The 71,878-nt window shown below is 40.8% G+C and overlaps 2 protein-coding genes and 1 long non-coding RNA gene across 3 annotated transcripts; 2 read left to right on the top strand and 1 right to left on the bottom strand.

Moving 5' to 3' along the window:
• The first annotated feature begins 11,384 nt into the window (after positions 1 to 11,384).
• Positions 11,385 to 51,506, top strand: LOC147827538 (antigen WC1.1-like). Its single transcript, XM_087213533.1, has 4 exons — positions 11,385 to 11,536; positions 30,224 to 30,538; positions 43,301 to 43,606; positions 45,326 to 51,506. The coding sequence occupies exons 1-4, from the start codon at positions 11,446 to 11,448 to the stop codon at positions 45,667 to 45,669; spliced, it is 1,056 nt and encodes a 351-aa protein (XP_087069659.1). The 5' UTR covers positions 11,385 to 11,445; the 3' UTR covers positions 45,670 to 51,506.
• LOC147827539 (uncharacterized) lies at positions 30,884 to 38,268 on the bottom strand. Its single transcript, XR_015452181.1, has 2 exons — positions 37,856 to 38,268; positions 30,884 to 32,594 (listed from the first exon to the last, which is right to left on the bottom strand). It is a non-coding gene; the product is annotated as an uncharacterized LOC147827539 (long non-coding RNA).
• On the top strand, positions 50,893 to 70,946 carry LOC110347621 (antigen WC1.1-like). The gene is made up of 13 exons (XM_087213589.1): positions 50,893 to 51,103; positions 51,191 to 51,511; positions 61,538 to 61,630; positions 61,704 to 62,018; positions 63,247 to 63,561; positions 66,245 to 66,286; positions 66,375 to 66,689; positions 66,895 to 66,927; positions 67,017 to 67,154; positions 67,534 to 67,626; positions 68,241 to 68,324; positions 69,408 to 69,545; positions 70,690 to 70,946. Exons 1-13 carry the CDS (start codon positions 50,893 to 50,895, stop codon positions 70,818 to 70,820), a joined length of 2,229 nt encoding a protein of 742 aa, XP_087069715.1. The 3' UTR covers positions 70,821 to 70,946.
• Positions 70,947 to 71,878: the final 932 nt, after the last annotated feature.

The raw sequence follows: 71,878 nt of genomic DNA, 5'->3' as shown, positions 1-71,878 counted from the left end.
AGGTAATGTGAAATAGGAAGAAAAGGGGCAAAGGGGAAGGAAGTGGGAGGGCTAGAGGAAAGGATAGAAGGGAATGGGATTAATATGAGAAAATGGAAAAATAGGAACAAAATCTTTGTAAATAGGGAGGACTGGAGGGGTTGAAGGGAGGGCTGGGCAAGGGTGAAAAATAAGAACTAGGAGAGACTATGTAAAGATGCAAATTTCCAATGATGAATGTCATTATATTGTATACCTAAAATGTACCAATGATTAGAATGAATAATCGATAATGCAAAATAGGAAGAAAAGGTCCAAAGTTGTAGGGGTAGTGGGAGGGTCAGGGGAAAGGAAAAAGGGAAAGGAAAAATGATGAGAAATGGAAAAAATGGAAATAAAGTCTTTTTAAATAGGGAAGGGTGGAGGGGGTGAAGGGAGGGCTAGGAATGGGGAAAAAATAAGAACCAAGATGGATTATGTAAAGGTACAATTCCCAATGAGAAATGTAAGTGTGTTGTATACCTACAATGTACCAATAGAAGAATTTAATAAAAAAAAAAAGAAATGTGACTACACTCATATGTACACCTCCTGTCCTGAGAAGCGTGACCTCACTCTCTCTGCCTGCAAATTCTTCAAAGCATTGACCCCTCCTATTCCCTTTAAATCCTTTGTTCTCTTTTCCCTGGCTGCTGACTCCCTGTTTGGCCTCAGCCAACTTGTACCCTTGTATGTAGTAAACAGCCTTGTTGCTTACCTAAAGCCTACCCAGGTGATCTCTAAATCTTTGCATCTCTAACACACAGAGAAAGCCAGATTCAGAGAGATAAACTAAAAGAGAAACCCATCAGACTGAATCCAGTGTCAGAAAAGTTTAAAAAAGGAAGCTGTGGTGCCCATGGATTGCAATGTTTATGCCTTAGGCTAAGTAAGCAGGCTATCTTGGGAGAGGATCTAATGCCTGAAGGAAAGAACAAGTCCCTCAGTGGCAGTCAGGCCACTGGAATAGACTCCTCAACTTCACACCCTCCTCACTGGGAAAGTGACACAGCAAATGAGACATTCCCAGATCAGGGCACCAGAGAAACTGAAAGCCAGCAAGTAGTGTTTTACAAAGTACAGGCAGGGCCTTGAGAAAGTTGAAGTCAAGTGTGTGATCTTGATTAGAGACCTGAGTTGAGCTCTGAAAAAGCTATGAATCATGGATTTCCAGGAGTGGGGAGTGACTATGAATGGGAAACTTGGAGAGAAAAGAAATTGGAGTGGTGCTTTGCCATGAGATATTCTTTTTACTACTTACTAACCTATGGGGCCTGCATAGGAAACCCTACTACCCACTGCCTGGGGCTGCTGAGCCCTAAATCACCACAGAGATCCCAGGCTGGAGGGTGACACTTTGTGGAGAATGGAGATGAGCCAGAAGGTAGCTGCTTTGCCAGAGGGTTTGGGGCCCACTCATCAGGAACCATAGAGAAACAGAACAATGATACAACTGCAAGGTATATCGTGCAGGAAAAAGAGAAGAGATTGAAGGAACAGAAACCTGCAAACGTAGGGAAAAGACAATAAAGGCCTCACTGAGCTTTGTTAAAATTAATGGAATGACTTCTAAGTGCAGCTAGAGAAGTTTTCTAGAGGTAGCTTCTGTCTCTGCAGATTAGACTTGAGCAGTTAGAAAGACAGAAGTAAAGAAACCAAGCTCAAGGGGCAGTTTGGCCTTGTGGTTACACCTGGGTGGCTGCACCCTGCTCTGTCTGGCTTGCCCCACCCACTTGACCAGGCCACTGTACTTGGTAAGTTGGAGAGGACATCACCTCCCATTTGAACCTGGACTATTTTCAGAGGAAAGACAACTGGAACCTGTAGTAGAACCTTGCAGAGTTCAACCCTGCAGGAGGACAGGGAGCTCAATTTGGGACTTGCAGCCAGAAATCTGTCTGAATCTTACTGGTCTGTGACTGGCTTACTGAGACTCATTGGCTTATAACTTACAGTACAAAAAACAAAAATGAGAAGACATTTAAGCAAGTCACAAACTCAGACTTCCATCCCACAAAAGGCAAATTCTGGGGGAAACGAGGTGGAAAAGTGATAATCAACTACCTGGACACCTTGAAATGATAGCACATAAAGTAACAAAACAGATGAATGAGGCTGTAGAACAATTCAAAGCAGAAATAATCTCCCAGATAGCTACAGAGATGATGAGCAGAGTGAAAGACATGATTAGAGGCTCTAGAACAGAAACAGTTAAAAAAAATAGATGAGCTCAGAACCATGCTGGAAGCCATGAATGCCCAGTGTAAGAAAGAAATGGAAACCATGATCGCCCAACATAAGAAAGAAATGGAATCCATGAAACAGATTCAAACAGATATCCAGGAGATTAAAAACTCCATGGAAAGTATGCATAGCAGATTAAGGGAATGTGAAGATAGAATATCAGATATAGAAGACAGGATTGAGTTTAATGAACATGAAAACAGAGATTTCTTAAAAATAGTAAGGGCCCATGAGAAATCAATCCAGCAGCTGCTAGATGATGCAAAGAAGAGTAACATAAGACTGATAGGAGTCCCTGAAACAGCAGGAGAAAGTAAAATTGACAAAAAACTCTTCACAGAAGTAATAGTTGAAAACTTTCCAGACAGAGGTAGAGAATTGGACATACAGACAAGTGAGGCATATAGAACTCCAACTAGTCACAATAAAAAAATCTATACCTAGTCATATAGTCAAGATTCCAGAAACGCAACAAAAGGACAAAATTCTACAAGCAATGAGAGAAAAGAAACAAATCATCTACAAATGAAAGCCCATCAAAATCACAGCAGACTTCTCAACACAAACCCTCAAGTCAAGGTGAGCCTGGAGTGAAGTATTTCAAGCCCTAAAAGAAAATAACTTCCTATGTAGACCATTGTATCCTGAAAAATTATCTTTCAGAATCGACGGGGATATTAGATACTTCCACAACAAAGAACACCTAAGAAATTTCATGAACATCCAACAAGCAGTCCAGACAATTCTAAACAATTTCTGAGAAAAATACAATGAAGGTCACAACTCCATGAGGCCCAACACAGGGAAGCCACCAGGCAAAGTAAGAAACTAAAGGGAAAGAGGGAAAAATAAGAAATAAAGTAGTCAACTTTATGACAAGAATGAGTCAATATCTATCAATTATAACCATCAATGTCAATGGCCTCAATTCACCAATCAAATGAAATAGACTGGCAGAAAGAAGCAAAATCCAACAATATGCTATATACAAAAATACACCTAACTCACTGCCAGCCAGGAAGAAGGGGCTTCCTAGCCACCGTCTGTCCCACCACACCTGACCCAGAGGTAGGTGCTTCTGAGCCGCCATCCCACTGCTCTGAGCTCAGAGGAAGGGGCTTCTGGGCTGCTGTCCTTCCCACTGTTCCTGGCCCAGAGGAAGGGGATTCTGAACCTTCAGCCCACCACTCCCAGCTTAGAGGAAGGGTCTTCTGGGCCACCATCCACCCTGCTGTTCCCAACCAGGAGGAAGGGGCTTCCAGGATGCTGCCCCTCCCACCGCTCCCAGCCCAGAGGAAGGGGCTTCTTGGACTCCATCCATCTGGCTGTTCCCAGCCCAGAGGAAGGGGCTTCCTGGCTGCTGTCTGTGCTGCCGCTCCTGGCCAGAGGAAAGGCCTTTTGAGCTGCTGTCCCACCAATCCTGGCCCAGAGGAAGTGGCTTCTGGGCCACCATTCCTTCCTGCTGCTCTTAGACAAGAGGAAGGGGCTTCTGGGTTGTCATCTGACACATTGATCCCAGCCCAGAGGAAGGTGCTTCTGAGCTGCTGTTCCACTGCTCCCAGCTCAGAGGAGGTGAGCCCCATGGGCACCAACAGCACTGCCCCCTCAGGTCAAAAAAAAGAAGACACGTAAACAAGTCTCAAAACCAGACTTCCAGATCACCTAGAGCAACCCCAAAAGGAAATGAGGTGCAACACTCTCATACTCAACCATCAGGACTCCCTGAACTGGCAACAAAAGAGGATCTGGAAAAAATGAAATCAGAAATAATGTCTCACAGAACAGCAGAAATTGTGCTTGTAGTGCAAGACATGATTAATAAATCTAGAGAGGACACAGATAAAAAAATAGAGGATCTGAGGAACATGATGGAATCTCAACATAGGAAACAAATGGAATCCATAAAACAGATGCAAATAGATTTCCAGGACATGAAAAACTCCATTGAAAGTACACAGCAGAATGAGCCATTGTGAAGACAGAATTTCAGATATAGAAGATAAGATTGTAATTAGTGACCAGGAAAAGAAAAATTGCTTCAAAATTGTAAGGGACCATGAGAAATCAATCCAGCAGCTGCTAGATGAGGCAAAGAAGAATAACATAAGACTGATTGGGCTCAATGAAGAAACAGGAGAGAGTGGAGATGACATAAAAAATATGTTCACAGAAGTGATGGCAGAAAACTTCCCAAGGAGGGGAAAAGAACTTGACATACAGATAAGTGAGGCCTCCAAAAAAATCTACAAATAGGCATATAATTGTTAAGATTCCAGAAACTCAACAAAAGAACAAAGTTCTACAAGCAGTTAGAGAAAAGAAACAAATCACATACAAAGGAAAGCCCATCAGAATCACAGCAGACTTCTCAACACAAACAATCAAGGCAAGAAGAGCTTGGAGTGACCTTCCAAGCCCTAAAGGAAAACAGCCTCCAACCCAGATTGATGTACCCTGTCAAACTATCTTTCAAAATTGATGGAGAAATAAGATACTTTCATGACTAAGAGCACCTTAGGAACTTCATGAATACCAAACCAGCACTCCAAAAAATTGTAGACAATATCCTAGGAAAAAACAATGAGAATCACAACCCCAGGAAGCACAGCAGAATGAATCCATTGGGTGGGACAAGAAATTAAATGTAAAGGGGGGAATCCAACAAAAAGAAAAAGTCATGACAATGATAAGTCAATATGTATCAGTTATAACCATCAATGTTAATGTTCTCAATTCACCAATCAAAAGAAATAGACTGGCAGAATGGGTCAAGAAGCAAAATCCAACAATATGCTGCATACAAGAAACACACTTAATTCGAAATGAAACTTATAGACTGAAAGTTAAAGGGTGGAAAACTGTACTCAATGTGATGGGAGCCCAGAAGAAAGCAGGAGTAGCTATTGTCTTTTTAGATGAAGTAGATTTCAAACCAAGACTGATTAAGAGAGACAAAGAAGGGCACTACATCCTTGTAAAGGGAACAATACAAGAGGAAGAGATGACAATCATAAATATTATGCACCAAACACTAGTGCATCCAACTATATAAAACAAATACTAATGGACATGAAAACTCATATAAGCACTTATTAGTGCTCAATACCCCACTATCACAAATAGATAGATCAATCAACTAGACACAAAATAAGTACTGAAATACTAGAACTCAATTGAACTCTTGAACAAATGAACTTAACACATGTTTACAGAGTCTTCCAACCCACAAAATCAGAATACATATTCTTCTCAGCTGCACAGGGGTCATTCTCCAAAGTAGACGACATACTCACACATAGAACATGTTTAAGTAAGTGCAAAGGAATTGAAGTTATCTCCTATATATTATCAGAAGATAGTGTGAAGAAATTCGAGATCCATAGCAAAAGAAACTCAAAAAATTTCATAAACACATGGAAATTGAACAACACACGTCTGAATAACCAATGGAAAACAGAGGAAATTAAAGAAGAAATCAGACAGTTCCTTCAATTAAATGACAATGACTATACAACATATCAGAATCCATGGGACACAATGAAAGCAGTCTTATGAGGGAAATTCATAGCAGTGAATATGCATATTAGGAAAGCAGAACGAGCCCAATTAAACAACCTGATGCTGAACCTCAAGCTTCTAGAAAAAGAAGAGCAGGAAAAATCCAAAGCTCATACAAGGGACAAAATTATAAAGATCAGAGGAGAAATCAATGCAATGGAGACTAAGAGAACAATACAAAAAAATCAATGAAGCCAAGAGTTGGTTCTTCAAAAGAATAAACAAAATTGATAAGCCCTTAGCCCATCTTATCAGAAAAAGGAAAGAAAAGGCCCAAATCCATGCAATTAGGAATGAAAAGGGTGAAATTACAACAGACCCAGCAGAAATCCAGAGGATCATCAATACCTACTTCCAGAACCTATACGCCAATAAGATGGACAACACAGAAGAAATGGACAGATTCCTAGATACATATGAATTACCAAAGTTGAATGAAGAAGACCTAAATATTCTAAACAACCCAATATCAACTAATGAAATTGAAAATGTAATAAAAAATTTACCAACTAAGAAAAGCCCGCATCCTGATGGCTTCACTGCTCAATTCAATGAGACATTTAAAGAGGAACTACTGACACTACTGTTTAAACCCTTTAATGAAATTGAAAGGGAAGCAATACTCCAAAATTCACTCCTGGAAGCAAGCATCACCTTGATCCCCAAGGCAGAGAAAGACCCAACTGAAAAAGAGAACTATAGGCCAATCTCACTAATGAACATAGATGCAAAAATCCTTAATAAGATACTGGCAAATCTAATGCAGAAGATCATCAAGAAGATCATACAACCTGATCAAGTTGGATTCATTCCAGGGATGCAGGGGTGGTTCAACATACACAAATTAATCAATGTAATATACTATATCAATAGAGTCAAGGACAAAAACCATATGATCATCTCAATAAATGCAGAAAAAGTATTTGACAAAATTCAACACGCATTTATGATAAAAACCCTACAAAAAATTGTAATACATGGTCTCTATCTCAATCTGATAAAAGTCATCTATGAAAAACCAAAAGCCAGTATCATACTAAATGGTCAAAAACTGAAATCCTTCACACTAAAATCAGGAACAAGACAAGGATGTCCACTATCACCACTCCTGTTCAATATAGTTTTGGAACTATTAGCCATGGAAATTAGTCAAGAGAAAGAAATAAAAGGAATAAAGATCGGAAATGAAGAAGTCAAATTGTCATTATTTGCAGATGACATGATAGTCTATATAGAAGACCTCAAGAACTCCACCAAAAGTCTTCTAGACTTAATAACCAAATTCAGTAGAGTAGCTGGATACAAGGTCAACACACAAAAGTCAATAGCTTTCCTCTACATGAACAATAGATTCACTGAGACAGAAATAGGGAGAACAATTCCTTTCACAATAGCATCCAAAAAGCTGAAATACCTAGGAATCCATGTAACTAACGAAATCAAAGACTCCTTCTCTGAAAACTATAGCACTCTGAAAAGAGATTGAGGATGATATCAGAAAATAGAAAGACATGCCCTGCTCCTGGGTAGGAAGGATCAACACAAGGAAAATAGCCATACTTCCATAACTGCTATATAGAGTCAATGCAATCTCAATTGAAATCCCAGCACCATACTTCACGGACCTTGAGAAAACAATCCAAAAATTCATTTGGAACAAGCAGAGACCCAGAACAACAAAAGCAATTCTAGGTAACAGAGATATGGCAGGGGGTATCACAATCCAAACTTGAAACTATACTCCAAAGTTACTGTGATAAAAACCACAGGGTACTGGGAAAGAAACAGACCTGAGGACCAGTGGAACAGATTAGAAGTTGCCGAAACAACTCCAGACACACTCAGCCATCTCATCTTCGATAAAGGAGCCAAACACCCTCACTGGAGGAAAGATAGCCTCTTTAATAAATGGTGCTGGAAAAATTGGGTTTCAACTTGCAAAAGATTAAAACTAGACCTGTATCTCTCACCATGCACTAACTAAAATCAAAATGGATTAAAGATGTAAGTATTAAAATATAAATGCTGAACCGGCTGGAACAGAGGTTGGGTAGAATTCTTGAAGACATTGGTGTAGGAAAAGATTTTATGAACAAAACCTCAGTTGCCCGTGAACTAGCACAAACAATCGACAAGTGGAATCTCTTCTTAATAAAAAGCTTCTGCACAGCAAGAGAAACCATCAGCAGTGTGAAGAGACAACACACAATGTGGGAAAAAATCTTCACGTGCTGTTCCTCAGACAAAGGCCTACTATCTCGAATCTATAAAGAACTTAAAAAGATCAGACCTCCCAAATTTAAAGACCCAATTGAAAGATGGGCATCTGAAATGAGCAGACATTTCTCAAAGAGGTAGAAATAGCAAATAAACATGAAAAAATGCTCAACATTACTGGTCATTGTAGAGATGCAAATGAAAACAACGATGAGATTCCACCTCACCGTAGAAAGAATGGCTGCTATAATGAAGTCAACCAATAACAAATACTGGCCAGGCTGTGGGGAAAGAGGAACCCTGCTCCACAGCTGGGGGCAGTTTTCACTGGTGCAACCACTGTGGAAATCAGTATGAACTAGGACTGGAAGTCCTGTTTGACCCACTTATTCCCCTGCTGGATATGTTCACCAAAAGAATTAAAAGAATAATACCACAGTGATATATATGCTCCCATGTTCATGGCAGCACAGTTTGTAATAGCTAAAACTTGGAAACAGCCCAAGTGCACATCAACTGGAGACTAGATAATGAAAATGTGGGTTTTTCATAAAATGGAGTATTACTCAGCCATAAAAAATGAGAAATTAGAGACATTTATTGCTAAATGGATGCACATTGAGGTAATATTCTTACGTGAAATAAATAGGACACACATGTGTAAATACCAAATAGTTTCTCTCATGTGAGAAACTGAAAGTGTAAATAAGGATTAAATTGATTAAAATGAATAATTGATAATTTGAAATAGGAAAAGGTCCAAAGGTGTCCAGGTGGTGGGAGGTGAAGGGGAAAGGTTAGATGGGAAAGGAAAAATTATGACAAAATAAAATGGAAACAAAATCTATGTAAATAGGGAAGAGCGGAGGGAGTGAAGGGTGTACAGGTAATGGGGGGAAAAATAAGAACCAAAATACATCATGTTCAGGTACAGGCACCCAATAATAAATGTAAACATGTTGTATACCTAAAATTTACCAATAAAAGAATTAAAAAAAAGAAAATAAATCTGTTTCCACTGAGATATGAATTTTAAATATAGACAAAGTTGAGAGCAATAGGTGAAAAAATGTTGGAGCATTTATATTAAAATAAAAAAACCAGAAACCAAGATGATGGATATAAAAATACATAAAGAAGGACCTTGCATAATGATAAAAACCTAAATTTTTCAGGAAAATAAAATTCATACTGTTATTTCTATAGTGGTGGAAATTCAGTTCTTGAAGTCACACAGATAGCGTTAAAGGGAGAAGTAGAATCACAGTCTGTTATGCCTTGACTTCCCTGTTTCAGTAATTGACGGACCAAGTAAACAACACCTCAGCAAGGAAGGAGAATATCCACAACAGTGCTAACAACCTGAGCTAAGAGTCATTTACAGAAAACGATGTCCAACAAAAACAGAAGCCTGCATCTCAAGTGCATGTTCAGCTGAGTGCACTGCATCAGAGCTGCACTTAGATGGACAAAATTCTGCAGAACAGTAGCCTTTATTTTACATTGTTTCTCCTACACTCACACATTTGAAACTACATGATTATTCCAGTATTCCTGCCTCACGATTGGGACAGAGAGACCATCATACTATAGCCAAGTGGAATTTTCTCTTAAAATATAAAGTCATCATTATTGCAGTTGAGGTGAAAATCTCACTTTCTTAGTTAACAATAGCCTCCTTGTGCTCAGATTTATGTTTTCCACCAAATTTTGCTTCTATCCTCTTTGCTCTTCTGGTTTCAAGGGCTCCATGGCCTTTTCAAAACCCTGTGAAAATAAACTAAAACTTTTTCCTATTCTGGACATTTTCATGTGCCACCTACTACTTAGAATGTTTCTACTCCCCCAGAAGCCCATAAAAACACAGGTCTTAGTTTAAACACGGTTGTTAAATAGATGCTTCCTTGATCATTCTTTATACCTTTACTCACACTCTCAGCACCCTCTTCCTAGTTTCCTCCATTTATAAACACTCAGCTGTCACTGCGATTTTCCTCCATAGCTCTTCTTCTATCTATAGTAATTACCATATTTGTTTGCATGCTATTTGTCTTCATAGCTCACCTGAAGTTCTGAGAAACTTTCTGCTTATTTAAAGTATTATCACCAATTTCTAGCATATGGTGAATAAAGAGTGGAAAGTAATAGTAACAATATTTGTTGTATACAAAACTGCCATTAATTGAATACCATTTGCCACACATGTACAAAAACATGTAGTTTACCATAGTTCATCCTCACAACCCAGAGCTTATGATTAACCCTGAGGATTTGCTTCACTGAAGCCGATAGCAGGTAAATTTCTAAAGTGACAAAATGCTGGACTGTCTGTCTCATTGACATTAAGATTGAGAAAGGCAATTGATATAAAACTGATTCCTTCTCTGAGCGCCATGCTGACAGCCATCTTATTTAGACACTGAATAGATCCCAGGAAAAAAAGAGTGGATTGAGCGGTTTCTATGGAAAGGAAGAAGGAAGAAGAGGCTTAGAAAGAAAGGTTGATGAGGAAGATCCAGGAGTGGGAAGGCCCCACTTTTCAGGCTGTGAGGAGTGGAGTCAGGGCGGACTTTGTGTGGTGACATGGGGACTCATCTTGTAACTAGTTGGTAGTCTGTGGTCACTTTAAGTCCAATGGGAGGGTGATTGATTACTGGGCAAAGTGTCTCTACAAGTTATAGTGGTCTTGGGGGTAAATATCTCTTTGATGTTGGAGGGAAGGAGAGAACACACAGACTTTCTAAAGTCATACATTCTTGAGGAGACTCTAGATTACTAGAAGGCTGCACTTATATCCCAGAAAAGCAAGGAGATGGCAGCTCAGCTATGAGATCAGTACTCACAAGCCCTTGACTTCCAACTTATCATTCTACATTCACCCTGAAGGCTTTCATACCTCTCAATCCAATTTCTAACTTGCCAGCATTTCGTTGTTGTTGTTGTTAGGTACTTCTTAATCTTTGCAGCTACAACATACTGGCTGTATAACTTTGCAGCACTGGGTCTTATTAAACAAGTCATTTTTTCATCAGTGGATGGTGCAGTGGAATGGAACCCAAACTAGTCATTGAGTCAGACACCTGGCGTAGAGGGGAGCAAAAGCCACATGCACTTTTCTATATCGCTGTGTCAGCCTTAAAAACAGAAAGACACCTGGTGTCAGTTTTTATCTCAAAAAATATTTAAGATTGTGATATTTAAGACTGAGCAGCTAATTGCTGTTTGAAGTATAGAAAGTTTCCTTTTCAAATGGTCTCTTATGATAGGGAAGACACTAAGAAGCGTTTCTATTGGCTCCTGGGAGAGGGCCATGGGGATAGGACTGTGTAACCTTCCTAGTGTCAGAGCCCCATAAGGGCTGGGAGCTCCCTGTATCATCTGAGGAGGCTGAGGCTGTGACCTGCAGACATGAGGAGCAGCGTAACCAGGACCATGCATGGACCCTGCTTTCTCCAGGGACTCACTTCTCTCCTCCTCTGTGTCTCCGCGGGTGCTCAAGGTACACATTGCTTCATTCCTTAAGACCAGCAGAGATGTCAGTTAGCTCCTAGGCTCTGTGAATTGGGCCCAGGATCATAAAGACAATGCCTCTCTTCTGGGTATTTTATTTGGACCAGATGTGACCCTTAGTGACAATTAATGCTGATTTTTTCTCCTGTGGAGTCTTGGATTTTTAAGATCAGCTTTGAGATGTTGCAAAGATATAAAGTGGATTACCAGATTTACCAGAGACTGTGTTTTAAACTTCCCCAATTAAACCTGAAAGCAATGGCAAAGTTTGATCACTTTCCAGCTTTCCTATAGTGGTTACACGGGGAGGGACCAGCTCAGGCTGGGTGTCTGATCTTATCATCTTCCACTATCCATTATGCTGTTTCCCTTCCGTGTGTGTGTGTGTGTGTGTGTGTGTGTGTGTGTGTGTGTGTGTTAGGGAGAGAGAGAGAGAGAGAGAGAGAGAGAGAGAGAGAGAGGAAGAGGGAGAGAAAGAAAGAGACAGAGTCAGAGACATACATAGAGAGAGAGACAGAGAGAGACAGAGAGAGAGAGAGATAGAGAGAAGGAGGGAGGCAGGGAGGGAAGAAGGGAGAGAGAGAGGAATTTGAAGGAGAACTTGAATGTTCAATGGCTGAGCAGGAACAAGGCTGCCTAGGTGTAAATGAAAATCAGTCTAAGCCATGCTGAAGGATTTGATTGTGGAGGTCACAGTGCTCACAGTGGTGTTGATGCCACATGGGGTGTTTGTGTTCCTAATGAGGGGAGATGTAAACTTTACTGCCCATAAAGAACACACTCTGAATATCTCCTATGATCACATACAGGAAATCTTGTCCTTGCAGTCGGAGTCCAAGGTTGAGTTTCTGTCTCTTTCTTACAAACTCACCACTCAGGCATTTGCTGCTTTATTGTTGTCTTTCCCAAGCCCTGGGTTCTGGGCAGAACTTTGTCTCCCTTTCCAGACTGTTTTCATTCCTATGTTGGTGACTCTCCAATCCTACTGTGCTGCAGAGAAAACTGCTGTAGATGTAGGTGCTTCTGAATGATTCAATACTAGCACTGAGGGGAGAACTGTGATAAGCCTTGGAGACTTCAGGATTTGCCTCTCATGGCCACATTTCCTTTCCTATTGGGTAGGTTATTCATAAGTGTGTTGTTCAATCTTCATGTGTTTATGAAATTCTTGTGATTTCTTTGGCTATTGATCTCCAGGTTCATCACACTATGGTCTGATAATATACAGGGGATAACTTCAATTCCTTTGCATTTACTTAAACATGTTCTATGAGGTAGCATGTGGTCTATTTTTGAGAATGACCCATGTGCAGCTGAGAAGAATGTGTGTTCTGATTTTGTGGAAGTGGAACACTCTATACACATCTATTAAGTCTATTTGCTCAAGAGTTTTGTTCAGTTCTAATACTTTATTGTTGATTTTTTTTTAGTTGATTTGACTATTTGTGACAGTGTGGTATTGAAATCCCACACCATCATTGTATTAGTGCATATTTGATTTTTCATGTCGGTTAATATTTGTTTTATATAGTTGTATTCATTATTATTTGGCACATATATATTTATGATTGTCATCTCTTCCCCTTGGACTGTTCCCTTTACAAGGATAAAGTGACCTTATTTGTCTCTTAATTAGTCTCGGTTTGAAATCCATTTGATTTGCAAATAAGATAGCTACCCCTGCTTTCTTTTGGTTTACTGTAGCATGGAGTATTATTTCCATCCTTTGACTTTCTGTCTATAGATTTCTTTTTGAATTAAGTGTGTTTCTTGTATGTAGCATATTTCTGTATCTCTCTTCTTGATTCATTCTGCCAGTCTATTATTTGTTTGTGAATTGAGACCATTAACATTGATGGTTATAGCTGATATGTATTGACCTACCCTTTTCATGATCATTTTCTGTTGATGGACTTTTTTTCCTTTGCATTTAATTTCTTGCCTTGCCTGATGAATTCATTGTTTTGGGCTTCATGGAATTATTACTCTCATTGTTATTTTCTAGAATATTGTTTAGAATTTTTTGGAGCACTGGTTTGGCATTCATGAAGTTCTTAAGTTGTTCTCTGTTGCGAAAGTATCTTATCTCCCCATTGAGTTTGAAAGATAGTTTTGCAGGATACATCCATCTGGTTTGGAGGGTTTTTTTTTTAATCTTAAGAGTTTGAAAGTTTCACTCCAGGCTCACCTTGACTTCAGAGTTTGTGTTGAGAAGTCCACTGTGACTCTGATGGGCTTTCCTATGTATGTGATTTGTTTCTTTTCTGTAACTGCTTTTAATATTTTGTTTCTGTGTTGGATTTCTGGAATCTTGATTATTATATGCCTAGATGTAGATTTTTTTTATCATGGAGAGTTGGATTTCTATATGCCTCACTTCTCATTATATCCAATTCTTTTTCCCTATTTAGGAAGCTTTTTGTGATTATTTCTATGAAAAGTTTATTTACATCTCTTGCCTTTCACGGTCTCCAATCATTCTTAAATTATTCTTTTTTGCATCACATAGTATCTCTTGGATTGATTTCCCATGTTCACTTCTTATTACCAAGAAATTTTTGTTTTGGTGTTCATTAATCACACTCCTGTCTTTTATACCTGAAATTCTGTCCTCACATTCAGTTATTCTGCTGTGGAAGCTTTCAATGGAATTTTTAATTTCTTGGATATCTGCTTGGATGTGTTTTATTCTTTCCAATTCTTTCCTATGCTGGGTATTCATGGTTTCCATCATTTTCTTCAGCTCCTCTATTTTTTTTGTCTGTCTCTGCTCTAGAGTTGTTAATCATGTTTTCCATTATGGTCATCTTCTGGAAAATTATTTCTGATTTCATTTTTTTGAGATCCTCTTTTGTTTCCAGTTCAGGGAGTCCAGGTGGTTGATTTTCAGATTGTTTCATCTCATTGCCCCTGGAGTTGCCTTTGATGATCTGCAAATCTGGTTTTGAGTCTTGTTTAGGTTTCTTCTTATTTTATTTTGACATTGTTGCTGATAATGTTTTTGGTTTAATTCCTGGGTTGCTGCTTGTAAATTGCTTATTGCAAGTGTCTTTATTGCTAATATTTAGAATCCTTATTGAATGGCTACTTCATGATTTGTCTTCGAAGTTTAGCTGGCCTCTGGGTTTTGAGTCTGTAATGACTCTTAGGAAATCTCAGTCTTGTTATTCCAGAGAGGACAACTGACTAGAATAATCACGTCACCATGACCATAGTAATACAATCAGCATTAACAATAGCATCAAGTACAGCCTAGAAAATGACAATCAGCATCAACAATAGCATCAAGTACAGCCTAGAAAATGACAAAGTGTGATAACTATTTATCTACCACCTTTGACCTTATGAACAGACTTGTGGTTATATATCAAAATCTAGAACCAACCAGAAATATATTTGCAGTAGATAAACCTTTCAATATAGCAAATTTGCGCTCTTGGGAAATTTAGAAAGTGTTGGGGGCTGGGTAGGAAAGTAATAGGTGAGGAAATGTTTAGAAGTAGGGCTACAGGACACATGAAGATCATGTGAACTTTGGGAAACTGATAAAGATAGAAGGAAAGGAGAGAAGGAAGGGACAAAAACAAGAACAGAAAAAATGAACTATAACAGAAAAACCAGAAACTATATTCTTGCTCCTGTAAAAAAACAAGTACAATCAAGAAAGAAACAGGACAAAACAGGAACAAGAAAGGTGAGAAATGAAGGAGAAAAGAAAAGGCAAAAAATGGTCTCCTTCAAGGTGTGTCTCTGTTGTTCCTGGTGGACAAGGTGGGTAATGCATAGAATTGTGTCTACTGATCTCAGTGAGCCAGCCTTAGTCCACTGAAGTGTAAGCTGATTTCTGCCTGCAAGGCTGCAATTGAGCTCCCTGAACTCCTTCAGGTTTGAACTCTGCACAGTTCTACTGTAGATTCAAGCTGCCCTTCCCCACAACAAGTCTGGTTCTGGTTGGAGGTGTTGACCCCAACAATTCACTCACTACTGCAGTCTGCTGCCCCTTTCTTGAGGGGACTCTTTGCTTTCCCAGTGAGCTTTAATTCTCAACGAGCCTCGGAAAGGCCCTCTTTCTGCTGCTTGCCACTGTGCTGATTCCTGGGTTCAGAATGATGACCTTCTGGATCCCTGTGCTGTGTTGCTGTCCTGGCGGGCCTCTGGCTGGGGCCTGCGTACCCTTAAGGATGGCTTCCCAGCAGGACTCTCTGTTGATTCTTTGTGATATTTCCCATGCCATAAGATTTTTGTTCATAAAGTCTTTACCTACACCTATGTCTTGAGTTCTACCTATTCTATCTTCCAGTTGATTAAGTGTTTTCTGTTTTTGTATTTAGATCTTTGATCCATTTCAATATTAGTTTAGTCCATGGTGAGAGATATGGGTTTAGTTTCATTTTTTGGCATTTGGAAAACTAGTTTTCCTGCAGTATTTATATTTATTTATTAATTTATTTACTAATTTATTTGGGTACCGGGGATCGAACTCGGGTTCTTGCGCTTGCACAGCAGGTGGCGAAACCACTGAGCTAAATCCCCAGCCCCTCCTGCACTATTTATTAAAGAGCCTATCTTCTTTCCAGTGAAGGTTTTTGGCCTGTTTGTCAAAGATAAGGTAGCTGAGTGTGCTTGAAGTTGTTTCTGCATCTTCTATTCTATTCCATTGATTATGGAGTCTTTTTTTGTTGTTGTTGTTTTTCTTGCCAGTACCATGCTGTTTCTATCACAGTAGTGTTGTAGTAAAACTTCAAATCAGGGATTGTGATGCCCCTGCCCTATCTTTGTTGCTCAGTATTGTGTTTACTATTCTGGGTTTCTTCTGATTCCAAATGAAGTTTAGGATTGTTTTCTCTAGTTCTATGAGGTATGCTATTGGAGTTTGATTGAGATTGAATTGGTTCTGTAGTATAGTTTGTAAGTATAGCCATTTTCACTCTATTGTTTCTGCCTATCCAGGAACAAGAAACATCATTCCATTTTTTGATATCCACTTCACTTCAATGTCCTTTTGCATGGTACTGTAGTTTTCAATGTATAGGTCTTTCACTTCGTTAGATTGACTCCTAAGTGGTTCTTTTTTTTTTTTTTTGCTGCTATTGTGAAAGCTGTTGTTTCCCTAAATTCTTCCTCAGTGAGTTTGTTATTTGTGTACAGGAATGTTATGGATTTTTGAGTGTTGGGTCTGTATACTCTGTTGCTTAATTTGGTTATTAATTCTAGGAGTCTTTCAGGAGAGTCATTAGGGTCTTCTGTGTAGGGTATCTTGTCATAAACAAATAATGATAATATAACTTCTTCCTTTCCTATACTTATTCCTTTTATTTCTTTCTCTTGTCTAATTTCTCTGAGTAATATTTCTAGAACTATATTGAAGAAGAGTGGTGATAGCAGCCATCCTTGTTCCTGATTTTAGGGTGAAAGCTTTCCATTATTGATCATTTAGTATGATGCTGGCCATTGGTTTGTCATCGATGGCTTTTATTAGATTGAAATAAAGACCATCTATTCCAATTTTCTTAAGGGGTTTTTAACACTAATGGGTGTTGGCCTTTGTCAAATGCTTTTTTGTCATTATCATGTAGTTTTTGTCCGTGGTTCTTTTAATGTGGTGTTTTGCATTTATTGATTTGTGTATTTTGGACCATCTCTTCATCCCTGGAGTGTCCTACTTGGACATGTTGTGTGATCTTTTTGATAATTTGCTGCATTATTTTTGCCAGTATCTTATTGAGGAAATTTGCACCTATGTTCATTAAGGTGATTGACCCATAGTTCTCTTTTTTGGCTGGATCTTTCTCTGTTTTTGGTATCATGGTAATGCTTGGATTGAGGAATGACTTTGGGAATATTGCTTTACTTTAAATTTCATTAAAGAGTTTGAGGAGTAGTGGCATTAGATCTTCTCTAAAGTTCTTGTAGAATTCAGCAGTGAACCTATTAGGAGCTGAGCTTTTCTTTACTGGTAGTTTTTAAAATTACTTCTCCAATTTTATTCACTGATATTGGGTTATTTAGAATTTTTATATCTTCTTGATTCAGGATTTGCAATTCATATGTTTCTAAGAATCTGTACAATTCTTCTGAGCTGTCCATCATATTAGAGTACAGGTTCTCAGAGTAGTTACTAATGATGGTCTAGATTTCTGTAGGATCCATTGTGATTTTATTGCATTCCTAATTGTGTGGAATCGGGCAGTTTTTTTTGACAAGGTTGGTTAAGGGTTTTCAATATTATTTAATCTTCCAAAGAACTCAATTTCATTGATTCTTTGTATTGTTTACTTGATCTCAGTTGCATTAATTTCCACTGTGATCTTTATAATTTCTTCCCTTGTATATGCTTTGGTTTAACCTCCTCTTCTTTTTGTAGAACTTTTTTTTTTTTGGTGCTGGGGATTGAACTTGGGTCCTTGCACTTACAGAGCAGATGGCGGAACCACTGCTTTTTCTAGAACTTTGAGATTAAACATTAGTTTTTTTATTTGAAATTGCTTTGTTTTTCTAACATGGGAATTCACTGCTATACATTTTCATTGTAGGACTGCGTTCACTGAATTCTCATAAGTTTTTGTGTGTCATATTGGCAATATTGCTTAATTGTAGAAGCTTTCTAATTTTTTCTTTAATTTCATCTGTGAGGCATTGGTTGTTCATAATGGTGTTATTTAATTTTGGTGTGTTTATATAGATTTTGTGGTTTCTTTTGCCATTAGTTTCCAATTTCATCACGCTGTGATCAGATATTATGTATGAAGTAATTTCAATTCCTTTGAATAACTTAAACGTGTTCTCCGAGCTTCTATGTGGTGTATTTTGGAGAAAGTCCCTGTGTGCAGCTGAGAAGAATGTGTATTCGATGTTGTGGGATGGGACACTCTGTGGACATCTACTAAGTCTATTTGTTCCAATGTTTGGTTCAGCTCTGATATTTCTGTGTTGATTTTTTATCTTGATATATTTGTGATTGTGGAATATTGAGGTATCCCATTACAATTATATTAGTGCTCGTTTCATTTTTCATGTCCGTTATTTCTTGTTCTAAATAGTTGGGTATGTGGGTATTTTGTGCACATACATTTGTGATTGTTGCTTCTTCCTCTTGAATTATTCCCTTAACAATAAATAGTGACCTTTGATTGTTGTCTCTTCCTCTTGGATTATTTCCTCAGCAATATGTAGTGAACTTTGTCTTCTCTGTTCAATCTTGGCTTGAAATCCATTTTGTCCACCATAGAAGAACAACTTTGCTTTTTTTCCAGGTTCCTGTCACAGGAACTATTATTTTCCATCCTTTGACTCTCAGTCTATGAATTTCTTTTTGTGCAAAATGAGTTTCTTGTATGCAGCATATTGATGGATCTTACTTCTTGATCCATTCTGCAATGTTTCTTTTGATTGGTGAATTGAGACCATTAACGTTGACAGTTATAACTGACAGGTATTGACATACTTGTCATTATATTTCTTTCCTCTTGCTGGTTACCTTTGTTTCCCTTGTATCTAATTGGTTGCCTTGCCTAGTGGATGTATTCTGTTGAGATTCATGGAATTGTCATCTTCATTTCTTTTTCTTTTCTTTTTTTTTGGTACCAGGGATCAAACTCAGGACCTTGTGCTTGTGAGGCAGGCATGGTGCCACTGAGGTGAATCCCTGGCCCTTCATTTTCTTTTTCTAGAATATCCTTGGAGTACTAGTTTGCTGGTTGTGAGTTTCTTTAGGTGTTCCTTATCATAGAAGTATTTTATTTCTCAAAAAAGTAGTATTTTATTTCATCAATATTGAAAGATAATTTTGCAGGTTACATTAATCTATGTTGGAGGCTGTTTTCTTTTAGGGCTTGAAATACTTCACTACAAGCTCTGCTTCACTTAAGTGTTGGTGTTGAGAATTTCACTGTAATTCTGGTGATTTTTCCTTCATAGGTGATTAGTTTTTATTTTCTCTAACAGGTTTTAATATTCAGGTTTTAATATTCTGTTCTTGTGTTGATATTCTGAAATCGTGACTATTATATGCATTGTTGTAGTTTTTCTGATCATGGTTAATTGGAATTCTATATACCTCACTTATTATGTATCAATTTCTTTTTCCATGCTTTGAAAGTTTTCTGCTATTACTTGTGTGAACAGTTTATTTTTTGGGGGGTACCTGGGATCAAATGTGCAGGTAGTTTTTTTAATGTCCTTTGTGCTATCTTCTAATTCTTTATTGGTTCCAATTAATCTTATATTAGTTTACTTTGCAGCATCTAACAGGGATTGGATATATTTTTCACTATCCTTTACTATTTTTAAGAAGTCTTTCATTTGATGAATGTCAACCACAACACTGCCTTCTAGATCTTATATCCTATCTTCACATTGTTGACTCTGCCACATATAGTTTCAATAGAATTTTTAATTTCCTGGATTTCTGTTTGAGTCTGTTTTGTGGAATCCAGTTCTTTTGTATGTTGGGACTTTATGGTTTGCATGTATTTCCTAAACTCTTTTTTTTTTATCTCTACCTACTCCAGATTCACTAACCATTTCCTTCATTATGGTCACCATCTCTTTAATTACTTGTGTAATTATTTCTCTTTTTTTATTTAGAGACTTATTTTTCTGTTTTGTTACTCCCACTGCTACCATTTCAGAATATTCTGCTGACTGGCTTTTGATTTCTTCCATCTAAATGCTTCCTGGATTTACCTTGGGTGAGTTGGGTGTTATGGAGTTCAGTGTTTTCTCATTTTCTATTTTCTAAATGTTTGCTTTTTATTTTCTGGATTGTGGCTTGTAAATTACTTATGGTAGATAGGTTTATTACTAGTATTGAGACCTCTTTAATAAATGACTACTTTTCAGAGATGTCTTTTAGGCTTAGCTGCTTTTTGACTTTTGAATCTGTTCCAGGATTCTGCCTATTCAATTTAGTAGAGATGAAAGTTGCAGCCTGTTTGGCCTAGTACCCAGTTCTTTGATACTGAACTGTAGTATTGTTTATGACTCCAGACAATCTAGGTATTGCCATACAAGGAAGAGCAACTAATCATAACAACTACATGACCTTGGCTAAAGTAATACAATCACTAATAACAACATCATCAAGTACAGAATGACAAAGGACAAACAGTGATAGTTAATAATTTGCTGACTTAAACCATCAGGAGAAGACTTATAGATATATAACAAAAATCAAAGACAAATCAGAAAATTATATATAGTAAATATCCACTAAATAGAGCAATTTTATCCTAAAGTGGAGAAAATTTAAAAAGATCAAACAAAAATAGAGAAATTGAAGAAGACCAACTGATTAGAAGCAAGGCTGAAGGACAAAGAAAGATCACATAAGCCTCAGGATACTGGAGAAGAAATCAGGAAGGAAAAAAAGAGGGAATAAACAAAAACAAGAAAAAACTCTAAAAGCAATGTTCACACTTATGAAAAAAATAAACAATAACAAAATCCCAAATGAACAAATTTTTTTCAAAAAAGCAAACAGAAGGAAAAAAATATCTCTGTGATTCCAAGCCTTTGTTTATTTTCTGGGGTCTACAGTTTTGCAGTAGTGAAATCTTTCTTTGTTGATTGGAGTTTTAAAATATATTACTTAATTGTGCTGATTTTTTTATACCTATCATATTTTTCCTTCTTTACATAAGCTTGATCTACATGTTTTTGAAAAAATTATGGTAAAATGTCCCCATTTTTATTGTTTTGTTTTTTTTTAACACAGGTCTCACTATGTAGTTCAAGCTGGTCTAGATTCACTGTGTAGCCTAGCTCAGACTGGCTTTGAAGTGTGGCACTCCTTCAGCCTCAGCTTTTCAAGTGCTGGAATTACAGTCATCAATCACCAGGCCCAGCTGTTTTTCTTTTCGTTATGCCCAGTATTTTCTACGTGTTGGAGTTATGTTTTGACAGCTTTTGGATTTTTATCCCTGAAATTTTATTAAAGAATTGGCCAATTACAATTATAAAAATTCCATTTAAACTCAGTTTCTTACTCTTCTCTTAATATTTACATTTGTGATCCATCTATAATAGTTTTCTATTTTCTTTTTTAAAAAATTCTTTTATTGGTACATTGTAGGTATACAACACAATTACATTTCTCATTGGGAACTGTACCTTTACATAATGCATCTTGGTTCTTATTTTTTTCCCCATTCCTAGCCCACCCTTCACCCCCTCCACCCTTCACCCCCTCCACCCTTCCCTATTTACAAAGACTTTATTTCCATTTTTTCCATTTCTCATCATTTTTCCTTTCCCTTCTTTCCTTTCCCCTGACCCTCCCACTACCCCTACCCCTTTGGACCTTTTCTTCCTATTTTGCATTATCGATTATTCATTCTAATCATTGGTACATTTTAGGTATACAATATAATGACATTCATCATTGGAAATTTGCATCTTTACATAGTCTCTCCTAGTTCTTATTTTTCACCCTTGCCCAGCCCTCCCTTCAACCCCTCCAGTCCTCCCTATTTACAAAGATTTTGTTCCTATTTTTCCATTTTCTCATATTAATCCCATTCCCTTCTATCCTTTCCTCTAGCCCTCCCATTTCCTTCCCCTTTGCCCCTTTTCTTCCTGTTTCACATTACCTGCTACACATTTAGTCCATATTTACACTTTCAGTTTCTCACACCAGAGAAACTATTTGGTATTTATACATGTGTGTCCTATTGATTTCACTTAAGAGTATCGCCTCAATGTGCATCCACTTAGCTATAAATGTCTCTAATTTCTCATTTTTGATGGCTGAGTAGTACTCCATTTTATTAAAAAACCACATTTTCTTTATCCAGTCTCCAGTTGATGGGCATTTGGGCTGCTTCCAAGTTTCAGCTATTACAAACTGTGCTGCTATGAATATGGGCACACATATATCACTGTGGTATGATTCTTTTAATTCTTTGGGGAAGATCCCCAGCAGTGGAATAGTGGGGTCAAATGGGACTTCCAGTCCTAGTTCTTTGAGGTATCTCCATACTGATTTCCACAGTGGTTGCACCAGTCTACACTCCCACCAGCAGTGGAGCAGGGTTCCTCTTTCCCCACAGCCCCTCCAGCATTTGTTATTGGTAGATTTCATGATAGCAGCCATTCTTTCTGGAGTGAAGTGGAATCTCAGCATTGTTTTCATTTGCATCTCTTGAATGACCAGTGATGTTGAACATTTTTTCATGTATTTATTTGCTATTTCTACTTCTTTGTCTGAGAAATATCTGTTCATTTCAGATGCCCATTTGTGGGTTGGGTTTTTACATTTGGGAAGTCTGATCTTTTTAAGTTCTTTATAGATTCGAGATAGTAGACCTTTGTCTGAGGAAGAGCAGGTGAAGATTTTTTCCCACATTGTGGGTTGTCTCTTCACACTGCTGGTGGTTTCTCTTGCTGTGCAGAAGCCTTTTAATAAGAAGAGATCCCACTTGCTAATTGTTTGTGCCAGTTCATGAGCAACTGAGGTTTTGTTCATAAAATCTTTTCCTACACTGATGCCTTCAAGGGTTCTACCTAACCTCTGTTCCAACTGGTTCAGAGTTTCTATTTTAATATTTAGATCTTTAATCCATTTTGATTTTAGTTTAGTGCATGGTGAGAGATACAGGTCTAGTTTTAATCTTTGGCAAGTTGAAGCCCAATTTTTCCAGCACCATTTATTAAAGAGGCTATCTTTCCTCCAGTGAAGGTGTTTGGCTCCTTTATCGAAGGTGAGATGGCTGAGTGTGTCTGGCGTTGTTTCTGCATCTTCTAATCTGTTCCACTGGTCCTCAAGTCTATTTCTTTGCCAGTACCATGCTGTTTTTATCACAGTAGCTTTGTAGTAGAGTTGCAGGTTGGGGATTGTGATACCTCCTGCCATGTCTCTGTTACCTAGAGTTGGTTTTGCTATTCTGGGTCTCTTCTTGTTCCAAATGAATTTTTGGATTGTTTTCTCAAGGTCCATGAAGTATGCTTCTGGGATCTCAATTGGAATTGCATTAAATCTATATAGCAATTTTGGAAGTATAGCCATTTTCACTATATTAATCCTTCCTACCCAGGAGCAGGGGATGTCTGTCCATTTTCTGATATCATCTTCAATCTCTCTTTTCAGAGTGCCATAGTTTTCAGAGAAGAGGTCTTTGATTTCTTTCATTAGGTTGATTCCTAGGTATTTCAGTTTTTTGGATGCTGTTTTGAAAGGAATTATTTGCCCTATTTCTCTCTCAGTGAGTTTGTCATTTGTTTAGAGGAATGATTTTTGTGTGTTGACCTTGTAACCAGCTACTTGACTGAATTTGGTTATTAAGTCTAGAAGACTTTTGGTGGAGTTCTTGGGGTCTTCTATATAGAGTATCATGTCATCTGCAAATAATGAAAATTTGACTTCTTCATTTCCGATCTTTATTCCTTTTATTTCTTTCTCTTGTCTAATTTCCATGGCTAATGTTTCCAGAACTCTATTGAACAAGAGTGGTGATAGTGGACATCCTTGTCTTGTTCCTGATTTTAGTGTGAAGGATTTCAGTTTTTGACCATTTAGTATGACATTGGCTGTTGGTTTTTCATAGATGGCGTCTATCAGTTTTGAGGTAGAGACTATCTATTCCAATTTTTTGTAGGGTTTTTTTTTTATCATAAATTCATGCTAGATTTTGTCAAATGCTTTTTCTGCATCTATGGAGATAATCATATGGTTTTTGTCCTTGGTGCTATTGATATAGTGTATTACAATGATTGATTTGCATATATTGAACCATCCCTGCATCCCTGGGATGAATCCCACTTGATCAGGTTGTATGGTCTTCTTGATGATCTTCTGCATTCTGTTTGCCATTATCTTATTAAGGATTTTTGCATCTATGTTCATTAGTGAGATTGGCCTATAGTTCTCTTTTTCAGTTGGGTCTTTCTCTGCTTTGGGGATCAAGATGGTGCTTGCTTCCAGGAGTGAATTTGGGAGTATTGCTTCCCTTTCAATTTCACTGAAGAGTTTGAACAGTAGTGGCAGCAGTTCCTCTCTAAATATCTTGTAGAATTCAGCAGTGAAGCCATCAGGACCTGGGCTTTTCTTAGTTGATAAGTTTTTAATTATGTTTTCAATTTCACTGATTGATATTGGGTTGTTCAGAATTTTTAGGTTTTCTTCGTTCAACTTTGTTAATTCATATGTAATTAGGAATCTGTCCATTTCTTCTGTGTTGTCCATCTTATTGGTGTATATGTTCTGGAAGTAGATATTGATGATCCTGTGGATTTCTGCTGGGTCTGTTGTAACCCTTTTCATTCCTAATTGCATGGATTTGGGCCTTTTCTTTCCTTTTTCTGACAAGGTTGGTTAAGGGTTTGTCAATTTTGTTGATTCTTTCGAAGAACCAACTCTTGGCTTCATTGATTTTTTTGTATCACTCTCTTAGTCTCCATTGCATTGATTTCTCCTCTGATCTTTATAATTTCCTCTCTTGTATGAGCTTTGGGGTTGTCCTGCTCTTCTTTTTCTAGAAGCTTGAGGTGCAGCATCAGGTTGTTTAATTGGGCTCATTCTGTTTTCCTAATATGCATATTCACTGCTATGAATTTCCCTCATAAGACTGCTTTCATTGTGTCCCATAGATTCCAATGTGTTGTACTGTCATTGTCATTTAATTGAAGGAACTGTCTGATTTCTTCTTTAATTTCCTCTGTTTTCCATTGGTTATTTAGAAGTGTGTTGTTCAATTTCCACCTGTTTATGACATTTTTTGAGTTTCTTTTGCTATGGATCTCCAATTTCATCGCACTATGGTCTGATAATATACAGGGGATAACTTCAATTCCTTTGCATTTACTTAAACATGTTCTATGTGTGAGTATGTGTTCTATTTTGGAGAATGACCCATGTGCAGCTGAGAAGAATGTCTATTCTGATTTTGTGTGGTGGACGGCTCTGTAAACATCTGTTAAGTTCATTTGTTCAAGAGCTCAATTGAGTTCTAGTATTTCATTACTTATTTTTAGTCTAGTTGATCTATCTATTTGTGACAGTGGGGTGTTGATGTCCCCCACTACAATTGTATTAGTGCATATATGACTTTTCATGTCCGTTAGTATTTGTTTTATATAGTTGGGTGCCCTATTGTTTGGTGCATAGATATTTATGATTGTCATCTCTTCCTCTTGGATTCTTCCCTTTACAAGGATGTAGTGTCCTTCTTCCTCTCTCTTAATCAGTGTTGGTTTGAAATCTACTTGCTCTGCCAAGAGGATAGCTACTCCTGCTTTTTTGGGGGTTCCTGTTGCATGGAGTATTGTTTTCCACCCTTTAACTTTCAGTCTATGAGTTTCCTTTTGAATTAAGTGTGTTTCTTGTATGCAGCATATTGTTGGGTTTTGCTTCTTGACCCATTCTGCCAGTCTATTTCTTTTGATTGGTGAATTGAGACCATTAACATTGATGGTTATAACTGAAACATATTGACTTGTCATTGCCATGACCTTTTCTTTTTGTTGAGTTCTCCCCCTTTACATTTAATTTCTTGTTATGCCAGATGGGTTCATTCTGCTTTGCTTCCTGGGGTTGTGATCCTCAATGTCTGTTCCTAGGATATTGTGTCAAATTCTTTGGAGTGCTGGTTTGGTATTCACGAAGTTCCTAAGGTGCACTTTGTCATGAAAGTATCTTATTTCTCCATCCATTTTGAAAGATAGTTTTGCAGGGTACATCAATCTGGGTTGGAGGCTGTTTTCTTTTAGGGCTTGAAATATGGCACTCCAAGCTCTTCTTGCCTTGATGGTTTGTGTTGAGAAGTCTGCTGTAATTCTGATGGGCTTTCCTTTGTATGTGATTTGTTTCTTTTCTCTAACTGCTTGTAGAACTTTGTTCTTCTGTTGAGTTTTTGGAATCTTAACAATTATATGCCTATGTGTAGATTTTTTTAAATCAAGGCTATTAGGAGTCCTATGTGCCTCAATTACCTGTATGTCAAGCTCTTTCCCCCTGCTTGGAAAGTTTTCTGCCATTATTTCTGTGAAGAGATTTTTTAATGTCATCTCCACTCTCTCCTGTTTCTTCATTGAGCCCAATTAGCCTTATGTTATTCCTCTTTGCATCATCTAGCAGCTGCTGGATTGATTTCTCATGTTCCCTTATAATTTTGAAGCAATTTTTCTTTTCCTGGTCACTAATTGGAATCTTATCTTCTATATCTGAAATTCTGTCCTCACATTGGCTTATTCTGCTGTGTAGACTTCCAATGGAGTTTTTCATGTCCTGGAAATCTATTTGCATCTGTTTTATGGATTCCATTTGTTTCCTCTGTTGGGATTCCATCATGTTCCTGAGCTCCTCTCTAGATTTATTAATCATGTCTTGCACTAGGGGCACAGTTTCTCCTGTTATCTGAGAAATGATTTCTGATTTCATTTTTTCCAGATCCCCTTTTGTTGCCAGTTCAGAGGGTCCAGGTGGTTGGGTATCAGAGTGTTCCATCTCATTTCCCTTTGGGGTTGCTGTAGGTGATTTGGAAGTCTGGTTTTGAGAGTTATTTATGTGTTTTCTCATTTCAACTGGGGTGGGGGGCTGATAGCACCTGCACGGATTATCTCCTCTGAGCTAGGAGAGGTGGGACAGGGGCCAGGAGCAGCGGTAGGGATGGTGACCCAAAAGCCCTTTCCTGTGGGCTGGGAGCAGCGGGAGGGATGGTAACCGGGAAGCCCCTCCCTTTGGGCCAGGAGTGGTGGGAGGGATGGTGGCCCTGAAGCCCCTTCCTCTGGGCCAGGAGCAGTGGGACAGAAAGTGGCCCAAAAGCCCTTTCCTCTGGGCTGGGAGCAGTAGGAGGGATGGTGACCAGGAAGCCCCTTCCTGTGGACCAGGAGCAGTGGGACGGTGGCTCAGTAGACCCTACCTCTGGGTTGGGAGCAGCAGAACTCAGTACTGTGGTCTGGTGGTCTGGTGTCCTCTGCGTCTTTGTGGTGTGGGACCATGTGGCTGCCTGTCTGCAGCGGGGTGATTCTGCATCTTCTGCGTGACTCGGGACCTTGGTAGGGTGTGCACAGTTCTTCCTGTGTGCAGCGGGGTGATTCGGCGTGTTTCGCTTGACTGGGGACCTCGGTAATGTGTGGCTATAATAGTTTTCTAAAAGTCAGCATTTACATAGTATGTATTTTTTCCATTATTTTATTTCACCCTTTCTTTGCCCCATATTTAAGGTATGTTTCAAGCACTATATAGTTAAATTTTGTTCTCTTTCTTAGACTGGCTTTTATTAAGGATACCTGATCCATTTATCGTTAGTAAAATTACTGATATCAGTGCTTTGATATCTAGCAGATGCTTTAAGTTGATCCACCTCTTTTTTCTCATTTTTACCTTGTATATTATTAATTTTTATTAGTTCACACTCTCCTCATATATTTCAATTTTCAACAGCTGAACTTAGTATTGGAAATTTTCATACCTTTCCAGTGGATCACTGAGCTCTTTGAATATGTGAGTTTAAACCTTTCCATCCATTTTAGAAAATTAATAAACATTATCTTTTCAAATATTTCTTTTTCTACAATATTTCCTCTTCCTTCTTATTTTCTTTTTATAGAACAGCAATGCTGTATGTTAGAGCATTTTTTCAAGCATATTTACATGCCATTGTTTTTAGTGATATTCCTTTTTACATAAATAAATTGATCACATGACTTCATCTGCAAATACACCTATATCTCCTTTTTTGCTATTTTTTTAGTTTTGTTACTATGTAATATAATGACATTTCTTTACATATGATGTGTATTTTACCAAATGCTATGTCTCTATATGAAATAATGAGTCACTCCAGACATATTTTATCACAATTGAAAGACTTTCTCTTTTGTTCTAATAGCCTGGAGAGTGTGCTGATATCCCAAGTACCTGAACGCTACCTATGGGCAAGCAGGAGTAAGTCTGAACTCATTTTAGGAACAGTCTATCAAACTCTCTTCTGCCTCAGTTTCTGTGGCCTGGGCTTTCAGATATTTCAGTGGAGAGATGGGTTGCTTATCACCCAAGAGAATATCCAAATATCCACTTTGCTTTCCAAGGTCTCAGAAATAGTTCTTTGGCCTTCTGCGGTTCAAAGTAAACATAGTGCACATTTAAGTAGAAATGGATGTGTGAGAGAGGCTCTCAGTTCTCCGTATTTTTCATTGCAGCTAAATACAATAAGGCTGGCTTCTGTGTCCCAACAGTAGTCCCCTCCTAGATAAAACCAGATTGTGTGCCATTAGGCCATGCACCAAATCAATGGGATTCTTTGAGGGAATAGGAAACAGTAAAACCTTAGCTAAACGCTGAAAAGATTCCATTCTTTGAAATTTTATTATATTCATTCTCTGGTGTGTCCATAAATGTGAAATACCTTTAATATTTTACATTCTCAACTTTTTAAATTGTACTAAGTAGGAGCATTGTTAATGGCTGACTCCATCATCCTCCAAGAGGACAGAAAGCTAGGTTTTATTCTCTGCTTCACTATTGCTTATACTGTAGTCACTGATATCCTTTAAACTCTCTTTGAATCATTTTTCTCTTGTATGAAACCAAGAGACTAATCTGGTAGAAGTAGCATGCACCTATAATCCCAGCTCTCTGGGAAACTGAGGCAGGAGTATCTCAACTTTGAGTCCAGTCTGAGTAACTTGGTGATTCAGTGAGACCCTGGTTCAAAATAAAAATTTTAAAAGAAGGCTAGAGATGTAGCTTAGTGTGAAGGCTTTACTCATTCAACATTACCTACTGACCCACCAAAAAAGAGACTAATAGTGACATGCATACATCCAAATGGTCTGTTCAACTATGTTCACAGTGGAAATATGATCTGTCCCTATTGTAATATAGAATTAGAAACACACAACTTACCACACAAGAATAAGAATCTCTAAATCCATAATAATAACAAGTTTTGACAGAAAGTCAAAACGAATAATATATATGTTTGAGAAAAGAATCAGCACTCTATGATTTCTCATGAAATCTGGCCAGTGTCAATATCATTTGACATTGTCAATCATTGGAGGTTGCCTGAATATATTGATAATAAACATCCAGAGGTGGAGTTTGAAATCTTCACTTGTAAGTGAAATGTTCTTGGATAAACCATGCCCTGCTTAATCATTGATCCATTTTCCAGCACTGAAAGAGTGTATCAACCAAAACAATTATTAAATTTCATGGAGTCATGGATGCTTTCTGTGGCCTCTGCTAAGCCCAGCCAAATTGCTAACTCCATTTCTGTGTTCTAATACTCCTCACTCCCAAGTGAATGACATTAAACTCTGTGTTTTTTATGAAGCCTGATCAAGTGCTGGCCCAACAGAGCATCTCTAAGACCTCATTCTGTGAAAGACACTATCAGGCCATGGATTCTGACATTTTCAGCTTACTCTTCTCCCATCCTAAACAGAACTCTGGAAGTCAAAATTTAACTCTGGTAGGATCTTTTTAAGAGTGAGTGTCTACCTGGGACTATTCACTAGATTATTTTGCACTTAATACCATTTCTTATTTTTTAGTCTTGCTAATCCTCTCTGATCATTTTTTATGTCTTTGGGAATCCAGACTGCTGTCCTGGAGCAAGTTCTGTCACCTGAATGTGGAGTGTACCCACTGCTTGGCTGAGTGCTTCCTAACAGACCAGAAAACCAACCTAATTTCTGATATAAATGCCACACTGACATGATTCTCTCTCCTTAGAGAACTCACAGCTTCACTTGGTGGATGGGGGCCATCGCTGTGCAGGAAGAGTGGAGATTCGTCACCAGGGCTCCTGGGCCACCATCTGTGATGACACCTGGGGAATGAATGACGCCCATGTGGTTTGCAGACAGCTAGGTTGTGGAGTGGCCCATCAGTTCACACATGCTATTTACTTTGGGTCTGGGCCAGACTCCATTCGTCTGATTGGCCCAGGCTGCACAGGAGAGGAGACCCATGTGTGGCAGTGTCCGACCTGGAGCTGGGAGCAGCAGAGCTGCAGCAGGACACCAGATGCAGGAGTCATCTGCTCAGGTATGGTCCATACTTAATCCACTGTGGGGAGAAGTGAGAAGTCCAGGAATGTGGGTGTCTGATCTTGGTCAGAGGAGATGGGTGTGCTCTAGACTGAGAGGTCCATCCTTAACCTTTGAGTATGCACGGCAGCTGATGATGTCGGCCTTCTCTTGCTTCCTCAGCATTAATTCCCAGATATTAGTTCCCACTTCATTGGCCTTGTTTGACAAGATAGTTCATTCTAGTATCTTTCAAATTAAATTCAACCTATGTGTCCCGGCCCGCGGGTAAGTCAACGGAGACCCTAGAGGGGGAGCGAGGATGAGAGGGGACAGGGGACACGAGAGATGGAGACAAGACAGGTTTCTGATCAAGTCTCGTTTATTGCAGAAGCTGTTACAACATATATACCGTAGGGCTAGAGGGGAGGAGCAAGAGGAGGGTACTGGGGCTACTTCCTTGTTGCCGGGTAGATTTGCAGCAGGCCCGGATATGTCCGTAAAAGGCACTCAAGAGTTCTAGCGGGGGGGCAAGGCCCCCCACAGGTCCTCCCTTTAAAATTATAATTTTAGAAAGGCGTCAGGAGAGCCAAGCCTGCGGGGGCTGAGCCTGTCTTGGGTCAGAGCAACACACGTGTCTGCACCGTGCACCTTACCCGTCATCGGTTAACCAGAGAATCAAGGCTCTGGCACCTGTCTTAGGCGGCACACGAGGGCTCTCTCATTGCATGGCACGCTTGCTCAGTTGCCCGTCATTGGCTTGCCAGCCCACTCACCAGGTGGGGCGAGAACACTTCGCCACGGCAAGGACCTAATCGATGGTCCGACATTCGTCCTGGTCAGCCATTGCCAATCTATTATAGTAGACCTGTATGGGCGCTGTTTTTATTGCCTCTATCTGGGCTCTAAGAAAGGCCATGATTTTGTTATAAAGTACGGGCCCTAAAGAAATGAGCAAGAGTAGACCCAATAAGGGTCCCAGCAAAGGGAGGAGATAAGGGAGGAAACCATTGAGGCCAGTCCAGAGGGGATTTTGAGTGAATTTTTGTCGTCATCTGTTTAAATCTTCCTGAAGTTCGCGAATTTTTCCCCTGACGATCCCAGATTTGTTGGCATAAAAACAGCAATGTTCATTTAAGGCTAGACTGTGAATAAGAGAGTTAAGCTACCCTGATTAAGCTTTTGAAGATAACCAATGTGGACATGCTACAATAACATATTCAGAACTTAACCAATATGAACGTTTTGTAACAACATATTTAGTGCTTAAATATCAAGGACAACCAATACAATCAATTTATAACATATTTAGATAATATTCATTGTGATATGTCTCCCATAAGATTATATAATATAAAATTTACTAGGGGGTCCCTTTAATGAATTAAGACCAGAATAATCATTTTCTGGGTGGCCACTTCTATATTCATCAAAGGGAGTTCCCATCTATAATCGTTTTGACAAACAATTAAGAATATATATCTTTTTATTTTATAACTGTTAATTGTAATTTGATTGTTGCGTGTGGGTAACAATGCACGTCACTTTCATAAAATAAATTTCAGTGGTACTTTGATCAATTAACAACCTGGGAAGAAAAGCATGTCTTTAGTTTAATAATATTATCTATAAGTCAATTTAACAATAGGCGAATATCCTTTGAAGAGGAAGGAACATATTGAGCTCAACTGTACAAACACAAACAACAGACAATAGACAAACATATAAGACAGTGTGTAAAATTAGGGTGCACCCAAATATAACTAGCCAAATTGAATTATACTATACTCTTGATGATTATTAGATTGTAATTGTAGGTGCCATTGTTAACTGGTTAAGATTGGACAACGTCAGGTCATCGGCATCATCAGCACACCTGTCAACTTGTTTTACTAGGCGTTCTGGGAGCCACCTGGCTGACTTCATTTCCTTGGAGTAAATACACACCGATCCTCAGCCCCAGATAAGTACAGGATCCGGCCCGTGCCATGAGTGGTCCAGGGGGTCTTTCCACATCACCGAGGCAAATTGTCGTTGCGTCTCTGGTTGCCAGAAACGATTGGCTGCAGATAAACCTTTGGCATCCAAATTTAAGAAGTTAAGAATAAATAGTGCATGTGATATCAGATTTCTAGGAGACCCCTTAGTAGGATACCATTCCCCCTTTTTTATTTTGTCTAAAGTAATTTTAAGTGTGAGATTAGCCCTTTCTATAATGCCTTGTCCCTGTGGATTATATGGGATTCCCGTTATATGTGTTATTGTAAATTGTTTGTAAAATTTGGAGAAGCCAGAGCTGATATAGCCAGGACCATTATCTGTTTTAATTTGTTGTGGGCAGCCAAGCACTGAGAAGGCAGTGAGGAGATGAGCAATGACGTGTTTAGTAGCTTCCCCAGATTGCAGGGTGGCAAATATGAATCCACTATATGTATTAATGTTGACATGTATATATTTAAGATTTCCAAATTTAGGGTAATGTGTGATGTCCATTTGCCATAGGGCATTTGGAATCAAGCCACGAGGATTAACTCCCAGATGAGGTGTAGGAAGGTGCAGAGTGCACGTAGGGCAGGCCTTAACAATTTGTCTAGCTTGTTCTCTAGTAAGCTTATACATAAGGCGAAGCGTGTGAGCATTAAGATGATGGAATTGGTGTGCCTTCTGTGCTTGGTCAATCGGACTGGGGGCATCAGTATTTATTGAATAGGCAAAAGCCTGAGGTCTTGTGGCTAGGTCTGCTAAGCGGTTGCCCTCTGCAAGTGGGCCGGGTAGGTTAGAGTGGGCTCGAAGGTGCCCAATGAAAAAGGATTTGGATCGTTTTCTGATTAGATCTTGTAATTGGAGGAAAAGACCACCAGTCTGAGAGGCAAGTTTGATCAGTCCACATGTTTCTAATAAGGGAACAGATTGGGCAATGTAAGCACTGTCAGTAAAGAGATTAAAAGCTCAGGCAGGAAATGCGGTAAAGACCGCTATGACTGCCTGGAGCTCGGTTAACTGGGCCGAAGAGTGGGCGGTTTGGAACTGGACAATGTTATCATCCCACACATAGGCAGCCATTCCAGTGGAAGAACCGTCTGTAAAAACGGGTAGAGCCTCTGGCAGAGGAAAGCAAGAAGTGATCTTCGGGAAAATGAAGTCATGTCTGTTGGCAAAGTCAATAAGTTTGCTGGGAGGATAGTGGTTGTCCAATAACCCTGAATAAGAAGCAAGAGCAATTGGGCAGGAATCGGTGGTTTGTATAAGCCAATCGACCTGGTCCTTAGGGTAGGGTTGGATAATGACATCAGGTTCTTTTCCAAAGTACATCTTTCCATGGTCTCTGCCCAAGATAACTAGGTCTGCAACTGCAACATAATAGGGGTAAAAGACCCGCTTAGGGGAAACTGGGAGATGAACCCACAAAAGGGGAGCGGTTTGCCAAAAGACAGCAGTGGGAGAGAGGGAGGTTTTGCAGATGATATACTGTAAAGGAGAGTTATAATCCATAAAATTAATTGTTTGATTTTGAATGGCTTGTTCCACTGTACTGATGGCTTTGCGCCCCTCGGCAGTGAGCTGTCGAGGTGAAGTAGGGTGGTTATCACCTTGTAGGGTATCATAGAGAGGCTTCAGGTCATGTTTAGTGAGCTTTAAATAGGGCATAAGCCAATTAATGTCTCCTAGCAATTTTTGGAAGTCATTTAAAGTCTTAAGACCGTCCAGCCGCAAGGTAAGCTTTTGGGAGGAAATGTGACGTCCCTTCATCTGAAATCCAAGGTAGTTATAAGGGTCTTTTAGTTGAACCTTATCAGGGGCAATCTGGAGGCCATGAGATTCAAGTGCCCGTCGAAGGTCAGCATAACAAGCTAAAACCTCACTTCCTAATTGCCCCGCTACAAGGATATCATCCATGTAATGGATAATATACATTTGAGGCCAATTGTCTCGGGTGGATTGGAGTGCCGCGGCTACAAATGACTGGCACAGGGTGGGACTATTGGCCATGCCTTGGGGCAGAACCAGCCACTGAAAGCGCTGCATTGGGGTACAGAAATTGGTCGCTGGAAGGCTAAATGCGAAGTGTTTTTGATCAGCAGGATGTAAGGGAATGGTGAAAAAGCAATCCTTTAAATCAATAATAATCTTGTAATACCCAAGGGGAATGGCTACCGGCGAAGGGAGACCAGGTTGTAAAGCTCCCATGAGTACCATGGTTTTATTAACTGCTCTAAGATCTTGTAAGAGTCTCCATTTTTCCGACCGTTTTTTAATGACAAAAATGGGAGTATTCCAAGGGGAGTGGCTAGGAATAATATGGCCAGCATGAAGCTGTTCCTGCACCAACTGTTGAGCTGCTGACAATTTCTCCTTAGAGAGGGGCCACTGATCGACCCACACTGGATCATCTGAGAGCCAGGTAATCTTTTCAGCATGGGCCGCAGGAGTGTCAATGGCCCCTATGGAAAATGGCCTAGCCCTGCCCGAGGGGGCCGAGGGACAGGCTCAATGGGGTGAGTAAGGTTTGTAGGGTGTTTCCCCAGTCCCGTTCCTGGAATGTACCCATTTTTAAACATCTGCATAGTGACAATTTCATTGGGGCTGGAAATAATTATCCCCATTTGTGATAGTAAGTCTCTTCCCCATAGATTAATAGGTAACCCTGAAATGATATAAGGTTGAATGGTGCCCTGATTACCATCTTGGTCTCTCCAGGTCAGATCTTTGGCACTTTGTTTAGGATTTTCACTCTGACCTATACCCCCGAGATGGGTGAGGGTGTCTTTTAATGGCCATGCCTGAGGCCAATCCTCTCCCTTTATGATAGTTACATCGGCACCAGTGTCAACCAGCCCAGAAAATTGTCTCCCATCTAACCACAAGGTCACGAGAGGCTTTTGTGCTGAAAGTATCTCTGACCAGTAAACATCAGATGAGCCGAATCCCTGGCTGCCTCGGGCGTTGTTTAGAGCCTTATTAGAGGTAGAGAGAAGGGGAAGGAGTAGCAATTGAGCAAATCTTTGGCCTGATTGAATGGTATTAATAACTTTGGGAGAAGAAACCATAACTTTAATTTCCCCAGAGTAGTCATTATCTATCACTCCTGGGTAAACCAACAGCCCATTTATGGTACTACTGCTTCGGCCTATTACGAGGCCAAAAGTCTCTCTAGGTAAGGGTCCAAAGACTCCTGTGGCGAGGGCCTGGACTCCCATTTCTGGGGTCAATACTGTGTGGGTGGTGGCACTGAGGTCCAATCCGGCACTTCCTTTTGTGGCTCTGATGAGGTCTGAAATGGATTGCTGTTTATTGGAGCAAAATTGAGCGCCCCGTAAATTTGTTTGGAGTTGGGGGCCTGGGGCTGGCCCCCTTTCCCGTTTCCCGAATTCGAATCCTTAAGAGGGGGAAGGGGTCGGCCCTGGGCATCAGTTTTGGATCAGCACTCACTCGCCCAATGCCTCCCCCGATTACATCGGGGGCAGGGCCCGGGGGGCGGAGCATTGGGGCCCTGCATTTTAGTGGTCGGGCATTCTCTAGCAAAATGGCCGGTGGCCCCACACCGGAAACACTTATTGCCGACGTGGCGTTGCAAAAATTGTTTGACTGTGAAGCCTTGCATGGCGGCCGCCATGGCAAGGCCCTGTTGGTAGGCGGCCCCAATCTCAGAACAAAGGCGAATGTAGCCGGAAAGGTCGGTTTTCTTTTTATAGGGGCGGATAGCGGCCTGACAGGCGGCATTGGCGTTCTCAAAAGAAAGCTGTTTAACAAAATCTGTCCCTGTCTCCGCGCTCCCAAAAATCCGGCCTGCCGCCGTGAGAAGGCGGTGGACAAAGTCCGCAAATGGCTCGTCTGGGCCCTGCCGAATGTTAGTGAGGGAGGCACTCACGTCTCCTTTGGAGGGGAGCTTTTTCCAGGCCCTAGTGGCGGCGGTCTGAATCTGGGCATATAACCCCGCATCAAATTGTATTTGTTGGTCGTTGGCGGCGTAGGCCCCCTCCCCAAGGAGCATGTCAAGCACCCATCCATTCCCCGCCTGAGCATTGCGCCTAGCAGTTTCTCGGCAATTTTTAACATATTTAGATTTCCATAATAAATAATCACCTCCTGTAAGGGTGGCGCGGGCCAGAGTCTGCCAATCAATTGGGGTGAGCCAATTTTCTGCCACCGATTCTAAAATAGCCATGGTGTAAGGTGCAGTGGCCCCATATTGAGCTGCAGCCGTTTTAAATTTTTTAATGACCTTAAAATCAAAACCACTGTGGTGTCTTCACGCCTGTCTCTGTGCGTCAGTAGTTTTAGTTACGGGAAAGGCTTCCGCATTTTTAAGTTTCAGGGATACTCCCGACCCGGATGGCACCCTAGGGGCCGCCCCTCTAACGGGGGGTCGTGGCTTAAGTTTGTCTTCTCTACGGACATTTTTATGGGCTTTGCCTGTTCTTAAGCCTTCAAGCTGGGTAATAAGTTCTTGGTGTTCCTTTTCTAACCTTATCTGTTCTTTTAGAAATTCTATTTTGTCCCGGAGTTCCTTTTGGGGATCAACAACAGGACATGCCAGAGTGGGAGTGTCGGGGCCTGAAGAGATATAAGGAGGGGGATATCCGGAGTCGCCCCACAATGCTCCCCCCGCGGGCTCCTCCGACCCGGAGCCCTCTTGGGGCGGATCTGGGGGTGGAGGCGGGCCACGATAGGCTTGAAGGGAGGGATATAGGGGCGGAACCTTCCGCGAGGGTGGGGCTGTCCTAGAGGCGGTGGCGGAAAGCAAGGAAGCAGGGGTTCGGCGAGGCCCTGCCCTACAGGGCTTGGCAGGGTTCGTGGCCGTTTGGGGTTGGTCCGAAGGGACGTCATGTCCGTCGGGGGCGGGATCGTCGTCACTGTCAAAGGACATCAAGTCCTCTTCTTTGTCTGACAAAGAAGTCGTGGTCTCAACGGGCCTGGGCCCCGGCGCCATATTGGCCCGGGAGACTGCGTCAGAATCACTGGCGGGTGTCAGCCCCTTACCATCTCGGAGAGCTACCTCCCCAGCCTGTATAGCCTGCGCCACCAGTGGATCCCTCGCTTTATGAGAAATAATATCATTAATCAAATTCCAATATGAGAACGCCGCAATAGGGACCTTCCCGGGTCCGCAAGTGGCATAATAATCCTGGAGAGCTTCCCCCACCTTTTTCCATCTCTGTTCGTCAATGGTTCCCTCAGCAGGGAACCAGGGACAGAGATCTTTAATATAATCAAAAAATCTTAACAACTGTTTGACTGTAACCTTTACCCCTCGTGCCTGTAATGTCTTCTTGAGACCTTGCACAAACAATTCGTGCTGACTAATGCCCTGTCCCATAATCGCTGCTCAACTTACCGAGGTGCAAAAAGACGGCAGGTCCACGTCAATTGCAAGCCTCTCCCGTGTCGAGTGTGCTCTTTGTTCCTCAATCTTAATCTTAGGGCCCCTGAGCAGCGTCCTTCACTGGATCCCCCGTTCTCTGGCCCCACGTTGGGCGCCACTTGTCCCGGCCCGCGGGTAAGTCAACGGAGACCCTAGAGGGGGAGCGAGGATGAGAGGGGACAGGGGACACGAGAGATGGAGACAAGACAGGTTTCTGATCAAGTCTCGTTTATTGCAGAAGCTGTTACAACATATATACCGTAGGGCTAGAGGGGAGGAGCAAGAGGAGGGTACTGGGGCTACTTCCTTGTTGCCGGGTAGATTTGCAGCAGGCCCGGATATGTCCGTAAAAGGCACTCAAGAGTTCTAGCGGGGGGGCAAGGCCCCCCACACTATGTTCAATGTTTCTATAATTAACTCATAATTCAGAACATCTGCAAATTACCACACACTCCCTTTGCAGCAATCAGACTGATAGAGGGAGAAGTGAGAGTGAGACTGAATATACCCAGTTGCATTGCAAGTTTTGGTGTGTATAACATGAAGCACTGTTTTATGCTGAGTAGGTGTGCAGCCATGGGGACAGGGTTAAACAGACACGGAGATATTTATGTATTATTGTAAATTAGCAAGTCTCTTTTTCAGATTCAGACTTCAGTAGACTTCATTCTTTGGCTGGATGCTCAAGATCTGTAAATAGCAGACCCCGAATCATAAGTTCTTTCTTGATTGGTATTAGAAACCTTTCTCTATACATTTTTCTTTCAAAATTATCTGTATAGAAACTCCAATTTGTGACAGAAACTTAGTTATATACTGGCAGATCACACAGTGCTGGATACAGTGGAGTCTTAATGTGTATTTATTATAAGAAGAGACAACATAGTTTATCCATAATGGCTTCAGGGAAATAAGAGAAATTTGGGAGTTTCTTTGACAAGAATGAAAATGAGGGTCAATTGGAATTATTGAAGAAGTTGGAGAAGCTTCAAATACTTGCAGGATGGTAGAAGGAGGCTAACAAAAAGCATATAAGGAATTTCTGAGCAGCACTGAGTTTCCAGGAGTAGCATGGAAAATGTCCTGTGCACATTTGTGTGAACTCACTACATCTACTTGTAAAGAAGAATGAATTGTAAGAGAGACTGAAGGTTGAGGAGTTAAGGTCAGAATGGGGGAAGACAGGATCCTAGTGAGGAACATTTTGATGCACTTGCCTAAGAACAGAGGGTATTTATGCAGTGCAGATAAGACAAAGATAGCTCTGGTTGCATTTTTCATTTTACTTTAAGTGACTGATTCATATAAATCTATCGCCTTGTCAGGGCCAGTATTCCTTTCTTGTCCCACCAAAGCGCTCATGAATTTTCCAATGGCTTAAAAGTTTCCATTTGTTTTTTCTCCATAAGATATAAAACCGTACAAAAAAACATGATCATTGATTTCATCTGAGTTACACTCAGCACCTACCAAAGTTCTTGTGTATCTTAAATTTGAAAGGATGTTTGTATTTTGAGCCAGGCAACATGGAGATGAATTCTCAATATCGCTTTCAAATACTTCTCTCCTACATAAAAATGAGAGCTGTGCAGAAAACTCCCAAATGCCTCCTGGGAAGCATTACCTGCCCCATCATTTCCAATCCGAGCCATCCTGGCCAGTGTCTGGGCCTCCAGTGGCCATTCCATTTCCTCCTTGCTGGGCTGTGATGAGAAAGGCAGGACTTCCCCTTAGCTTTTAAAGGTGACTGGAGCCTGAGTACAGGGTGAGTTTGTTCATCAAACAACACTTGTCAATCTTTACCATTAGCCCTGAAAATACCAGTAAGTAAAGACATCGAGGTTATTGGAGAAGTCAGACAACAATAGAGAGTTCTAGGAAGGGAAAGGACCACAGAGAGTGAAATTTTACCAAACAATCCCAAAGACACAGTAAGTCTTTGCTTAGAAAAAAATGTTCCTTCCACACATTGCTTGGGGAACCACACACATTTGTTTCACTTTAATAGTATGTTCCAAAGAGATTTTTTAAACCATATTCCATGTTATCAGTCATATTAGACACCTTATTTCATTTTCTGAGGACACCATAGAAAAGATATGTCTTGTTTGTACTCGGCCTTGTTTGTACCTTTTTCCTTGTCCAGAGTAACAGTGAATGGCTAAATTATAATTTATGATGCAACTATATCACATTGTGTCTCATACAATCTAATATTTGCATTTCTTTTTGTTTTAACTTTTTCTATGTGAGTCCACTGATGTTTCTGTGGAATTCAGTTAATATATTTATTCCATATTCAGTGATCTTTGGTAAAATGGTTTTTCCTCTGTAATATAGCCATTTTACCAAAGATGGCTGAATACACACACACACACACACACACACACACACCAGTTATATTTCTCACATCAGGTCAGGAGGACTCATTTTCATTGCAAGGACAAGCAATTGGATAGAAATCATCAATGTAAACCCAGTTTTTACTCTGAAATGTGGGGTGGAAAGTAGTGATGAATGCAAAAAAGGAATTTATTTACAATATCCATTCCAGGAAGGAACAGGTACCAGCATCCTTAGCTCTGTATTCAAGGAGCTAACAAGAGATTTAGATTATATATAAAATGAACAACACAGAAGGAAAATAGTATTATAATCATGCTGTCTTGTTCAATTTACATCTATCTGCTGATCATAATCAAGGATCTGTTATGCAGAGCCTTGACAGCAATAAATTGTTGTTGGTGCTGTTGAGGAAAATCAGGAGTCGAAATGATCTTACAGAGACCAGGAGAAATAAGAAAGCAGTTTATTGCCAGGCAATGGCCAGTCCCAGGAAACGAGTCCTTATAGACTGACCACGAGATAAGAAAACTCCTCTTTTATGTGCCTTTTTACCGAGTAAGAAGTTCAAGTGGTGATTACACAGCTGCATGGCGAAACAGCCAGGGACTTTCTACAACTTCAAGGTCGGGGGCTTACATAAGCAATTTCAAGGCTGGTTTCTAATCTTTCTGGGAACCCACAAGAGGAGAGGGTCCAGTTAGTGTTTCTAAAACGGGACTAGTTGACCCAGACGGGGCCTCAGCGATATCCCATACAAAGCACAAAAACAACATCTTTCTGCTACATTGTTACGTTAAGCTGGGGCGCAGTTCATGGACAGGTGTGCTACAGTAATTATTCACTCCAAGTTATGTTTGGCAGCACTTTCCACATCAGTGCCACGGGGTTAGTTTTGACTCTTGTCATAAGATATATATTGAATAGACTTGTTATTTCTGCAATCCAAGATGACCGAGGGGAGGATGACTCAGGGAAAGAACAAGTGAAAGGCAAGGTTGCATTAATCCCTTCATGTTTAAGGCAATGACTCTAGAGTCTTAGGCACCATTTGATGAGAATTTGTCAGAGTTAACTTGGAATCTACCCCGAGAATGAATAAGAAAGAAGACAGATGGAAAAGAAAGCAAAAATGTGAAGGCTTTATCCTGTTTTATTTGTCCATTGGATATCTGCAGACCCAAGTTAAAAGTCATTGTTTCAGCAAAAGCAGCCTCTATGTCTGTGTTAAAATAGAACTTCCAATTCAGGGCCAGTAATCAGATATCCCAATAGGTTCTCCAGTTCAAGCCCAGCCTGGGCAACTTGGTGAGAGCCTGTCTCAAAATGAAATGAAATGAAATGAAATGAAGTGATAAAATAAAATAAAATAAAATAAATAAAAGTTTGGGATGTCACTTAGTGTGGAGGCCCTGGCTTCAATCCTAAGTTCAGAAAGAAAGAAAAAGAAAGAAAGAAAACAGGAAAGAGAAAAGATTTGTACTACTACATCTGAAATGAATCATTTTACCAGTCTTCTTGTGAGCTGGAAAAGCACAATTTACAATGGAAAAAAATGCAAAGAAAATGTTGAGGCAGAAGCCAGGTTTGACTATCTAACTAAACTAGAAGCTCTGAGTCAGCCCTGCATGGGTGGTGGCCCTCGGTAGTGGTGCTGTATCGATCCCTGCTGTGTAGGAGGACCTGAGTGGAAATAACAGGAGTCAGGGAAGCTGAGGCTGCATCCACAGGCAGAGCCCACAGCCGTTCAGAGTTCTGCTGTGCCTGGGAGTGGGGAGTGTGGTCCTCACTGGACCTCTCCCCACCCACCAATACTGATGGCTAAGTTTCATAGCATGGCCACGTCTCCTACTGTTTAAAGCTATAGGACCACGTGGCCTTTTGCATTTATACCCTTACTTTCCAGGTATTGTACATTACCAGCATTTTATTCAAATATGGTATAAATTAAAGTGACCTTATAGAGACACATTAGTAACGTGGACTTCAGTTTAGTATGTGACCAAGAGAAAAAGGAGCATATCCAATTTAAAAGTCCAAAAGTGTTATTTTAAGGAAGTAGATCAACATATTTGCTCTTCAGCCCACTTTGATGGCTTATAAGACAACAAAATATTTCTAAACATTCTTTTATCTTGAGAAAGACAGTTGTTGCTCTACTTCTTCATTACAAATCCTACTACTTAACAGTTCTGACTGGAGTTCATGTTTGTAGTCCAATTCCCTCCCAGAGCTTTGATCCCATACTTGAAATTTTATTCAAATCATCTTCCCTAGAAGTCTCCTGGCTTCTTAATTTCTACTTGGTAGGAACAAAATAATCTAAAGAAATTAAAAAGAAACAAATAGCATGGAAAGACAAAGCTTCAAACTGCTTAATTACCTCCCACCCAGTTTGTCACTGTTCTTTCTGTCTTCTGTAATGGGAAATATGATTTAAAGACCCTGATTATATTAGTGCAATTAAAAATAATTAGTGTTAATAGTCCGTCACTACTTTGTGGGTTTCTTTCTAATGTCTAAATGGAAAGAAAATATATAAATTGTGCGGTTCAATAAATATTGAAAAATTTTCATGCATTAGCAATTGTAGCATATTTGCTATTACTATCTAGGCACTGGAAGATTCTGGCATTGAAATAGTGAAAATGATAAGCCTAGTCTTTCTCTTAATTGAGGTCAAATACACTGAAAGGACATGGATCTTAAAAAAGGAGGTGATAGAATATAGATAGATACTAGATAAATAAATTATCTTTAGATTTACAAGAAAATATGTTCATACACTCACACATACAAATATTTATTTATATCCCCACCATGGGATCAGAAGTTTGCCATTCTGCTTACAGGATCACAAATTTTGCACGGACCCTGCCAATTCCTCCTGAATTCATCTTCAAGCCCTCCCTCATGTGGGTTTCATGTTAACACCCATCTGGAATCCACTTCCGGTGATTCCCATGACCCAACTCTGGGGATAAAGAGTTTTCACTACATCAGCTCTACCACATCTCTTTCAGATTCTAAGCCTTGATCATGGACACTCAGTGTGTTCATTTTTCCCTCCCTCAGGATTTGTGCGCCTGGCTGGAGGGCATGGACTCTGCTCAGGCCGAGTGGAAGTGAACCCTGGAGGAGCATGGACTCCAGTGTCGGGCGCAAAGTTCACGGTGCCCACTGCCCAGGTCATCTGTGCAGAGCTGGGGTGCGGCGAGGCTGTGTCTGTCCTGGGGAATGTGTCCAGAAATGCCAGTGAGCAGGTGTGGGCTGAAGAGTTCTGGTGTGAGGGGCAGGAGTCTGAGCTCTGGTTCTGCCCCAGAGCGCCCTGTCTTGGAGGCAGCTGCCAGCATGGTGGGGCTGTTGAAGTTGTCTGTGCAGGTGAGACTCAGCAGGACTTTAACCTCCTGCACAGTCTTCAAATGTCTCTTCTACCATACTCTCTCTCTTCCTATGGACTGTGCTTTCAGGAATTTCCTTGTAGGATGATTGTGTTGTCCAGTACCAAAAAGAATAAGCGAATATCTACTTTTCTTTCTAATCTTTGACATTGGATTTTGGCCTCCTGCCTTTCACAGTTTCTATGCTGAGCAAACATCACAGGAGAAAATCTGCCCTGGGACAGAGGCCCTCAGGCCTCCAATTTTGTCAGTCCAGGTCCATGTGACCCCAGAGCAGACTGTCTCTTCTGTCCTAAAGACATGGGAGTCTAACGTTTCTTGAAGCCCAGATTTTGAGTTCTTAGCATGAGAACAAAACTGTGTCTTCAAGGAAAAGAATCTGTCAAGCCATAGCTAAAATTTAAATGACCCTTTCTTTTTGTAATTTCATATTTTTCATTTGTTTTTGATGTGTATGGATTGAACCCAGATCTTTGCCCATACTAGGCAGATGATCTGCCACTGAGCTGTCACCCCAGCCACTCCTTGGAATTTTAACATATGCAGACTTTATTGGGTCCACAGAAATCTAACCTTTTTAGTACTTTAAGTATTTTTAAATTTCCCAACTTTTAGTTGTAATCAGCAAGAGTAGTGGTCTACTATGAGCTCTCCCATTCTTCATGGGAGGAAGTTCTTGGTTTTATTTTCTATCTCACCATTTTCTTAAAATGTAATATTAATGGACATTACTTATCCACTGCTTTCATATATAAAGAAGACCATAATGAAGAGACACTGGCAATATTTTCTTATTAAATGCTTTTACAAGAATAATATAGTGCAGCTCTGATGGGAGGTAGGTTGAGAAACACTTAATTTCCCACCAGAAAATGAGAAACTCCAATCATGAGTAGTAACAACTGCTGACAGGAAGTCAAGCAGACAGTAGTAGATGTGTTTGTGGAAGCAATTAACATTCTATTATTTCTCATGAAATCAGTCCGGAGTCATCATCATTTAACATTGACCCTCATCTGAGATTTCCCAATCCATTCTAAAATGGGAAAATTTTGTGGAAATAAATATCCACTAGAACTAGAATTTGAAATCTTGACCTGAAAGTGAAATGTTCTTAGATAAACCACAGCCTCTTTTATGATCCTCTAATTTTAAACACTTAATGGGTGAGGATTTTGATGAGCTCAGCTAAGTTCCGGACTTCATTTCCTATGCTTTAATATCACTAACTCTATGGGCTGTGGCATTAGATTGGTTTATAAGAAATCAGCTCAGGTGCTGACCAAGTATAGTGTCTGAAAGTACTCAGTCAGTGAAATACGCTATCTACTCAGGATAGGGGTTATTATGACATTGCCAGTACACTTTTTCTCACAATATACACAGAACTCTGTGACAAGGAGTTTAACTTTGGTAGGAGCTTTTAAACAATGTCTATGTAGAAATATTTAGTGAATTGTTTTCAGTTCAATTCCATTTCTTATTCTACAGTCATAGTACTATTTTTTGAACATTTTCAAATTTGTGGGAATCCACACCTTGTACTCCCATGGTGCAATGACTCCTTGTCTGGCTGAGCAGGCTCTGCAGTCTGAATGTGCATTGTACACAGTGATTTGTTAAGTGTTTTCCAAGAGACCAGAAAACCAACCTGATTCCCTTTAGGAATGCAAACATTGACATCATTCTCTCTCCTCAGAGAACTCTCAGCTCCGGCTGATGGATGGGGGCCATCGCTGTGCAGGAAGAGTGGAGATTCTTCACCAGGGCTCCTGGGGCATCATCTGTCATTATTGGTGGGACAAGAGGGATGGCCATGTGGTGTGCAAACAGCTGGGCTGTGGAGAAGCACTTGAGGTTACATACAATGCTCACTTTGGGCCTGGATCAGGGCCTATCTGGCTGAGTGGACTGAGCTGCACTGGAGAGGAGACCCATGTGTGGAGGTGCCCTTCCTGGGGCTGGGGCAGGGCCTACTGCAGTCACCAGCGAAATGCAGGGGTCATCTGCTCAGGTATGGTCAGTGCAGTGTCCACTGCATGAGGGAATGGAGAGTTCCAGAATTCAGGAGTCAGCTGTCTGAAGACCCATGTGTGGAGGTGCCCTTCCTGGGGCTGGGGCAGGGCCTACTGCAGTCACCAGCGAAATGCAGGGGTCATCTGCTCAGGTATGGTCAGTGCAGTGTCCACTGCATGAGGGAATGGAGAGTTCCAGAATTCAGGAGTCAGCTGTCTGAAAATAGAAGTTTGACCAGCTATAGAGGCCTGAGCAGTCCATCCACAAACCATGACTACACCAAATAGTTGTTACAATGGGCTTCCTTTGCTCCTATAGTATTAAGAGGCAAATGTTTTTCTTTCCCAGTTCAGTAGTCTTGTATGACAAGATAGCTAATTCTAAAGTCTTATCAATTAAAATCAACCTACATAATTTCCTTTTTAAAGCTTGTTTTGTATAAGAATGAACATCTGCAAATATATAAATGCATATCCCCTTTACAGCAATACCTCTGTAAGTGGAGGGGAAAGATGAGGCTCTTCTCTTCTTAGTTGAATTGAGTGTTTTCTTAGGTATAGTGTGAGACAGTGTTGTGTACCAGTTTCAGGTGCATAGGGGCAAAGGAGTCGTGCAGCTTTCTAGTGATCCATGAATTCCTTGTTTTTTTTAATCTTGGTTCTTCTACCTATGGATCCAGTATTCTTAGCTTTTTTTGCTGGAAGTATCACCAATATAGAAATTCTGAGTCAAACTTTCTTCAATTTTTACTAACAAGATTCTTTCTTCATTTTTCTTCTAACAATAAAGGCATAAATTCAAATGTCAGAGGTACATGTACCTATACGCTGGCAGGACTATATGGGATGTCATAATACTCAAATATGTAAATATTATAAGGATTAACATAGATGCTACATGATGACTTCAGTGATATATGAGAAATTGACTTTGAGAATTATTTGATAAGAATGGGAACAAATGGACAACTGTAATTTTTGCAGATTTTGGTAAAAGCCAATATTAGATCTTGGTTTGGCAGCAGGAATTGACAAAGTGAATGTAAGGATTCTGTGAGAAGCACTGAGAACCCAGGTGTAGGATGGATGAATTTATATGCACATTTCTATGAATTCTGTACATACAGTTTTCAGGAGGAAGAAGGACTTGTAAGAATGACTCAACAGTGAGATATTGAACAGGTCACAATGGTGAGATAAAAGGTTGTGATGAAATCTTACTGATATACCCAAAGATACCTTGTGTCTATATAATAAAAGAACAGGCAGAGATAAATCTGACAGCAATTTTCACTTTACTTTAAGGGAGATTGATTCTTATAAATCAACAGCATTTTCCAGACGAAATTCTTTTGTTCATCCAAGTCTCTTGTGAAAATTTAAATGACTTAGAAAGGGATGCTTGATGTTTCTCCCCAAGATGTAATTCCCTAACAATAACATACCATTTTTCCTTGTGATTTACACTCCTGGCACTTGTCAACATTTAGAAAACTTGTAAGGTCTGAAAAGATGTTTGAGAACTGAGTATAACAGCATGGAAGTGGAACCTCAGCATTGCCTTCAAATGCCATTCTCCTAATTATCAGAAAATGCTTTAAAAAACTTAGTTATACCTCCTTTGAAGCCTTCTCTCCTCTATTTTCTTTTTTCCTAATTTTAGGCTATTTTTCCCATTCCTTTTCTTTCTGTGACCATTCTTGCTCCTTGCTGTGCCTTGATGGAAAGGTCTTTAAGTCCCTCTGGCTTTCAAATGTGATGTTCATTGAGGTGAATGGTGCAGAGGAAGTCTTTTATTCAAGAAATGTACTGGGGTCTTTGTGGATCTCTCAGTGCTCTAGAACCACATCTGATGGAAACACTCCCAGACTCTCAGTCAACACAGTGCTCTGTCCCAAAGAGAACAGTGTGTCCCAGAAGTGATGGATGAGGAAACACATATATTCAGCAAGGAATATCATGAGCAGAGAAACTGAGAATTAGTAGGATGAATAAGAGTTTTAGGTACAGGCAGGGTAGGGAAGACAATCCTGATCCCAGGTGTAGAGGGAGAAGTGTGATCTTGTTAAACATGATGAAAATCAACCTGCTCCTCCTTACTTACCTGGACAACAGAGCATTAAAGCTCAAATAGTGAGCACAGTTGAAAGGGGACATTGCCTCTGACCAAAAGAGCCCCATGTGACAGCTGACATGTGAAGAATTGAGGATCTGCCAGGCTCAGGCCCAGGTACAGAAAGAGCAACTTCCTGCGAGTCTGGCCCCTGCAATGCTCCTTGACTCCAGTTGGTGTCTGTCCCATGTGAACTCTGGAAAATGGAGGTCAACTGAGGGGGTGGACACTGAGACTAGGATGTGATTCATATCCATACTAAACCGTGAGCATGCAGGAAGAGTCCATAAGTCACCTGGCATGCAGAGCTGCCACTGGGAGACATAAAACAGGTACACCAGAGACTAAGTCTGGCTGCCGATTCTATTCTCCCCTCTAACCTGGAGCAAATCTCTTAATTACCCAGGGCTGTCATCCAGTCATAAAATAAAGACAAAATTTTTGAGCATCCCAAGTATTATTTTGAGCTTCTAACACATGATAGTCTTTCACCTTACCAGGAAGACAGGGGAGGGATGGAAGTGCTGCATCCACAATTCAGGACATACCCAGGATGTCAGCAGCCAGCAGGAGGAGGAGGTGGGAAGGGATGATGCTCCCCTGGACCCTTCAGAGCAGGAACCCACCCTGCTGACAGTTTTAGCTGTACTTTTTATCCTCCAGACTCTGAGACAATAACATTATTTTTTAGATCAAAATTGTATGGCTTCTCCCCCCAAAAGTATGACAATATTTCTATTATTTGCAGAAGTGAATGATCTTAGTCAATGTGGAAACTCATGACCTTGTTAGAAGACATAACTAAAGGTTAATGTTCACAGAAAATTTCTACAACAAATCTTCTGTTTGACCCACTGTGTCATTTTTCAAATGAATTTTTTCTACATGTAGTAGGATTCATTTGACATTTATAGATTTAACTTTTGTAAAATTTATAAAGTAGAAAGCAATGTCAAGTAGGAATCTGATTTTACAGCTTTTAAAACTGTACTCAAGTTTTTTAGGACTCTAAAAATCTACTAAGTAGATACTTTTAAATACTAACTTCTTATGTTTATATGTAGATATGTGAATAAATTCACATAAACACCCAGCACTTTGAGTCTGTATTTATATCTTGCTTCAATGCACTATCTGGTGTCACATAGTTCTTTTTATACTTAAATATCTCCTGCATATCCTATTCCCTTACAACAGCTCTGTACTTTATAAATTTCTTGTAATTTTCACACATACTTATTCTCTCTGGTGAATACTAAAATCTCATTGAGAATGAAAGAGAATTGGCACTAACTTGAAAATTGAATTCTTTTTTGAAAACATGTTTCCTTTCTTAGAAATCTTTTAAAATTATCTTTTCACTAACAGAGCAAGATCTTTTCAAATTTCAAAAATTATTGTTGCTGTTTTAACCTAGCTTCCACATCTTTCCTATTATTTTCATAAATTCAGCAGAATAGTCCTACTTTCTGCCAAATATCTCTTGTATTGGGAGTCAGTTTTCAGGACGGGCCCTGTGTCAGGTGCTGCGCTCATTTTCCCTCCCTGTGGTCACAGGGCTGGGCAGTCAGCAAGGGTGGCGTTAGCAGAGCCTCTGCCCAGAATGCACCTCGAAGGGTCTCTGCTCTGGCTGGAAGGAGGGGACAGGATCAGTACTGTCCTTGTCCCTGTCCATGTTACTGATGACTGATTTCCATGACACAGTCCAGATTTCACCCTGTTTACAGCCTAAGGCCTTAAAGATCAATCATTTCCATCTGTCATTTTTGCATGTGGAAACTGCATTCTGACTCTCTATGCAAGGTGCATTATCAGTGTTCTGTCCTGTCACAGTCTAACTTCAAATGGCCTTAGAGACAACTGAGGGATCCAGATTTCATTTTATGCATCAACATCAGAGAGAAACAGGAGCACGTCTAAGTAGAAGATCCAGGGTCACCAGATTAAGAAACAAATCAATCCTTTTCTGTTCATCCCACTGTGGTGTCACACTTGGTAACAAAGCATTACCGCATGTGTTTTTCTCTTAAGAAAGATGATCTCCTGAGCATCATCACTACAAATCCTATCACTCAGGCTCAGAGCCGTTGTCTGATGCCACTGCAAGGTTCTGCATCCAGACTGGGAACTGGATCTGATGATCTTCACTTGGTGTCTCCTGGCTTCTCATATTCACTCATCAGTAATAAAGCAGTTCCTCAAACGAAAAAACAAAACAAAATCCAAAATAAGCACAGAAACATGCTCCAGTGTCTTAATCACTTGTGAACCACCACCTACAATTTCTGTCTTCTTTAATAGGAAGTATGGTGTAAGGAATCCCAGGAATTTAGCGTTTATAATCTAGTTTGTGCTGCAGCCTATTTAGCAGGTCTTTATCTCATCCCTAACTGGGAAATAAATATGAATTGTGAGGCTTCAATAAATATAGAAATTTTTCATTCATTACTAAATGTTAACATAAAAGGATTATTATCAGTGGAATTAAAATATCTGGGGATAAAAATAGTGAAAAGTCTGTGTGTGTGGGAGGATTAAACGTTTGATACTGGCCTAACCAATTTAGGGACTTAGGGAGATCCTGTCTAATACAGGGCTGAGTGGTGGTGGTTGTGAACGTGGCCAATGTGAAAACCTGGGGTTCAATCCCCAGTACCACAAATGATGAAATTGTGGAAAAGGTAAACAAAATCTAGTTCTTCAGTGAATTCATAGTCACTGTATGCAGAACTTAGAAAAGGAAGTACAGAGACAAGAGATAGAAAACTCCCACTTTAAAACATGGAATAAGAAGTCCATATAAAATATTTATTCTGAACTGTACCTATGAACTCCTCCTGAATTGGAGTGTAAAGACTTACTTTGGGAGGTCCCACTCTGACATTAAATGTTGAAAAACCTCCTACCCCAACCCTGGGAAAAGAAAAACTTTCACGACTTCTATTGCCTGTGACTTTTGCTTCCAAACTTCAAAAGAAAATACTTATATGTTTGTGTGTGTGTGTGTGTGTGTGTGTGTGTGTGTGTGTTTCTCCCTTAGGATTTGTGCACCTGGCTGGAGGCCTCGGGCCCTGCTCAGGCCGAGTGGAAGTGAACCCTGGAAGCACATGGACTCCAGTGTCTGGCGTGAACTTCACGATGTCCACTGCCCAGGTCATCTGTGCAGAGCTGGGGTGTGGCAAGGCTGCATCTGTCCTGGGGGACCTGCCCCTCAGAGAGGATGCTGGACAGGTGTGGGCTGAAGAGTTCCGGTGTGAGGGGCGGGAGTCTGAGCTCTGGTTCTGCCCCAGAGCGCCCTGTCCTGGAGGCAGCTGCCAGCACGGTGGGGCTGTTGAACTTGTCTGCTCAGGTGAGACACAGCAGGACTTTTCCTTGTGACTGTTCAGTTTGGGGACTAACATGTGAGAAGCTGCTGAAACTCCGTGCTCTCCCTCAGAGTTCACTGCAGTCCGGCTCAGGAGCCCTGGCCCCTCTCAGTGTGCAGGGCAGGTGGAGGTGAGCACCGCTGTGGGCTGGAGAGCACTCTGCGCCTCCCACTGGAGCTCGGCCAATGCCCAGGTGGTGTGCCGCCAGCTGGGCTGCGGGGTCGCCCTCCCTACCCCGACAGGAGCGCGCTCTGCGGGAGGAGGAGTCGGCGAGATCCGGACAGACCGATTCCACTGCTCGGGGGCTGAGTCCTTCCTGTGGAGCTGCCCTGTGAGCGGCCTGGGCGTCCCTGGCTGCGCCCCTGGGAACGCGGTCTTGGTGGTCTGCTCAGGTGAGAGGAGTCAGGGGGCGGGGCTCGGGTTCTGGGGAGCACGGCCCTCACCGCAGACGGAGGGCAGGGAGAGCAGGCCTCAGAGGGAGGCGCGTTGTGGGGAGGGGTGGATCTGCTCACCGATCATCTTTCAGGCAGGGGAAAGAGTACTAAGAGGAATAAATACCGTTATTCAGCTGCAAGTCACCGAGAACACAGTGTAAGACACCTGAACAGCTCTGTCAGGTTCCTCAGCCCGGATCAGCATGGGGAAGGAAAGTCCCCATGCAGCCAGTGCACCTCCTCCACTCGAAGACACTGCCCTTGGGATGAAAACCCAAGCCTGCTGCCGGAAATGCCTCTGATGGGCTTGACTTCTGTGTGAAGTCAGGCGGGATATTCTCTTTTCTAATGCATTTGTACTGCACTTGGAGTTCACACACGTGATGGTGCACGCAGAGCTCCATGCGTGTTGTTTGCTGCAGAGCATCCCACTGTGTGACCACAGGGGCTGCGTCCACCCCTCAGACCACTGTAGGGATTTCAGGAGGTTTCTCTTCTTCAGTGTTAGGACCATGATTCATGTTAAAGATGTGAGAATATGTATTGTCTTGGGTTCTTTTTTTTCCTTTTAAATTCTTTTATTGCTACATTTTAGGTATACAATACGTTTACATTTATCGAGTGCTTGTACCTGTACATGATGTATCTTGGTTCTTATTTTTTCCCCATTACCCGTGCACCCTTCACCCCCTCCACCCTTCCCTATTTAAGTGGATTTTGTTTCTATTTTTTTTTCTCAAAATTTTTCCTTTCCCTTCTTCCCTTTCCGCTTTCCCTCCCACCACCCCTACACCTTTGGACCTTTTCCTGTTTCAAATTATGAATGATTCATTTTAATCATTTTAATCCTTATTTGCACTTTCAGTTTCTCACACTAGAGAAACTATTCGGTATTTATACAACTGTGTCCTATTTATTTCACTTAAGAGTATGGCCTCAATATGCATCCATTTAGCTATAAATGTCTCTAGTTTCTTGGTCTTTATGGCTGAGTAGTACTCCATTTTATTAAAAAAAAAACACATCTTCTTTATCCAGTTTCCAGTTGATGGGCACTTGGGCCGTTTCCAAGCTTTAACTATTACAAACTGTGTTGCTATAAACACGGGTGCACATATATCACTGTGATATGATTCTTTTCATTCTTTTGGGAAGATAAACAGCCAGGGAATAGCTGGGTCAAATGGGACCTGTAGTCCTAGTTCTTTGAGGTATCTCTATACTGATTTCCAAAGTGGTTGCACCAGTCTGCACTCCCACCAATGATGGAGAAGGGTTCCTTTCTCTCCACACCCCTGCCAGCATTTGTTATTTGTTGATTTCTTAATAGCAGCCATTCTTTGTGGGGTGAGGTGGAATCTCAGTGTTGTTTTCATCTCCATCTCTCAAATGACCTGTGATGTCGAACATTTTTTCATATATTTATTTGCTGCTTTTAATTCTTTGTCTGAGAAATGTCTGTTCATTTCAGATGCCCATGTTTGAATTGGATCTTTGAATTTAGGAGGTCTGATTTTTTTCAATTCTTTATGTATTCTCAATAGTAGACCTTTCTCTGAGGTACAACTGCTAAAATTTTTTGCCCACATTGTAGGTTGTCTCTTAGCTCTGTTGGTAGTTTCTCTTGCAGTGCAGAAGCTTTTTAATAAGATGAGATCCCAGTTGTTGATTCTTTATGCTAGCTCCCATGCTACTGAGGCTTTGTTCATAAAGTCTTTTCCTATGCCAATGTCTTCAAGAGCTCTACCTAACTTACCTTCCAGAAATTTTAGTGTTTCTGTCTTAATATTTAGATCTTCAATCCTCTTCAATCTTAGTTTAGTTCGTGGTGATAGGTATGGGTCTAGTTTTAATCTTTGACAGGTTGAAATCCAGTTTTGCCAACACCATTTATTAAATAGGCTATCTTTGCTCCAATGAGGGTGGTTGGCTCCTTTGTCAAAGATGAGGTGGCTGAGTATGTCTGGAGTTGTTTCTGCATCTTCTAATCTATTCCACTGATCCTCGGGTCTGTTTATTTGCCAGTGCCGTGCTGTTTTTATCACTGTAGCTTTGTAGTATAGTTTCAAGTTGGGGATGGTGATACCCCCTGCCATGTCTCTGTTGCTTAGAATTGCTTTTGCTATTCTGGGTATCTTCTGATTCCAAATGAATTTTTGGATTGTTTTCTCTAGTTCTGTGAATTATACTGTTGGAATTTCAGTCGGCATTGCATTAAATCTATATAGTAGTTTTGGAAGTATGGCCATTTTCACTATATTGATTCTCTTACCCAGGAACAAGGGATGACTTTCCATTTTCTTATATCCTCCTTGATCTCCTTTTTCAGAATGCTGTAATTTTCAGCGTAGAGGTCTTTGCTTACTTTGTTAGGTTGATTCCTACATATTTCAGTTTTTTGGATGCTATTGCAAAAGGAATTGTTTCCCGAATTTCCTTCTCAATGAATCTGCTATTTGTGAATAAGAAGACTATCAATTTTTGAGTGTTGACCTTATATCCAGCTACTCTACTGAATCTGTCAATTAGGTCTAGAACACTTTTGACCTAGTTTTTTGGGTCTTCTATGTAGAGTATCATATCATCAGCAAATAATGATAGTTTAACTTCTTCCTTTCCTATATTTATTCCTTTTATTTCTTTCTTTTTTCTAATTGCTGTGGCTAATGTTTCCAGAACTATATTGAACAGGAGTGGTGATAGTGAGCATCCTTGTCTTTTACCTGATTTTAGAGTGACAGTTTTCAGTTTTTGACCATTTATTATGATGTTGGCTGTTGGTTTTTCACAAATAGCCTTAATCAGGTTGATATAAAGACCTTCTATTCCAATTTTCTGTAGCATTTTTAATCATGAATAGGTGTTGGATTTTGTCAAATGCCTTTTCTGCATCTATTGAGATTATCATATGGTTTTTGTCCTTGACTCTGTTAATATAGTGTATTACATTTATTGACTTACGGATGTTGAACCTTCATATCATCCTTGGGATAAATCCGATTTGGTCAGGGTGTATGATCTTCTTGATGACACTCTGTATTCTGTTTGCCAGTATCTTGTTGAGGATTTTTGCATTCATGTTCATTAGGGAGATTGGTCTGTAGTTGTCTTTTTGGGTTGGGTCTTCTCCTGGTTGGGGAATCAAAGTAACACTTGCTTCCAGGAATTAGTTTGGAAGCCTTGCTTCCCTTTCAATTTCTTTGATGAGTTTAAAGAGTAACGGCAAGAGTTCTTCTTTAAATGTCTTGTAGAATTCAGCAGTGAAGCCATCAGGACCTGGGCTTTTCTTTGTTGGTAAATTTTTTTATTCCATTTTCAATTTCACTCATTGTAACTGGGTTGTTTAGATTTTCTATATCTTCTTCATTTAACTTTGGCAATTCGAATGTATCTAGGAATCTGTCCATTTCTTCTGTGTTTTCCATTTTATTAGAGTACAGGTTCTCAAAGTAGGTATTGATGATCCTCCAGATTTCTGCTGGGTCTCTTGTGACTTCACCTTTTTCATTCTTAATTGCATGGATTTGAACCTTTTCTTTCCTTTTTTTGATAAGGTTGGCTAAAGGTTTATTGAATTTATTTATTCTTTTGAAAAACCAACTCTTTGATTCATTAATTTTTTTGTAGTGTTCTCTTAGTCTCCATTGCATTGATTTCTGCTCAGAGCTTTATAATTTCCTTTCGTGTACAAACTTTGGGTTTGTTATGCTCTTTTTTTTCTAGGAGCTTGAGGTTCTGCATTAGGTTATTTAAATGAGATCTCTCTGTTTTCCTAATATGGGCATTCACTGCTATGTATTTCCTCCATAGAACTGCTTTCATTGTGTCCCATAGATTCCTGCTTGTTGTACTGGCATTTTCATTTACTTGTAGAAACTGTTTAATTTCTTCTTTAATTTCCTCTGTGACCCTTTGGTTGTTCAGGAAGGTGTTATTCAATTTCCATATGTTTGTGGGAGTTTTGCGGTTTCTTATGTTATTGACCTCCAATTTTATTGCACTATGGTCTGATAATATACAGGGGATAACATCAATTCTTTTACATTTACTTAGACATGTCATATGAGCTAGCATGTAGTCTATTTTGGAGAATGACCCATGTGCAGCTGAAAAGAATGTGTATTCTGATTTTGTGGGGTGGAACACTCTGTAAACATCTATTAAGTTCATTTGTTCAATAGCTTGGTTCAGTTCTAGAATTTCACTGTTAATTTTTTTGTCTAGATGATCTGTCTATTTGTGATAGTGGGGTATTGAGTTCCTCCACTATAATTGTATTAGTGCATATATGACTTTTCATGTCCATGAATATTTGTTTTGTACAGTTGGGGCATTCATATTTGGTGCATATATATTTAGGATTGACATGTCTTCCTCTTGGATTGTTCCTTTCACAAGGATGTAGTGACCATATTTGTCTCTCTTAATTAGTTTTGGTTTGAAATCTACTTTGTCTGCAAATAAGATTGCTACCCCTGCTTTTTTCTGAGTTCCTGTCGCATGGAGAACTGTTTTCCATCCTTTTACTTTCAGTCTATGAATTTCCTTTTGAGTTAGTTGTGTTTTTGTATACAACATATTGCTGAATTTTGCTTCTTAATCCATTCTGTCAGTTTTTTTCTTTTGATTGGTGAATTGAGGCCATTAACATTGAGAGTTATAATTGATAGATATTGACTCATCCTTGTCATGGTGTTTTACTCTTGTTGGCTCTTTTATTTCTTATTTTTCCCCTTTCCCTTTCATGTCTTACCTTGCCTGGTGGCTTCCCACTGTTGGGCCTCATGGAGTTGTGACCTTCATTGTCTTTTTCTAGGATATTGCTTATAATTGTTTGGAGTGCTGGTTTGGTGTTCATGAAATTTTTCAGGTGTTCTTTGTCATGGAAGTATCTAATATCCCCATCGATTTTGAAAGATAATTTTGCCAGATACAACAGTCTAGGTTGGAAGTTATTTTCTTTTAGGACTTGAAATACTTCACTCCAGGCTCTCCTTGACTTGAGGGTTTGTATTGAGAAGTCTGCTGTGATTCTGATGGGCTTTCCTTTATAGGTGATTTGTTTCTTTTCTCTCACTGCTTGTAGAATTTTGTCCTTCTGTTGGGTTTCTGGGATCTCGACTATTATATGACTAAGTGTAGATTTTTTAAAATCATGGTTAGTTGGAGTTCTATATACCTCACTTACCTGTATGTCCAATTCCCTACCTCTCTCTGGGAAATTTTCTACTATTACTTCTGTGAACAGTTTTTTTATGTCAGTTGTACTTTCTCCTGTTTTTTTGTGGACTCCTATAAGTCTTATGTTGTTCTTCTTTGCATCATCTAGCATTTGCTGGATTGATTTCTTGTGTTCCCTTACTATTTTTAAGAAATCTCTGTTTTCTTGGTCCTTCACCGCGATCCTGTCTTTCAATGGAGTTTTTAATCTCCTCAACATCTGTTTGAATCTGTTTCATGGATTCCATTTCTTTATTATGTTGGGTGATTATGGTTTCCATTTCTTTCTTATGCTGGGCATTCATGGCTTCCAGCATGTTTCTGAGCTCATCTATTTTTTTTTATCTGTTTCTGTTCTAGAGCCTCTAATCATGTCTTTCACTCTGCTCACATTCTCTGTAGTTATCTGGGAGATTATTTCTGCTTTGAATTTTTCTAGAGCCTCATTCATCTGTTTTGTTACTTCCTGTGCTATCAGTTCAGGGTGTCCAGGTGGTTGATTATCAGAATTTTCCACCTCATTTCCCCCAGAATTTGCCTTTTGTGGGGTGGAAGTTGCCTTACATAAATGTCTTCTCATTTTTGTTTTTGATACTGTCCTTGGTTTAGTTCCTGGTTTGATATTTTGAAGTTGCTTATTGTAAGTATCTTTGTTGATGTATTTAGAACCCTTATGGAATGATTGCTTCTCAGAGGTGTCTTCCAGATATAGCTAGTCTTTAGGTTTTGAGGCTGTAATAGCTCTGAGGCTGTGTCATTTTCATTGTACCAGAAACAATAACTGATTAGATCAATCACAATGCCTTAGCCCAAGTGATACAATTAGCAACACAATAGCATCGAGTACCTCTTAGAAAATGACAATTCGTGATAGTTATTAATCTGTCACCTTTAACTGTGTGAATTAAATAAAAATCATGGACCAACCCAACATATGTTTATAGTGAATAAATATAGCAAGTTTACCTTTCAGAATGGGAGTTTGAAGGAGTTGAGGAGGGAGGGATAGGTAGGTAGGATAGGGCAAGGTTAGCAGTGAGGCCAGAGGACACAGGTGAGGGAAGGAAAGAGAAGAAAAGAAAAATAAAGAATAAATATGAATTAGGGCCAGAACAGGAACACAAAAGGAGACGAAGAATAATGTGGGACAGCAAAGAAGCAAGAGAGAGAGAGAAAGAGAGAGGGGGGCAGAGACAGAGAGAGAGAGAGAGACAGAGAGACAGAGAGAGAGAAGAAAAAAGAAAAATAAAAAATTTTGAAAGAGTAGAAAATGAAGGAAAAAAATTAAAAATAACAGCAAAAAAATAGTGGTAATTTTGAAAATAACAAATAAAAGATAAAAATGAAGGGGCTCCTTCAGGGCAAGTCTCTGCTGTCACAATAGAAAACGTGGGCAGCAGTGAGCAGTTATATGTCAATGAGTCTCAGTAAGCCAGTTGCAGACCCGTGGGATTCAGGTAGATTTCTGGCTGCCAGTCCCAAGTTGAGCTCCCTGTCCTCCTGCAGGGTTGAACTGTGTGAGGTTCTACCGCAGGTTCCAGCTGCCCTTCCCCTCAAGATAGTCCAGGTTCTGATGGGAGGTGATGATCCCTCTAACTTACCAATTACGGTGGCCTGGTGTGCCTTTACTGCAGAGATTCTCTTCATTTTCCAGTGGGCTTCAGTTATCATTAGGGAGCCTGAGAGAGGCCCTCTGTTGTTCACTTCTGCAGCTCAGCACAATGGCCTTTATGTCCCCCTGTGCCTCTGTAGTGTGGAACCAGGTAGCTGCTCAGCCAAGAAGCCAGAGGCTGGGGGTGGGGGGGAGGCTGGCACTGTTGTTGTAGGCACCCACATGGCTCCACGGATACCTGGTGGGCATGCCTGGGGGGTCCCTAACAACTCTTGGTCACAAGTAGGTGTAGCCAGCCAGATAGAGCTGGGCTCAGTCAGTGCTAGGCTCTCTGCTCCACACATGGCTCCACCTGTGCAGCTCCACCAGCGGTCAGCCTTGTCTTGGGTTCTTGACCCATAAACTTTTGTTTTCCCTTTTAATATGACCTTTTTTTAGGAGTTAAACTCCTGGTATCAGTGGGGCAGAATTTAACTTTTTCTTTAAATTAGTGTTCTTTTTTTTTTTTTTTTTTTTTGGTACTAGGGATCAAACTCAGGTCCTTGCTCTTGTGCAGCAGGCAATGAAACCAGTGAGTTAAATCCCCAGAAACTTAGTGTTCTCACATTCTTTTAAAAAGAACTATGTCTACCCTAGGATCACGAAAATATTCTCCAAGTTTCTTATAGTAGTTTACATACTTTTCTTTGCATATAATTCTCCAATACCTCCGAGTAGATATTGTGTGTGATGTGCAGTGTGAGAGAAAATGTTTCACGTCACTGTTTGGATCCAATCCACTCAGAGCTCTTTCCTGAAAATGTTCTTCTCCCCACTGTGGTGACACCTGTGTCATAAATAGAGAAGCGAGTCTGAGTCTGCTCCCGTACCTGTCCTGTCTGTCACTCATCTACCCTGTATCAGAGCTGTCGCTCCTTGATGCAGCTTTACAGAATCACAGTAGGATTTTGCTTTAAACAAAACACTGTAAAGTAACTCCTTTTATTGTCTTACTTTTTTCCATGTATTGGCCATGTTTGGTTCAAATAAGTTTTAGAATCCAGTTCTCATATTTAATATCAAGAAATCCTGATGATACTTTGATAAAGATTGAATTTAAAACACATATGAATTTGCATAGCGGTAGGATTTTAATTTCTCTCAGAGCTTTTGAACATTTTTCATAGTTTTCTCATAGTTGTTTTATGATTTTTTATATTATTAATATTTCTTTCAGTAAAATATTTTACAAAGAAATTCTCTGAATTCCATGTACATTTGTTTTTTTTACTGTAGATTGTCTTCTTTTTAAACATTATTTGAGAATTATTGAAATATTCTCAGAACAGTATAATAAATCCTATATAACCTTTATCCAGACAACTAATATTCATTTTTTGCAATACTCTGCTCCTCCTTCTGTTTTATTCTTGCCCAAATATGTAAAAGCTATCTGAATTACTGGTTAAAGGTATGTAGCTGACATTTCTCTTTAAAATTCAAACGTTTTAAACAATTTCCATATATAACCACAACATAACTACTATATTCTATACATTAATTTTGTTACACTACTATGATCCTGTCCTTCAGCCTTATTCATATTTCATCAGTTTTCCCAAGTACATCACTCACAAGAAGTGATTAAATGTTTACTGAATTTTCTTATCATGTCTGTTTGTCTTATGTGATATGGAGCATCTCCAATTTTTCTTTGCAACTGAAAACATTAGAAAAATGAATAAAAAAACCCAATCTTCCATTACTTGTTGAAAATGTGTATTATTAATACCAGATTGGACATGGCTAGTGCTATGAGTACTCTCTAGAGCCTGTAGTAATCTCTACACCACATTCACGAAAACTTAATTTCAGCCACCAAAAAGGAGATAGAACAGGTGGTGCTTGTCAATCTTTGACTTATTTCAATTAATATCATGTCCTCTAAATTCTTTCATTTTGCTGTAAGTGACATAAATGTATACTTTATAGCTGAGGAATATTCCCACTTAGTAGGTATCCTGCATTTGCTGTATCCATTAATCTGTGATGGGCTCTGGGTTAATTCTAATTATTATTATTATTTTTTGCACTGAGATCGAACTTGGGACCTTGCGCTTGCGAGGCAGGCGGCACTCTGGGTTCATTCTACTCTTAATCAGTGAATAGTTCTGTTGCAGTGTGGGACTGTGGCAGCAAGAGGATGAGAAGGATCATGCAGAGCCAAGATTTAATTCCTGCACTGGGAACTCAGGGGCTGCCTTTGGGCATGAGAGAGCCTCAGGGAAACAGCAGCCAGCTGAGACCTCTGTGGTTATTTATTTGTAACTCACAGACATGAGAACAAATACATGGAAGAAAAGCACTTTGCAACATAGTGTATAGGAATTTTTGTCAGGGGATGGTGCCAGAATGGGATGGTTTGTCACATGACACATGTCAACCTACTCTAGGCAATCTTCTTGGGCAAGGGAACACATGGGCCAAAGCAAACACCTTTGACAGTAAGTTGCTCTTAATTCTGCTGCCTGTTTTGCTGCACATGCTGCTCTAAGCTCTAACCCTGCATTCCAGGAGCATGGGAACTGGTGTCTGAAGGTCCTGTACTTAGCACAGTAGGTTCAATCATTTCTTTGCCAGCCTCTCCCCACATACTTCCACAATGAGGAAGGAAGTGTAACACTGCTAGGTATCCTGGTATGTAAAGTGTCCCCAAAATATAATACTTTCCAAAAAAACCCCAGCAGAAAATAGACAAAAATACATTTCATTTTGCTCATGATTTCCTGGCTCAAGAATTTGGGAAGAATTCAGCTTGACAGTTGTGTTTTGGGGTCTCTTATAAGGTTACACTTAGATGTTATCCCAGGCTGAGGTCATTTGAAGACTTGACCAAGCTGGGAATCCAGGAGAGCTCATGTTCATAGCTGGCAACTGGAAGATCAGCTGGGGCTGCTGACCAGAACACCTGCAAACATAATAAAGTCATTCGTAGTGTTTAGTTTAAAATAGAAAAGTCTGTCCTAGTGAGAAGTACAAATGTACATAAGGAAAATCAGCATTGAAGAGAGGAAGTCATTGTTCCTATGTCATAGCTTCCATCCCAGATGCCATCACTAGACTGTTACTTAGTGAATGTAACTCAGGTTGCTGCTCTCTCACCATCTCTGCAGGAAACCAGACCCAGCTGCTGCCCCAGTGTGATGATTCCCTGTCTGACCCAGCAGGCTCCACTGCCTCAGAGGAGCAGGCTGCCAACTGCTCAGGTGAGGACATCCCCAGGACAGAAATTGCTCTTTCCTCTGTCAGCACCACTGACCTGACTCTGTCTCTCCTCAGACAGCAGACAGCTGCGCCTGGTGGATGGAGGCAGTCACTGTGCAGGGAGAGTGGAAATCCTGCATCAGGGCTCCTGGGGCACCATCTGTGATGACAATTGGGACCTGCGAGACGCCCACGTGGTATGCAGACAGCTGGACTGTGGAGTGGCCCTCAATGCCACGGCCTCTGGTCACTTTGGGCAGGGATCAGGGCCCATCTGGCTGGATGAGCTGAGCTGCACAGGAGAGGAGTCCCACATGTGGAAGTGCCCTTCCCGGGGCTGGGGACAGCACGACTGCAGGCACAAGGAGGACGCAGGGGTCATCTGCTCAGGTCTGTGCTCACATTGTCCACTGCTGGATGGGGTGATGGTGCAGGGTGTGGAGGACAGCAGCTCAGCCTTAGGGTGGGCATGGGACAGAACCTGAGAAGGCCAGAGTGCCTGTGCTTCTAGCAGTGAAGTTGAGGTGCTGTCACTTCCTCCTGTCCAGCTGAGGTTCTGGTCCTTCCTTCTCAGCTCTGTGTCTGACAGAGTTATTTCTAGTGTCCATCTCAAAGCAGAGCTCAATTTTAAGTTCCCTGTGGGTGCAAAATTATGAACATCAGGTTCCTATTTTGTGGGAACAAATCACAGAAGACGTAGTGGCTAAAACAACATGATTTAATCACTTAGAGGTGTCCAGAAGGACAGCTTGGACCTGGTTAGACTGGAAATAATATGTCATCAGGGCTGCCTTCCTCGAGGCTCTGGGACAGACTCCTCTCCTTCCCTTTCCAGCTTCCAGATCTCACCTGCACTCATTGGCTGGTGGTTCCTTCCTGCTCCTTCAGAGGAACCTCCTGGAACAATCTGGCCATTCTTCCTTGGTCACAGTTCTCTCCGGGCAAGGCCATCCAAATGTACCAGCTGTGAGGATGCAGGTCCACTGAAGAGATGAGCTTGGGCTCAATCTTCAGTTAAACCAGGATGATCCAGGTCAATCTCACCTTAAGGTCCTTTCCTTAAACCTGTCTGGAAAACCTCTTTGCCTTGTGAGACAACATCACATGCAAGGATCAGGATGCATTTCAGGCTGCAGTACTCTGACTGCCCTCCAGCCACCTGTACTCTCACTGGGTCTCTCAGATGTCCAGTCAGGAACAGGATTCAGCTTTTCCTCCCTGCAGAGAGCTGACATCAGTGGACCTCCCTGTTTATTTTCCTCCGTGTCACTGAGTTTGAAAGAAAAGGGTTCAAGTTGACAAAGGAGGAATAAGAGAGAGAGGAAATATTCATTTTCCCAGTGAGCAAATTCCACAGCAGAGTCAGGAGTAAGCATTCACTCTGTGGTAAAGGAAAGCAGAGGTTGGGGAAGGGCAAAGGAGGGAAAGGGCAGGGGATGAATAAATGACTAAGACAAGTTATGAATATGCACCAACTTCCCATGAGGGATGCCATCATTATGCAGTACAAACCTGCACTGACGTGAAAATAAAAATCAGAAAGTGAACAAACAAACAAACAACAGAGCACTAGGAGTTGACTGCTCACACTGCCCTGTTTTCCTCCTTCTGATTTCAGAGTTCCTGGCCCTCAGGGTGGTGAGCGAGGACCAGGAGTGCGCTGGGTGGCTGGAGGTTTTCTACAACGGGACCTGGGGCAGTGTCTGCCGCAGCCCCATGGAAGACGTGACCTTGTCCATGGTCTGCAGACAGCTTGGCTGTGGGGACAGTGGGACCCTCAACTCTGATGTTCCTGCCAGGGAAAGTTCTAGAATCCAGTGGGTGGACGGAATCCAGTGCCGGAAAACAGATGCCTCTCTCTGGCAGTGTCCTTCTGACCCTTGGAATGCCAGATCCTGCCATCCAAGGGAAGTAGCTTATGTCACGTGCGCAGGTGAGCTACTGGCTATTTCTGTTTCTGTCCATCCCCTGTAAATTGTTTTCATGCAAGTTTTGTATTTTCAAATATAAGGAATGAGTTACAATATGTGTACAACATGAATTTCCCATGGTGATTATTTAATCCACATGTCCCAGTCTTGTTTCAAGGGAAAATACAGAAATCTGTGCTAATAGCAATTTATGTGAAAAGTATCAGGGAGAGTGAACAGAGCATGCTGGAGCACAAACTATTACTCTGATAAACTTTCTCAGCCATGGCTAGTGCAGTCCTAGGCTGTGTGCATAAATATGTATTTCATTAGGAGCGGGAGGGCTTGGACTCAGTTATATAACTCACATGCTATTTGGTTGACGCGTTTCACATGTAATGGAGTTTAATTTTCACAAAAAGCTATTATGGTGACAATTTTGTTCACACAGGGAAACTGAGTTTAGTGTCAACTCCTGCATATGGACATCTTCAGTAAAGGGAAGGGCAGTATAGTGACTCCAGTTCTATTTCCGTATCTTGAGCTCCTGGTCTTTTGCTCTGAAGTAAATCTACACCAGTCAGATGACTTCTGAAGTCTGCTGTTGTCAGAAAGCAGTCAAGTGACTCACGGATAGAAACTTAGTTCTAGGTGAGAGAGCAGAAACCAATTGTCATTTTCAGCAGTTCTTTTCCATGCTTCTCCCTGCTCAGCTGGTTGAACTTTACCCATGAGCTGGAACCCCCAACTCCTCTGACAGTGTCACCAGCCTCCTGGTCACTTCCCCTGCCCAGTGAACTGTACAGTGCCAAGATGGCCATGTTCCTGTCTGTCTCACTCTTGGGGCTCTTGCTACCTTAAGCACAATGGAGACAACATCCTGGCTTCTGGGATCACTGAGTCTCTGCTTTCTCATGCCTTACCTTCCATCCCACCTCCTCTGTGCTGACCCCATCAGCCCTCAAGAGCTGTGCACCCTGAACCCTGGGTCCTGCTGCTCTGTTCTGGCTGCAGCCTCTGCTCCTTGCGCAGTTTCTCAGGCTCCTACTGTGCAGTGTTCTGTCCTCATAGAGAAGCTCATTCTCCTGTACCAGTTTTGTCTTCTAGTTTTCCCCTCTCCTCATTTTTACCCATATTATCTGATACAGATTAGCGAACACCTCCCAACATCTCAATCCCTTTTACTTAACACAAGGAAAAAATCAGTTACCTCAATATGTTTTTGAATCACAGAAAGAAATGCACAGAGACACAGAATTTGGGTAAAATAACAAAAGTTTTTACTTGCTAGCAAGCCAGGATGCCAGAAACTGGTCTGGTCAGAGTCGCCCCCTGCGTTCTTTGTCCATCACCTTTTATATTTTTGTCAGTCATTATCTCATCCCTAGTGGTCTTTGTTAAGTAAATAAAGTTCCAATTCCTGTTTAATGGTTAGACACAGGTGGTTTCTGTCACTGATTACAGTCCTAAACACATGACATTTAAGGCACATATATCACAAGTTTGTTCAAGGATTCCCAGTTTGTTCTTCAGAGCTAGGATGTTATCTATAGTGTAGCTGCAGATCAAAGGAGCTATATAACCTTCACTTTAAACAACAAAACAATGGGCTAAGGCAAGGTTTTAAAGGGATATACTACCTATTTTGCTTCCACAACTACTTTAATAGCTAATCTACTAAACTTACTTTAAAACTTTTCCCTATCAAATATTTCTTCTCTGTGTGAGACTTGAAAAGGCCTGGTAAATTATGTATAATTACTGTACAATTATCTTATTACAATGTGTAATGAGTCAGTGTTTTTGAATTTTTGGATACAACGTCTATTAGGCACTGCACATTGCTCCCAAATTCCAGTGTGTCTCCTTATGTGTATTTCTTGTTTGGATTCTTTTATGGATTTTATTTGAGCTCTGTGTTGTCTCTGTCCTGTTGTGTATTTTACTTTCTTGGTGTTTTTATTTGTGTTTTGTGCCCACTCTTCTCTCTTCTCAGCTAGCCACATTCCCTTTATATTCTCTGAAACCCATTTGACCCATTCATTTTGCAGAGTAAAAGTATTCTGCTCTATGTATCCTGAGATATTTCTGTTATAAAATAAGTGAGATACTGAATACAAATTATCTGTGTGGTAATGGACTAACTATATTTTAATTGGACAACATTTATTACTACCAATTATGACACCAATATCTGTTTTTTTTTATTATCTTACTGATGAGAAATACATTAAGGGAATTATTTTAGCAATTTTAGCAGATTTTACTCAACTATTCATCAATAAATAACTGTCAAGCCCCTGATCACAGCACTCATAGAGGATTCTCCACTCATAATCGCTAAATGGATGTAACATGTCAAGCACTGTCCTGACAGCAGGAACAGAAGGAATGACATAATTGAGGTGCTTTCTCTGGTGAAGCTTGCGTTGGGAAGTGTGTGCGTGTGTGTGTTGTGTGTGTGTGTGTGTGTGTGTGTGTGTTGTGGGGATGTGGAGAGTGATACACAAGTAACTGCCACAATCCTTTCAGCTGGTGATCAGGCCATGCTCCAGTGGTGTCTCAGTCACAGCCTGGGACACTGACTCTGAAGCTTGTTTTCTTCCCTCCCCTCTGGCCTGAGCCCAGGGCCTTAGAGCCTTGTGCTGGGTCAGGACCAGCCCCACCCATTCCTGACCCAGTGCTCCCCATTGTCTGCTTCTGCAGGACACAGACCCAAGAGCTGCCCGGACTCTGTGCCCTGCACAGGTACCTCAGCCCTCCCCCCTCCCCCATGGCTCCCAGGGGCTCCTTCCCTCCACCAGGGCAGTGAGAGCAGCTGCTGCTGCCTTTCCAGACAGAGAGAAGCTGCGGCTCAGGGGAGGAGACAGCACGTGCTCAGGCCGCGTGGAGGTGTGGCATGAAGGCTCCTGGGGCACAGTGTGTGACGACTCCTGGGGCCTGGCTGAGGCTGAGGTGGTGTGTTGGCAGCTGGGCTGTGGCCCTGCCCTGGACGCCCCAGGAGAGGCTGCATTTGGCCCGGGAAATGGAAGCATCTGGCTGGATGAGGTACAGTGCAGAGCCAGGGAGTCCTCCCTGTGGGCCTGTGCCAGGGCGCCCTGGGGACAGAGCGACTGCAAGCATGAGGAGGATGCGGGCGTGAGGTGCTCAGGTGAGTGGCAGGCCAGGGACGTGGGCGGGGGCTGCAGGAGTGCTGTGTCCAAGGCTGCCCTCTGCCAGTGCTGTGGTTCTTCAGAGGCTGTGCTCTGAGCTCCTAGCATCAGGGAACAGAACCATGTGCAGTGGTGTTAGTTGTGACCCCCTGAGTGTGCAGCTAATACAGTTCACTGAAGCCATATTCTTTCTCTTCTCTCTAGCTGAAAGGATGACAGTTCCCTCAACATCTACAAGTAAGTGGTTTTGTTCTCAGCTGTAGAATGAGCAGATGCTGAGGTTTTCATGAACCTTTCTGCAGACTGATGGACATTTTCCTCCTCAGGCACCAGTTCAGTTCCAGCTCCTATCCCTGGTGTTTTCTCCTTACCTGGGATCCTCTGCATCATCCTGGGAACACTCCTCTTCATGGTTCTCATCATACTGGGGATGCAGCTACATAGAGGGAGAGCTCAGCTGAAAGGTAGGGATGAGGGATGCTGGTGACCTGGAAATTAAGTAGAGAGTGTTGGACCAGTTTTGCTTCTCTAAAGAATTCACGCATTTCAGTCTTCACCCTCACTCTCTGAATAAATTCCATGTCGACTATGGGCTTCAACATTGAATGCTTTTAATCCTTCATCCTGTGTTGAAAGTGAAAAGTCTCACATATGATGACATCACATGTGCAGGACGTCATTTGAGCCCCGGTGTAGAATGAGGTAGGGTGAGGAAACCCAGTTGTGTCTCAGCAGAGCACAGTGCTAAAGAAAGGCATAGGGTGGCACAGAGGGTTTCTGCCATGATGCACATTGGGGAATGCAGCAGGCTTGCATTTGCTGAACTCATGCTTCTTTCTCCAGCCTCACCCAATTTTGAAGATTCTGTTGAGGAGGCCTTGTACCAGGAGATAGATTATCTCCTAAATCTGGAGGAGGACCCAGTGGACAGATCAGGTGTGTGCGTTATAACTCCCTTTCTTTAGGACCTGGGAATGGTAATATCCATCTTCAGTAACCACAAGCCCCAGCACTAACACAACCTCACATTGATGTATTACTCAGCTTTTTATTACTGTGACAGAATGCCTGAGATAATGACCTTATATGGAAGAAAGTTTATTTTGACTTAGAATTTTCAGAAATTTCCTTCCATGATCATTTGTCCCTATTGCTTTTTGAGTTGTGACAAGAAAGCACATTATGGCTGAAAATATAAGGAGGATGAAGCCGCTGAACTCATACTGGTCAGAAAGCAGATACAGAGGAAGACAGGAGTGTCCCTCAGACCACCTTGAGAGGCCACCCCAGTGCCCGCAAGGGCCTCAGACCTCCCAATGGGCTCCACTTCTCCATGATTCCACCACCTTCATGAAACCAAGCTATGGCCCAAGCCTTTAATGAGTGGGCCTATGAGGAATTTGAGAGTCCAAGCCTAGCACATTTGCATCCTTTTTCTAAGGCAGGAGCTCCAAGTCCTCTTTCTGCCATTCTGAAATTTCAAGAGTTCTTCTGAACCATGGGCTCTGGCCTCTGACTGGATGCATCTGTGATGTTTCTCTTCCTTGCAGAAAACCTGTCTGATGATTCTGCCAATATGCTACCCTATTACACAGGGGACAGCGAGGAGAGTGGAGACCCGGAATCTGCCCCAGGTGAGATAGGCAGGGTTTTCCAAGGACAAGCATGTGAGGAAGAGGAATGACATCTGCAGAGAGCGTTCTCCTGTGCTTAGGATGAGAAACCTCTTTTCTCTTATTTATAGCAATTAGTGCACTCTGCCCCCTCTGAGATCTGATTACATGAAAGATCAAATGCTTTTAGTATAGAAGACACTTCTACCCTGTCACAGACATACAACAAATGCAATAGTATAAATTCGAAGGCCAGGGGTTTTAAAATAACTTTTGAAACTGATTATTTGTAAAATTCCATGATGAGAAAGAACAGTGGGAAATATGGTTTTGACTCTGAGATAGAGTGATAGATGAATCATTCTGTGATTTATGTGAATAAACAGTTGATCAGGTGGTGGTTCTCTAAAGCACTGATGTGATGATCTCTGGAATACACTGAGTCACTGTGCATATCCCAACAGTGACAGAGAGATCTTCTCCACATAGCACTGAGAGAGAAGGTTCTCCTTGGATTTTGCCCCAGTGGTAAAGATGGGCAGCCCTTAGCAGGAAGCCTGTCCATGAGGGCTCCGTGGAAATGGGATCTGAAGGTCAACAGAGAATTGAGGGGGGTGGGGGTGGAATACCACATCTCCTGAGGTTGGGTTTGGGGGACTTCATATCTGCCAGTGAGAGAAGCCCAGTTTCCTTGCTCCTTACAACTTCGGGTACCTCACTGCTCAGGGCACACAGATAGCCCTGGGTTCCCTTAGTACAGGTTGAATCTCTCAGACACTGATCCATACTTATTATGTGTTTCAGCTCTGTTGCATATGCTTTGAAAATATTCTCTGAATCTCATAACCTAATAATTTTGTTAATGTTTTATAGTATGAGAGACCATTGCAGTGAAATATTATTGCTTCTAGTACTTTGGAATATTTAGAGAAATTACATGTTCTCAGGAAAAAAACATGCAATGACTTTAGAGCAGCTTTGGAATATACTACTTATATTTATCAGTTATTAGAGTCTCTGCATTAGTAGAGATTTAAGAAATCGCCTAGTCCAGCCAGTAGTTTGTTCCTCTACTTTATCCTTGTCTGTTTCCAAAACCTGCAGGACAACATATAGATGCCACAGGAAATGGTTACGATGATGTTGAAGAGTTACCTGCTCCTGAAATTCCTTTTACTTCTGGGATGAGTGACAAGAGTGATTCTCCACAAGAGGAAAGTGGTGCCAGGTGTCTTCAGGGAGGTGGGTGGACAGGTCTGTCTGCAGTCATCTAACTTCATTGTAATGGAAGAATTGAGCTTGGATGAAACAATCATCATTTTTTCTTTACTATAATGATTTAAGTTACCTTCTATACCTAAAGGATGTTAACTCCTCTGCTCTTCCAAGACTTTGTTTTATTATACCTTTCCCACATCTTCTGTTCTCTGTCTGTATCTACTGCCCATTGGATGTAGGCATGTCTGTATGACTTACAGAAACATTGTTACTTTGATCCTATTTTTCATATCCCAAGCCAAGATATGATTGGAAAACAAATATGAGAATTCTTTCCAGTCATGTGAAGTAATTTGGAAAGATTTGATACTAATACATATTAAACCTATTAGCTATTAAAAAAACCTTACTTAGAGACAACCATTTAATTGAGTGTTTGAAGTTGACATTGCCCACTGTTAATGCAGAATTTGCAGCATACTTCATTAGAATCAAAATTTTCATCCCTAGGAGGAAGAAATAATTTTCTATCATTGTTTCAATTGAACACATAATGTCATTCCCAAGAGTAGGATTTGTGTACATTGTGGGTACATGGTCCATGAGGAGCAGGAGACTGGGATTACTTTGAGCTATTGCCTATTTTCATTGTTAAAGGAACCAAATAGTAAAATAATTTGAAGTCTAGTATAATTTGTTAGTGTGAGGTACTGAGGAATCATAAGAGGTCATCTACTGCTTCTGGTCTTTTTGTTTGTTTTGTGACAGGGTCTCACTGTGCCTTTCATGCTGATCTTGAAGTCACTGTGTAGCCCAGGCTGGACTTGAATTCACAGCAATCCTCCTGCCTCAGCCTCCCCAGTGCTGGGGTTACAGGTGTGCACCACTGTGCCAAACTTGCTGTCTCTGATCTTTAAGAAATCAGTCCAGCCTGGTGTGTAAGAGATCCTACACCTTCCCATTATTGACCTGTCTCCTTCCCAGCATTGTTCAGATCAAGACAAGGCTGTGCACAGGGTGGACTGAATATATTAGCTCTGTCCAGTCTTTCAGACAAGTTCTGGGACTTTAAAGGTATTTTGTGGCCTTTCTAAATTAGGCTTTCCTCCTACAAGAGAACTCTGTCATTTTATCACCACTGAAACCAAGACTCTCCTTGCTCCTTCAGGCATCTCTCTTGACTCTCCTAGAGAAGCTTCCAACACCAGTATGGAAGAAAAGGGGTCCCCATTGGTGTTGGGACAAGAAGATGCTGGGTACGATGATATTGAACTTAGCCCCATGGAGTGCCATTTTTGAAGTAATCAAGCCTGCAGAGAACTTTTCTATGATATTGTTTCCTCAAAAAATGATACTTCTATCTTTATTATTTCAACATTTTTACATGTACCTGTGATGAAAAAATTATTCTTAATAAATGCTCCAATTTGAAGACAAGTGTTATTCTTTTAAGAATGTAGGTACATTTTCCCCAAATGACCCTGGGAATTTAGTTTTCAAACATACCTTTCCTCAACTGGGTTCTCAATTACATTCTGTTACCTCTCCACACAGACTACACTCTTGGCTTCCTTTAGGTACAGAGAAGTTTATTCTTCTCTTGAACACCATCAAAGTCTGGAATGCAGTCCTGAGCTAAGTGCTTGCTCTTAGAAAGATGAACTCAGAAATGGCTAACTGAATATTCCAAAATACCCCACCCATCTTGTCCCAAATTCTGGAAGTTTGGACCAAAGCAAATGGAATAAATCCACTGGAGGAGAAATGAGTTGGGTCTTAGAATTTTGCCCCAATTTTATGGAACATCAATAGCTAAAATCTAGTACTAAGAATATCTCCCCCCCGCAAAGGCCTATTTTTCTTTCTAGTTTTATCTGAACACTAAATCCACTCCCACAATTTGCACTACTGATTGTTCATCAAATTTCATGGTTTTCTATCTTTTTCAATCAGTATCTCTTCTGTATTCCTTTTTCTTTCTGTATTTATTTAGGCACCCAAGAGTTCTAAACTCCCCAAATGGAGAAGCTTTCTTGATGGCTGTATGAATTGTGGATTTTTCTCATCACAACTTCTCCTCACATATGCCATGTACTAGAGTTGCAAGGGAACAAGCCAAACACTGCCATTCTGCTGTCATATTATTATCATCTATAATAAATTTTGCAAATTGCAGTTATTTGCATGCCAACATAATGAATGTTCACTGAAAAATGAAACATGTGACAAGCCATTGTTCACCCCAGGTAATTTTACTTATGCTTCTAGGTTTCAGACTTCAGATCTGGTACTTAATGTTTTAAAAACATGGTCCCCTCAGAGTAGATTGGGCAACTTCACACTAGATGAGGCCAGAT

Source organism: Heterocephalus glaber, unplaced genomic scaffold (assembly GCF_053883595.1).
Source record: "Heterocephalus glaber isolate CG9 unplaced genomic scaffold, H.glaber_assembly_v1.0 deba00001444, whole genome shotgun sequence".
Taxonomy (NCBI): Eukaryota; Metazoa; Chordata; class Mammalia; order Rodentia; family Bathyergidae; genus Heterocephalus; species Heterocephalus glaber.
Note: the sequence above shows the minus strand (reverse complement) of the source record. Positions and strands in the feature narration are given on the sequence as shown.

Bases quoted from the DNA above. Each gene is read 5' to 3' on its own strand.
- LOC147827538 (XM_087213533.1), top strand. From the start codon at position 11,446: ATGAGGAGCAGCGTAACCAGGACCATGCATGGACCCTGCTTTCTCCAG. The intron at 11,537-30,223 runs GTACACATTGCT...CTCTCTCCTTAG, and splicing joins TGTCTCCGCGGGTGCTCAAG to AGAACTCACAGCTTCACTTG. The intron at 30,539-43,300 runs GTATGGTCCATA...TCCCTCCCTCAG, and splicing joins TGCAGGAGTCATCTGCTCAG to GATTTGTGCGCCTGGCTGGA.
- LOC110347621 (XM_087213589.1), top strand. From the start codon at position 50,893: ATGTCCACTGCCCAGGTCATCTGTGCAGAGCTGGGGTGTGGCAAGGCT. The intron at 68,325-69,407 runs GTGAGATAGGCA...CAAAACCTGCAG, and splicing joins AGACCCGGAATCTGCCCCAG to GACAACATATAGATGCCACA. The intron at 69,546-70,689 runs GTGGGTGGACAG...TTGCTCCTTCAG, and splicing joins TGCCAGGTGTCTTCAGGGAG to GCATCTCTCTTGACTCTCCT.